This window comes from Choloepus didactylus, chromosome 2, assembly GCF_015220235.1.
Source record: "Choloepus didactylus isolate mChoDid1 chromosome 2, mChoDid1.pri, whole genome shotgun sequence".
NCBI classification, from domain to species: Eukaryota; Metazoa; Chordata; class Mammalia; order Pilosa; family Megalonychidae; genus Choloepus; species Choloepus didactylus.
Genome location: NC_051308.1, coordinates 112040068 through 112112156, shown reverse-complemented (window position 1 = coordinate 112112156; position 72089 = coordinate 112040068). Strand labels below are relative to the sequence as shown.

General features: G+C 43.9%; 2 protein-coding genes and 3 pseudogenes across 2 annotated transcripts; 3 read left to right on the top strand and 2 right to left on the bottom strand.

Annotated features, from left to right (window-relative positions):
- Positions 1-16733: 16733 nt before the first annotated feature.
- On the bottom strand, positions 16734-18175 carry LOC119517489 (protein S100-A7-like). Its single transcript, XM_037814226.1, has 2 exons — positions 18035-18175; positions 16734-16898 (listed from the first exon to the last, which is right to left on the bottom strand). The coding sequence occupies exons 1-2, from the start codon at positions 18173-18175 to the stop codon at positions 16734-16736; spliced, it is 306 nt and encodes a 101-aa protein (XP_037670154.1).
- A 17211-nt stretch (positions 18176-35386) lies between these two features.
- On the top strand, positions 35387-35758 carry LOC119517483 (annotated as a pseudogene).
- A 7474-nt stretch (positions 35759-43232) lies between these two features.
- LOC119512864 lies at positions 43233-44571 on the top strand (annotated as a pseudogene).
- Positions 44572-49486: 4915 nt separating this feature from the next.
- LOC119512855 (protein S100-A7-like) lies at positions 49487-51051 on the bottom strand. The gene is made up of 2 exons (XM_037807631.1): positions 50906-51051; positions 49487-49693 (listed from the first exon to the last, which is right to left on the bottom strand). The coding sequence occupies exons 1-2, from the start codon at positions 51044-51046 to the stop codon at positions 49487-49489; spliced, it is 348 nt and encodes a 115-aa protein (XP_037663559.1). The 5' UTR covers positions 51047-51051.
- Positions 51052-51764: 713 nt separating this feature from the next.
- Positions 51765-69030, top strand: LOC119512845 (annotated as a pseudogene).
- Positions 69031-72089: the final 3059 nt, after the last annotated feature.

Genomic DNA, 72089 nt, shown 5'->3' with positions numbered 1-72089 from the left:
TCATTCTCCAAAATACTGCTCTTGGGGCATTTTGTCCTCTCTTAGCACAGCTGTTGTTCAAAATGTCACTCTCAGTTGCCTCAGCATCTGTACTGTGTGGCTCTTTTTAAAGTACTCCAGTGATTCAATTAAGACCCACCCTGCATGGCTGGGGCAACATTTCCATGGAAATTATCCAATGAAATGTTTCACTCACAGTTGATTGAGTCATATCTCCATGGAAACACTCAAGCAAAGGATTCCAATCTAATCAACACTAACACATCTGCCCCCACAAGATTGCATCAAAGAACATGGAGTTTTGGGGGACATAATACATCTAAACCAGCACAGCCCATTGACACCTTCATGTTGCACTAGCTTCCAAAACTCTGAGTAAATTTCTCTTATTTCATCCACTCACTGGGTGGTATTTTTCACAGAAGCCCCCAGCAAACTAAGATTGCCAGGGCACACAGGTTCCAGTGGCACTTTAGTTCCTAGGCTGCTCAAAGCAAATGTCATTAATTGGGTCACATTAAACAATGGGAATTTATTCACTGGTGGTTTTCAGGCTGGAAGTGTCCAAATCAAGGCATCATCAAGACAATGCTTTCTTCCAGAAGATCGTCTACAGGCATCCTTGGCTCCTCTGCCACATGGCAAGGCACATGGAGGCCTCTGCTGGTCTCTCTCTTCTCTTCCAGGTTTTATTGTTTTAAGCTTCTTGTTTCCATGGCTTTCTGTCTCTCTGTATTCATTCCGTTTACAAATGACTCCAGTAATAGAATTAAGAACCATCCTGAATAAGGAGGGCCACACCTTAACCAACATAGCCTCATCTAAAGGTCCTACTTGTTATGAGTTTACACCCACAGGAATGGATTAATTTTAAGAACATGTTTTTCTGAGGTACAGACAGCTTCAAACCACCACACCTGGTTTTCCTCATTTCTTTGTCTTGTTCTCCCACATGGTAGCACCGAGGACCTAGTCGACTCCCACCAGTCATTCTTTGTATGATCTGGCTTGGGGTTGCACTTACCATTGGTAAGTCTCCTTATCTGTCAAGTGGAGACGCTAATACCACGTCCCAGATTCTGGGGATCACAAGAAACAATCAGTGCAGACGTGCTTAGTGAGGTAGTGAGCACCGTTCAAATGGGAAAATGTGGCATTACCACCAACAGAGATTTATACGTGCTTGAAAGACTTCTGTGATTCAGAGTTTTAAATATCCCCTCTCCAGGGTATGAACAGTTTATAGAAGTTGAGGTGATTCTGCAGTTGCAGCTTTACAGGATATAACAGCAGCTGGATGGAAAGATACATCAATTAGACACAATGTGGAAGGAGGAGCTGGCTGTTCCCAAGGGCAGAGCCTCATTCAGGGAAGTAAAAACCCTCCCCTCTCCCTGAGGAGCCTCTCCCAGAGCTTTCAAGTAGACCTGGCTTCCTCAATCCCCCAAGCCAAGAGTTCCTTCTCACCACACCTGAGCTCCTTCCTAGAGGCCAATCCATACTCAATTCTGACAGATGCTCTCTAGCCTTACTGCAAATCCATACATTTGGACTTCCTTCCACCATCCTGGGAATTCCACTGGCCCCTATCCTGTGTGGATCCCTCATTTCCTGGATCCCTTGTTACCTTTCTTGCTTTTCTCCCTCATATTTGAGAACACTCCCCAGTAACTTCCAGAGAAAGTATGCTTGGGAAGTGTCAGTGCCCTAGGGCTGCCTTAACAAATTACCACACCTGGGTGGCTTAAAGAAGTGGAAATGTATTCTCCCACAGTTCTGGAGGCCAGAAGTCCAAAATCAAGATGTGAGCAGGGCCGTGCTCCCTCAGAAATCTTCAGGGAAGGATCCTTCCTTGCCTCTTCCTAACTTATGCTGATTGCTGGCAATTCTTGGCTTTAGCTGTAGCTCTCCAGCTTCTGCCTCTGTCTTCACATGGCCTTCCTCACTGTGCATGTGTCTCCAAAGCACCCTCTCCTTATAAGGACACCAATCATTGGATTTATGGCTTGTTTCACTTTGAATCTGTTATGGACCCCAGAAAAGCTTATGTTCTTTTCATCTAATCTTGTGGGGACAGACTTAAAGTGGGTGGGACTTTTTGATTCGGTCATTTCCATGGAGATGTGACTCCACCAATTCAAGGTGGGTCTTAATCCCCTTGCTGGAGTCCCCTGTGAGAGGATAAAAAGCAGAGACATTTTGGAGAGAGCTCAGAGAAGCTAATAGAAACAGAAATCTGGACACATTTTGGAGAAAGGCACTTTGAAACCAGAACCCAGGAAACAAGGACCAGCAGTTATCACCATGTGCCTTCCCATGTGACAGAGGAACCCAGGATGCCATCAGCCTTTCCTCAGAGAAGTTTTCTACTCCTTGATGACTCAATTTGGACATTTTCATGACTTTACAACTGTAAATTTTCAACCTGCTAAATACCCATTTAAAAAGCCAATCCATTTCTTGTATATTGCATTCTGGCAGCTTTAACAAACTGAAACAGGGCCATTCTTAACTGTGACCTCTTCTTGATTACTTATACAAAGATTCTATTTGCAAATGGGATCATGTTCACAGGCTTGGGGAATTAGGACTTGAATCTATCAACCCACAATGGAGGTAAATTTTCTTAGACCCTGCGTGCCTTCTTTACTACCCTCACAATTGGTTGATGGCTTGTGTATGGGATTTCAATTCAAAATCATTTCTCCACAAACATCAGAAGGCATTGCTCCATTTTCTTCTAGGCTCCAGAGTTGATGCTGATAGGTCAGGAGTTGTGCAGCTTCCAGATACTTGGTGTACAATTTCTAATCTCATTAGAACATCTTAGGATCTTCTTTTAGTCCCCAGGGTTCTAAATGTTCATAATTAGGTGCTTTGGGTTGGTCTTTGCTTCATAATCCATTTTGCTGGTGATTCAGAGAGTCAATAATTTTCTTTAATAATTTTTTGCTGATGTCCTCCCTCCCCTGCCCTTATTTCCTTAGTTCTTTCTTGGCCTGGCTGGTTCTTTCAGGCAGGCGCAACCTTCCTTCTGCTTCACCCAGTGGAGTTCTCATTCCTTCCAGACTCCTCAGTGTCCACATCCTTACTCTTCAACTTCTGTATTAAAGTAATAAACTAGTGAAGTACTAGGTATTACTCCTTTTTGCACCCTCACAACCAGGTAGTTTCTAGCAGAAGATATGCCCAGATAAAATAATGAATTACAAGGTAAAGTAATACAAGTAAAAGAACTAGAGGCAAGAGTGCTAGCTTCTGGCACCAGCTCCACCACCAAGCCTCTGTGTGAACAAGGGCAGTCAGTTGCCTCCTGGGTCTCAGGGTCATGAGCAACACAAGATATGGTGGGGATGAACCTGCTATTCAAACACAAGAAGGCAGTGTGATTTTGGAAAGATTTAGAGCTGAGGGTGTAGATTGGGGTCACAGAAGCCCACTAAGGAAGCAGCAGGTTTATTGAAAATAGACCTGGACTGAGTATCAGGAAACATAGGTTCTACTAATGGACTGTTCTTCTTATTGATAAGGCATATGATCTCCAGGAGAGGAGCAAACACCTCAGCATCTGGGGTTCCATTTAGATGGGTTACTCTACAAAATATGACCCCAGCTTTGTCAGGAGTCAAAAGCCTGGGAAGACAGGAGATCTGATCAAGAGTTCTATAGTTTGGGACCATGGAATTTTCCAGGGAAAGAGATGTCAGGGAGACATGAACTAAAATAAAAGGGCATTCCTACAAACTTTGATCATAGTAATTAACTGATAGCAGACCTGAGAGGTCAAAAATGCTTACAGAGATTATTGCAGTGCACTCTGCCCAGTGACTGACTTGTGGGTGTGGAATCTCTGTCAAAGCCACCCAACATCCTCTAAAAGAAGAAGGGGAAGATGATCCTCATCCTGGTCTCTGAGTGGAAGCTGGCTGAGAACAGTATGGAGAATATGAGGATCTCAAAACTGGAATGAGGAAAGATATTTTTCCAGTACATTTACTTCAGGATTCAATTTTTTAAGTAGCTAATTATATTTTGGGTTGTACAGTTTCAACAAGTCTGAATAAATGTTAGGAACACAGACAGCTTAGTTTTTCACTAAAACTGCAGATAGCTTTCTTGGTAAAAACACTTCAAAAGGTAGGAATCAAAGGAAACTTCCTCAATATGATAAAGGGCATATATGAAAAACCCACAGCCAACATTGTACTCAGTGAGGAGAGACTGAAAGCCTTCTATCTGAGATCTGGAATGAGACAAGGATGCCCACTGTTACCACTGTTATTCAACATTGTGCTAGAAGTTCTGGCAAGAACAGTTAGGCAAGAAAAAGAAATAAAAGGCATCCAAATTGGAAAGAAAGAAATAAAACTCTCATTATTTGCAGATGACATGATCCTATATTTGGAAAATCATGAAAAATGACAATGATACTTGGGTAATAAACAAATTCAGCAAAGTGGTGGGATACAAGATTGATGCACAAAAATTAGTAGTGCTTCTATGCACTTGTAATTAGCTAACTGAGGAGGCAATTAAGAAAAAATCTGCATTCACAATAGGAACAAAAAGAAACAAGTACCTAGGAATAAACTTAACCAAGGATGTAAAGGACCTGTACACAGAAAACTACAAAACTTTGCCAAAAGGAATCAAAAGAAGACCTAAGTAGGTGGAAAGGCATTCCATGTTCATGGATAGGAAGGCTAAATGTCATTAAGATGCCAATTCTAGCCAAATAGATCTACAGATTCAATTCAATACCAATCAAAATTCCAACCACCTACTTTGTAGACTAGGAAAAGTTAGTTATCAAATTTATTTGGAAGGTAAAGGGCCTTGAATAGTCAAAAACATCCTAAAAATGTAGAACAAAGTGGGAGGACATACACTTCCTGACTTTAAAGCTTATTATAAAGCCACAATGGTGAAAACAGCATGGTATTGTGCAAAGATAGACATATTGACCAATGGAATCAAATTGAGAGTTCAGAAATAGACCCTCAGAGCTATGGTCAATTGATTTTCAACAAGACCCCCAAATGCACTGAACTGGGACAGAACAGTCTCTTCAATAAATGGGGCTGGGAGAATTGGATATCCAAACTCAAAGAAATGAAAGAGGACATCTAACTCAACCCTATACAAAAATTAACTCAAAGTGGATCAAAGACCTAAATATAAGAGTCAGTACCATAAAACCCATAGAAGAAAATATAGGGAAAAATCTTCAAGACCTAGTGATAGGAGGTAGCTTCTTAGACCTTAGACACAAAGTACAAGCAACAAAAGAAAAAAGAGATAAATGGGAAGTCCTCAAGATTGAACACTTCTGTGCTTCAAAGGACTTTGTCAAATGGGTGAAAAGGGAGCTAACTCAAGGGGAGAGTATATTTGGTAAACATAAATCTGATAAGGGTTTGATATCCAGTGTATATAAAGAAATCCTACAACTCAACAATAAAAGGACAAACAATCCAAGTTTTAAATGGGCAAAAGATATGGATAGACATTTCTCCAAAGAGGAAATACAAATGGCTAAAAAGCACATGAAAAGTGTTCATCTTCACTGGCTATTAGGGAAATGCAAATCAAAACCACAATGAGATATAATCTCACACCACTAGAATGGCCACTATTAAACAAACAGGAAACTACAAGCATTGGAGAGGATGTGGAGAAATAGGAATACTTATTCACTGCTGGTAGGAGTGTAAAATGATACAGCCACTGTGGAAGACAGTTTGGTGGTTCCTCAAACGACTAATTACTGAGATACCTTATGTCCCGGCAATTCCATGACTCAGTATATAACCAGAAGATCTGAAAGCTGGGACACAACAGACATTTGTCCACCAATGTTCATAGCAGGATTATTCACAATTGTCAAAAGATGGAAACAATTCAAGTGTCCATCAACAGATGAGTGGATACACAAAATAATGTATACATACAATGGAATATTATGGAGCAGGAAGAAGGAATGAAGTCCTGAAGCACGTGAAAGCATGGAACAAATTTGAGGACATAATGCTGAGTGAAATAAATCAGAAACAAAAGGACAGATATTGCACAATTTCACTAATATGAATGAAATAGAATACATAACTCAATTGAGTCTTAAAACATACAATATAGTATATGTGCTGGTTTGAATGTATTATGTCCCCCCAAAATGCCATTATCTTTGATGTAATCTTGTGTGGGCAGACCACTGAGTGTTAATTAGATTGCAATTCTTTGAGTGTTTGCATGGAGATGCACCCCACCCAACTGTGGGTGATGACTCTGATTGGATAATTTCCATGGAGATGTTACCCCACCCATTCAGGGTGGGTCTAAATTAAATCACTGGAGCCATATAAATGAGTTGACAAACAGAAGGAACTCAGTGCAGCTGAGAGTGACATTTTGAAGAGGAGCTACAGCCAAGAGGGACACTTTGAAGAAAGCATAGGAGCTGCAGATGAGAGACAGTTTGAACACAGCCATTGAAAGCAGACTCTTGCTCTGGAGAAGCTAAGAGAGGACAAAATACCCAAGTGCAACTAAGAGTGACATTTTTGAGTAACTGCAGCCTAGAGAGGAACATCCTGGGAGAAAGCCATTTTGAAACCAGAACTTTGGAGCAGACACCAGCCACATGCCTTCCCAGCTAACAGAGGATTTCTGGACACTATTGGCCATCCTCCAATGAAGGTACTCAATTGCTGATGTGTTACCTTGGACACTTTATGGCCTTAAGACTGTAACTGTGTAACCAAATAAGCCCCCTTTTATAGAAGCCAATCCGTCTCTGCTGTTTTGCAGTCCAACAGCATTAGCAAACTAGAACAGGATACCTAGAAATAGAACCTAGAGATGGGGGAGTGGTTACCTAATATGTACAAAATTTTTAACAAGATTGAATGTAAGTGTTTAGGAATGCATAGGGGTGAGGGTAGCTTGTTATTGGGATTATAGTTAATGGTGCTATATTGTGGGTAAATTTGGTTGTAAGAGGATGTTTAGAGTTATGTATGCCAGTGATTAACACTACAAATATAAATAAGTTCTTGCATAAAGTACTACACATGTTCAACACTTGAACAAAGAGTTAATAATAGAGTGGTATATGGGAAAAAATTACCTATTGCAAGTTATGAACTTTAGTTAATAGTAATACCTTAGTGTTTTTCATCAAAAGTAACAGTTGTATCACAAATATACCAGGGGTCAATAATGGGGGCAATAAGGGATATGGGGAGTTTTGGGTTTTCTTTTTTATGTCTATCTGATATTTTTCTTTTTGGAGCAATGAAACTAGTCTAAAATTGAGTGTGATAATTGCACAACTAAGTGATGATGCTGTGAAATATTGATTGAATACTTTGGATGGAATATAGGATATATATTCAATAAACTCTGCAGATTCAAAAAAAAAAAGCTGTGGATGACTGTGACCCCAGGTTTTTTTGTTTGTTTATATGTGGCAACAAAAATCTTTTTAAATGCACCAAATATACCTGGGGAAGATATCAAAATGAAAGACTATGAAATATCTGAATCAAGCTGCTGATCATGGGTTCATGTGGGTTGGGGACTGTATTAGTTAGGGTTCTCTAGGGAAACAGAATCAACAAGAGATATCTATAAATATAAGATTTATAAAAGTGTCTCACACAACTGTAGGTATGCATGAGTCCAAATTCCATAGGGCAGGCTGCAGACTGGCAACTCCAATGAAGATGTTTGATGAACTCCTCAGGCAGCAAACTAGCAACTCCGATGAACATGTTTGATGAACTCCTCAATCAACGAACTAGCAACTTCGGTGAACTCCTCAGGGAACCCTTTTCTGGTCAGCCAAAGAAGAAGTGAAGGTCCTCTGTCTTGCTTAAAAGTCTTCAACTGATTGGATTAAATCCAGCTGATTGCATTCTCTCCTTGTGGAAACATGCCCTTCATTGATGTAATCAGTCACAGCTGCAGTCAATTGATGGATGATTTAATAAAACAGCCTTCTGGTTTATGAACCAGCCACAAATGTCCTTGCAGTAATGATTAGGCCAGTGCTTGCTTGACCAGACACCTGGGTACCATCACCTGGCCAAATTGACACATGAACCTAACCATCACAAGGACAGATCAGTCAATATCATCAGAGTGACTTGGAGAAGAGATTGTTCCTCATAAACTTTGCAATTGTCTCAAAATGCTTTTTTACAGTTGATTTGTATGAAACAGGATCCAAATGTGTTATACTCATTTTAATAGATTATTTTCTCTTAAGCCTCTTTTCATCTTGAGCAGTCCTTCCATTTTTTCATTGCTTTGCCCTGATGAAGAAATCAGGCAGCTGTCCTATAGAATGTTCTGTATTCTGACTTTGGCTGAGTGCTTCCTCATGGTGTCTTTTAACTTATTTCTCAATCTGTAGCATTTCCTACAAATGAAAGTTAGCTAGAGAATCTGATTAAATTCAGCTTCAATTTTGTTCACAAAAGATTTATCAAAAGTGGAGCTACGTCCTTCATATAGCATTACATCAGGAGGCACATGGAGCATGGGTGTCCCACTTTTAGTGCCGCTAAAATTGATGGATGGGTTCAGCTGGTGACAATCCTTCCATTAAAAAGTTCTCCATTAACCTTTCACCTCATGGATTTACCATCCATTGATGATCATTGCCCACATTGTTAATTTCATTAGAGAATCCAAATGGTGATTTTTTAATTATATCATTCCTTTACATTTATTAGCTGGGATTCTTCTGAATTCAAGAACTTTCTCTCATCCAGGAGGGCTGTTCAGTTATATTGAAATGTAGTTTGCACCAGAGAATCAGAAGAAATGACTAATTCTTTCCCTGTAATTATCAATTTTCAGAGTATTGAGTTGGTATCTAGCAACCTCCACTGCTAATCACTAAGTTTTACACTTCACTCACTTGCTCGCTCACTCACTTTCTTTCTCCCCTCCCTCCCTCCTTTATTTTCTACATTATCATGTTATGAACCCTTGGCTTTTAGCATGTTCAGTGTGTTTTAATAAGAAGCTGGTTCCCTTGCTTTATGACATGACTCCATAGTCCTTAACAGCATTCTTGATTTATGTCCCACCGAGATGCCCAAGCTCATCATGTCTATTTCCTGCCCCAGTTTTGGGATACTTCTTTGTGTTAATTTGGTGATATATCTACCATTTCTTTCTGACTCTGGAGAATTGGGGGTCAGGAAAACTTACCTTAGGAGTTACAACTGGTTATGTTGTACTGTGGTAGAAGGGGACTCTGTATTTACCCATTAAGTACCAAAGAGTCTCTAAGGAATTCAAGTTGAGCGATAAAACTGGCAGGATTAAACAATATGAATACTAAAGGAAAAGAGTGTTAAACAGGGTAATTTTCCACAGGGGTCCACCCCCAGCCTTTCCCAGTTCACTCATAGCCCCTGGGAAGATGGTCAGGAAACCTTCCAGGTCTTGAGGCCACCGATATCTCTGGTCAGGCATTACCCTGAGACTTCCTCTGCTTTGGACTCTCTTTCAGTTGTTTGTTCTGGGACTATCTGGCATCTTCTTCCATCCCAGGACCTTTTTCTCAGCCTTCCCCACATGTACTAGGGGCCTGCTGATCTTCCCCAACACTACCTTGGTGCTTATGAATCCTCTCCACCCCTACCACCCCCATGTCTCCATGACTTCCATGCCCTATTCTTCTATCATTTGCTTTCCAAACTGAAACCAGTTTTTATAGTGCTGTTTTTTAAGTAATACCTACTCACTGAGAAATAAACCAGAAAACACAGACACTAGTCTAACACAGTATCACCATTCAGAGACATCTCCTTGCAGAATTATTTTCTTTATGTTTTCACATGAGAAGTGATAATGAAACATGACACCAATATACATGGATTCTGCAACTGCTTTCTCTACTTGACATTACTTCATTCATTCATAAATATTTAAAAGGGCCCACTATATGTCAGCAAGGCCATCAGTGCTGAACTTTTCCAGAACAATAAGCACATATTTTTATCATTATTTTCAATAACACAAAGTATTCCATGGCATAAATGTTACATAATTTGTTCAGCCAATACTTTCTGAAAAGACGTTTATTAAGTTTCTGTTATTTTATTAGAATAAAAAAATGCTTCAATGAAATACTCACAGTTATATCTTTGTAAACCCCAGAGGTGGAATTGCTGCAGCAGTGCTTTTATTAAAGGGGGACACACCATAAGAAGGAAGAGTGCCAAGCCCACTCTTTCAAGGAAAGATGTTAGAGCTCCTATAGAGGACAGAAGAGGATGCAGGAAGGTTCATATGAGAAAGCCATGGGTGTTCGGTATCTCAAACAAAACAGTCTCCAACAATCCATGTTTATGCTTCTGGGTGAGAGATAATAGTGCCTCCTGTGTACTCAAGATTCTTCAATAACTTTTCAAATGGAAAAATCTCTGTGAAAACCAGCTATAACTTGAGTTTGGGGAAAAAACAGGCAAGTGTCCAAGAGAACTCCCATCCCAATAACAATAACATAATAATAATAATAATAATAATAATAATAATAATAATAGTTGCCAACTACTCTTCAGTAACAGACCTCATACACTAGTGAGTACAAAACCAAGACTCAATAATAGATTGTTCTGACTCCAAAACCTATGCGCTTAACTATTACTCTGTACTACCCACCAGCACACCAGCCTTAAACTTCACATTAGGCTTCTGTTCTATTCCTTGGATTTCCTTAAAAATGAAAGCACATGTCAATTTTCAGCCTCAGTGACAATTCTGAGCCCTGAGACTTGGCTGCATTCACATTCTCAGCTGACCTATCACAGCTGAGCGGTGGACTTAACACCAAATCCTCCTCTTGACCCCAAACTCCTCTGCTCTAGTGAGTTATGGCAGCTGCCATGTTCCTCTTGCATCCCATAGGAATATTCACAGACAAACATGCATGAGCTACATGTCACTTCAAAGGTCCCCGACTTTGAGGAACTCACATCTCTGGGAGGATACAAACAAACAAAACCAGGAAAGCATAATACAGGTAGGTGAGTCCTAAAACCAGTCTGCACACAAGGACAGTATTTCCAGATATAGAATTCTTGGTTGACAGCTTTTCTTTTTCAGTATGTTAAATATATCATACCACTGCCTTCTTGCCTCCATGGTTTTTACTGAGAAATTCACACAGAGTCTTATTGAGCTTCCCTTGTATGTGATGGATCGCTTTTCTCTTGCTGCTTTCAGGATTCTCTCTTTGTCTTTGACTTTTGATAATCTGATTATTCTGCATCTTGGATTCAGTCTATTTGGATCTATTCTGTTTGGGGTATGCTGTGCTTCTTGGATCTGTAATTTTATATCTTTCCTAAAAGATGGGAAATTTTCATGATTATTTCCTCCATTGTTCTTTCTGCCCTTTTTCCCTTCTCTTCTCCTTTTGGGACACTCATGATACATATATTCATATGCTTCATATTGTCATTCAGTTCCCTGAGATCAAGCCCAGGTTTTTCCATTCTTTCCCCTATCTGTTTTTTCGTGTGTAGGATTTCAGATGTCTTGTCCTCTAGTTCTGAATCCTTTCTTCTGCCTCTTCAAATCTGCTGTTGAGTGTCTCTGTTGTGTTTTTCATCTCTTCTATTGTGCCTTTCATTCCCGTAAGTTCTACGAATTGTGTTTTCAAACTTTTGAGTTTATACTTATGTTTGCCCAATGTCTTCTTTATATCCTTCATCTCTTTGCCGTATCTTTCTGCAACTCATTGATTTGATTTTTGAATTGACTTACCATATATGTTTGAACATCTTTAGTTGTTTCAACTCCTGTACCTCATTTGAAGTGTAACTTTGTTCCTTTGACTGTGCCATATCTTCATTTTTCCTAGTGTGACTCATAATGTTTTTTTGTCTAGGGATCTGGTATCCCTGATTACCCCAAACAGATTTTCCCAGATCAGATGGGCCCAGGTCCCAGGAAGAGGGTATAATCAGTATCAAGTTTCCCTGAGGGTAAGACCTAGCAGATTGTTAGAATTTCTTGTGAGGGCTCTAGACTCTGTGCTTTTCCTATCCTGCCCAGTAGGTGGTCCTTGTCAGCCTGCAGCTCCCCATCGGTATAAAGAGGTGCATTACCTTTAATTCTCAGCAGACCCTGAAACTGCCAAGGACTAAGGGTGGTTCAGAAGCCAAGAGTAAGCTATTTCTGTTTTAATTTTTCCCCCAGGCCCTGGGATCTGATTTCTCTGAGGGAAGGCAGCCACTTGAGCTGGGCCCTGCCCTGTTTCCTTAGGGAAGATATGCCCTTATCTCCTTCACTGATTTCTTCCTTTGTCTCTCTAACTATCTTAATTCCACACTTGTCTGGGTCACTTCTGATGATTGAAAATGCCTGAGGCTTTCTCTGATGAGCTACTTAGAATGAGAGAAAAAGAAAAAAAGAAAGAAAGAAATCCCCTTTTCAGAGCCAGTCCTGAGCCCCCCAGTTGCATGAGTCAAAAGCAAGAGTTGGTACCCAGTTATAAGTGCCCCTTTTCTTAGCACACAGACCTTTTCCAGTATTCTGAGTCCAGCTGACTCCAAAAGCCTCTATTTTTATTTATTTACTTTTTTTGTTTGTTTTTTCCATCAGCCCTGCCTCGTCACTGCCAGAAGAGAGCTCAGGATTCCTTTCCTGCTTGCTCTGAGTTTATCTGTGCTCATAGCGTATATTCAGTAGTCAAAATTTGTTAATTAAAACTGCAATTAGAGCCTGGTTGAGTTACCTTCCCTTGCTCCCAAGAGACTGCTTCTTTTTCCCACAAGGGAATGTTCCAACTCAGACTGCCATGCCAGTGGGGAGGAGCTACAGCTCCACAGTTTGGGGGGCTTTACTTACAGTTCAGTGCTATGATCTCAGCCCTTGCACCCAATCCAAACTGGTGAACAATGTGTGTCCAGTCACAGATGTCCCAAACAGTTGTTCCAGACCATTTACTAGTTGTTCCTGTCTGTTTACTAGCTGCTCTGGAGGACTAACTAAATTCCACGTTTCCCTACACTACCATCTTGTCCCATCTCCCTAACTCTTTTCTGCTGCTGAAGACAGGGTGCTTAGTTCTTTCTTCTCAGTAAAGACAAGGGGCTAACTTGGGCCCCACCTTTGCAAAGAAAGGAAAGGGAAATATTGTCTCCAGATTGGCCAAGGTTGTGTGTGGGTAAGCAATTCTTACAGCCATTTTGACCCAGATACTATACCACTCCTGGCCAAAACAACAGTCAGTGTCCTACCAGCACAACCTACTCAAGGTAGATTTGTGAGTAGAAGTGTGCTTTCTACTGTCAATTCTGCTGGAATGTTTGTCCCACTGTGCTGCAGCTTCTCAGTGACATCTGCACAGGTGTACATGACTCAAGATCAAGAGTAAGGTCAAATTGCCCACCCAAAGGTCACCTCCTTCATGGAAGGGTGTTGGTGCTTAGCAGCCAGAATATTCCATGCACTGTGTAGCCCCAGTTCAGGATGAGAATGTGAATGCAGGGACATGAGATCAGGCTGTGTGTGGAGATGAGAAAATCTGACTGAAGTCCTCAAACTCTGCAATGCAAGATTTAAATTTGAGCCTTGGATTTCACGTAAGACCACAGTGATTCCTCAAAGCTTCTTGCAATGGCTCAAGTCAGGGAGGGATGTTTTCCAACTCCATACACAGGAAGTTAAGTCACATTTATTCTCATGCTTTTGGGCTCTGCTCAGGAATTTAAACTCTGCTTTAAAGCCAAGATGGAAAGCATTTGAATTCACCTAAATATGCCACTGGTGATAAAAGCTCAGAACTCTCTGCTAGCTGTCTATCTGACACCAGCACTAAAAAGGAAGTAGAATATTTTCTGAACTTGGGCTGCAGACCTACAACGTGCAACACACTTCCACTAACTGGGTGCTGTAGAGGACATTGTATCTGCTTTATAATATTCTCCTATTTTCTTATGGAAGGAATCTACATTCACTTGTCTTTTCAGTGCTACACACTGAGTGTTTGAGGACTGTTCCCACAAATATATGTGGACATGGCTGGGTGTGTATCTTCCCTACTAATGTATTTAGCAAATGGTTTTGACAAGGTGGGGCTGAGGATCTGAGACCAGTTCCCACTCAGTCTGAAGCCAGACTGCAGCTAGAATATTACACATTCATATATCAGTTGCCTCTTGCTTATTTGCTATGTTCTGCCCCGTCTTCTCCCTGACCTCTTCTGCATTGACAGCCTTGGACCAAAGCCAGGTGCCCTGGTCCTTGCTCAGCTCTGACAAAACAAAGGATCCATCCTACCTGTCAAGCTCCTTGAGTGTGTGTGTGTGGGGGGGGGGGGTGTTGTGCTGTGGTGTGTTCTTTGTATTTTCTTACCACAACCAATAACAGCGACAGCTGGGTGAGTCCCAGCACTTGGCTTGCGGAGTATTTGTTTTCTATTATGGAGATAATAAAGGAACTCCAATGTTTTTCATAAAAAAAGAAAAAAAAAAACAGAGGGGAGATCAATGCTGAAGCAGGAAGAAGAGTAACAAATTTGTGAGGTCCCAAACCTGTGGTTCTGGCAATGGCTTGCCTAAATGTTTACATTTCAGCCTCATGTCAGCTCTGCCATTTGTGATTGAAGAAGGAATTGTGGGTCCATAGTGGACTGGAGAATTAAAAGGCCTGCGGTGCTTCCCCGACACAGCCGTGACGCTGCCCCGGGGATTCCCAGGGAACCAAAAGCAGGAGGGTAACGTCTGGATTCTCAAGGTTCTCCAGGAGGAGCAGCCCCACTCCCCCTTGGAAGATCAGCATTTTCTTAGCACTGTAAAGTACCTGTGAGCCTCCCCAAAACTAAAACCCCCGAAGCCTCCTCCAGATTTCAACCAACTGGCTCCATTTTCATGGATCCCACCCATGTTTCCATGCGTCCTCTATAAACATCCATTTTAGTGATTCTGTGAAAGACCCATATGGCTTTTTGGACCCCTGATTAACCTGGTACAGAGATCCGACCTATAAATCAATAAACATTTTATAAGCACCTTCTCCATGCCAGGCAAGCTACCGTGTGCTGAAGATCCAGGGGTGCAAATAGCCCCTACCCACTGCAAGCTCACAGTACAAAAGAAATCAGATTTCAGAAAGTAAGTTTTGTGGATGCTAGAAATAAAGATAAATATAAGGATCAGCACCTTGGAGGTGAAAGTGGGGCTGATTCTGAATTGGGTGTTGCAAGACAGGTGTGGGTGAAGGAAAAATAAAAGCAGAGTTGAATACTGGTGGTAGATAATGGAAAGATGGTGGCTGAGAAGAGGTGATACAAGCAGAAGCCAAAAAGGGAGAAAAAGAGGAGGCTCAGTGATATGAGGACCAGATGCGTTTGAAGAAGACTTAAAATAACAGTGAGGGGGAGAAGGAGCAGGAAGGGAAGGCAGTGGTGGTCAGAGGGCACCAGGGAGTGGACACCAGAGAGGAGCAGTCCTGGGTTGGGACAAAATGCTGAGGCGAAGTGAGCCCCAAGTGGAGGGGAGGAACAGATGAATAGGGAGGGGGGTAGTTAGTTAGTTAGTTGGTTAGTTAGTCCATCAGTCAGAATTTAGGGTCATCCACATGGATGGTCATCTCCCCCATGTGCATCCAGGTGAAAGGTTGGAGCAGGGAACTTCAGGTCAACTTGGAGGGTGGGTGTGATGAGGAGGTTGGTGGGAGACAGTGGCCAGGAGGGCAGGAGTGACACGGTGAGGTGGCATGAGCCCCAAGGAGGGAGTACAGGGCACGTGGCCTGAGAACGGCACTGGGGCTTGAAGCAAATGCTGACCCCACCTGCTTCCTGAGGCCCTTTCAGACCTGAGCCTTGGAGAGAGAATGGCAGCGCTGACCACCTAGCCCCTGGCCCAGGGACAGGCCACTAGGGGGTTGGTGCTCTCTGCAGAGAGCCAGGGCGCTGGAAAGGCAGCCTCTGTGTCATGCTGGTTCCTGTGTCCTCAGCGCCCAGCACAGTGTGGGCCAGAATAAAGCATCCCTCATTGGTCCTTTGCCCCCCTCTTCCCCCTTTTTCTGGCTGAAATATTAGGTTGCTTTTCATGCATCCAACTCAACAAGCCCTCCTTCCATCACCCATAAGTAAATACACAACTAGTATTCCCAACAATGCCCATGGCCAATAAGAAAATGACCCAGGAAAGCACCAACTTTTGTCCAGGATGTGCTTTTGGTGTGAGAGGATCAGTCAGGCTCCCCCATGGCCCTGAGGAGCAATTGCAGTGAGGGGAAGGAGATAAAGCAGGGTGTGGGGTGGGGGGTGGTAGCATCTGCTCCTTCTTCACTCCAAGTTAGTGTTAGACAGCACCTGCCACAGCTGGGCCCTCCTCCCCCTGCACACCCAAACACACAAGCACCACTTGAGAAACCTCTGCCATTAGAGAAAGAAAATCATCCCTAGGCTGTGCTGATAGCAGCAGGCAGACCTCTGAGGAGAGCAGATTGGCACTTATGGACTGGGGGACAGAGGTCGACCACTGTAAGAGGGTCACGCAGATGCTCCGGACCCAGGGAGGCCTCTCTAGAGTGGTTGTCAGTTGGGTTAAAACCCCTTGTGGATGATTTAAAAAGCTTAGAGCCAGTGCTTGTCCATTTGTAAACAGAGACCACCCAAAGTGAAGGAGGAAACAGCACAAGTATTGGTGAGAGAACTCATTTATTGTGTCTTGGGGTCTTTGGAGGCCTCTGAGTGAGGATCACTTGTTTCCCCCAGAACAGGGTGGTGCCCCGTGGCTCTGATTGTGGTAGTCAGTGGCTACATCCCCCAGAAAGGAGAGGATCTCAGAAAAGTCGATCTTCTTATCCTTATTCTTGTCCTTTTCCTCAAAGACATGAGTCAAGTAATCTGTACCCTTTTGCTCCTGTGGGGAGAAAAATATACAAATAGAAAAATCCCGTCACTAGCCAGTCCAGAACTGGGAGTAGTAGAAAACGGCAGAGAAGGATGGGGGACAAGTTCCCAGGGCTGACCCAAAGGTGTGGCTGGCTGTCCCCTGCCTCTAATGGCAGCTCGCAGTGGGGACAAAAAGACCCCAAGGCCGACCCTGCCTGGAGTGTTCCTGGTAGATTAATGAGGGAGCCTCAGACTCGCCCACCTGCTCCCCTTTAGATGCACGATCCTCCCTCTTCCCCGGGGGCCCAGTCCAGTCCAACTTCTCTAAGGCTCCTCTCATTTGCATTCTTTCCATCAAAACATATCAGTTCTGTTCCATCTAGGTAGGATGAAGTTTTCTGTTCCTTGGTCTCAAACTCTGAGCTAATGATTGCTTCTAGCAGTTGAAGGAGTCAGGGATTATGAATGTGCATTGCCCACATAGAGGGTTCTGCTTGTGTTTGTAGGGGTCATGATTTCCCTTGTGTTACCCCTGCTTCCAGGGATATATGAAGAGGAAGCTTCAGGAGGCAACTCTGGACCGAATGGATCCAAACACATGGAAGGACTCTCCATGGCCATTGGGAAGGGGGACACTGGAGGTGGGGAGGGGGATGGGGGTCTATTCACTGCCTCTCAAATCACACTACATTTTCTAATATAACTATGGCATTTCCTTACTTTCAAAGCATTTTCAAATAAATCATCTCATTTCAACAACACTACTCCAGGAAATTGAGTTCTACTATCATATTTTGCAGATGAGAAAACTGAGCATCAGAGCGTATGGGTGACTTGCCCAGGGCCACACAGCAGGGGAGCCCAGTGGTGGGACTGGGGCCCAGGGCTTCTGCTCCCAGATCTGGGTGCCGCAAATGGCACAATCTGCCTCCACATGGGGCTGACCCTCCCTGGGGCCTGGGGTCGGGGGTGAGGAGCTGAGGAGTGAATCAGGAGAGGACCAGATGCAGGATCAGCTGATGACAAGTAGTGTATCCCCCTCACAGCAGGGTCCCGGACATGTCAGGGCCCAGGGAATCTATCTACCCACCCCCCCCACCCACACATATACAGTCTCTCCCTGCCCCAGAAAAGCCAGACCCATCCACCCACCCATCCACTCACACAGGCTCTCAGGAAATTGGGGAAATTCTCCTTCAACATCTTCAAAAAGTTTTCCTTCTCTATCTTATCATCTTTCCCAGTGTATTTGTGAAATAGATCAATCAAGCTCAGTATGGTCTTCTCAGCTGCAGTGCTGTTCATCTTTTCTTTCAAAAAGGCTGCAGGGAGAAAGACAAGAACATATGCTATTTTCTTTCCCAAGATGAAGATCTGCAGATAAGAACTTGCTGAGAATGAGCTGGGTTGGGGAAGATTTGAGAGATGACGGCAAGGAGCAAGCAAGGACTGGGCTGAGATAGAACAGAAGGAACGTGGGTTTTCTTAAATGGTGAGATGGATTGGTCTCCAAGAGGGGAAGGTCCAACCAAGTTCAGGGCCCTGGAACCATCCCTCTAGGGCTGTAGGAGAAGAGGAACGGGAACAGCACAGGTCTGGGCTCTGATTAGTGAGAGGAGGGGGTTGAGCTGTGTTGGGTGAGATACATGGGCTCCTGCTTCCTGGATTGGGATCAAGACCACTAAGAGAAACATCAAATCCAGAGGCAGGACTTTCCCAGCAAGCCTAGCCTTTTGTCCACCCCTTTCTCCCCATGCCACCCAGAAAATCCCCTAGGACCACCAGTCTGGGAAACCAGGTCTGGAACCCTGGGCACAGAGCAACTGTTCTGGGGATCAGAGTTCTGATCATCCAGGGCTGCATGAGAAAACTCTGAGGGCCCCAGCTACCCCTGGTCATCTGGAGGTCTTGCCCTGACCAGAGGGAAATCTGGTACAAGCATCTGCTGTCAGAGGGGTCACCAGCTGTGAGTGTGAGCAACAGTGCGAAAGTGAGCCAGAAACAGGGCCATCGTCCCGTGCACAATAGAGGGCTTCCTGGAGGTGGGAAGCGCAGGTGGGGCTGCAGTCTGCGTCCAGGCTTAAAATGAATAAAAGTGACTGCCTGGGTTTCTAATATGATGGTGAGGTAGGGTAGGGGCCTTTGGTTTACCCACCAGGGAGAGTTCTGTGCTCCTAGTCCCTTTAGGAAAGAGCATCCAGTCCTTACCTTTCAATAAACAGGTTAGACTTCCAGGAGGCAAGTTTTCCCCCAACACTGAGATACAGTGGAATGGACTGGACCTGGAACCCAGGTCGTGAACAGTGCAGCCCAGTGTACCAGACCTTCTAGCCACCCAGGATGCCCTCTCGAATTCCACCTGTGGGCAGCTAGTAACAAACCACCCTCCTCTCAAAGAGCAGGAAGGCCCCTGCTGGCGGCCCAGAGAGAGGAGCAAAGCAGACCTTGCAGCATGTGCGGCAGCTGTGGCCAAGGCTGGATCCAAGTCCAGTGCCGGGAGCTCATGGGGCATTCTCAGGGGAGGGAGACTTTTGATTAATTAGACCACTACCAAATTAGGACCTGATCGTTTCAAACAGGCAATGGTAAATCAGCTTTCTGAGCAGGTAGAACTAGAATATGACCTTCACTCACAGGCTGATTCTGAGCCCTCTGTATTCTAAAGCTTCCTAGAAGTCATTTTGGGCAATCCTCTGCCCAGACAGAGAACTGAAATCAGGGAATGAAGAGAGCCAAGGGCTACAGAAATAGGAAACATTTTTCCTAAGAGTCCTCAGAGGCACTTAATATACGGCATAAAGGAATAATGAGATCATCTGGTCGAGACCCTCATTGAGCCCAGTGGCCGGAGGGGGTGGATATGGGATTTGCTGGGAACAGTACAACCTCCCACTCTACTTAGTGGCAGATCCCAGCATCCTGGCTCCAGACCAGGGTGGATTCCCCACTCCTCAGACAGACAGTGACCTGACATCGGGCCTTATCCCTAGGAGAGCAAAGAGACAGACCCAGACTTACCAGAGCCTCAGGAAGTCTCACAGGGAAGGGCGAGTGAGATGTGTATCTGGATGTGTAAAGAGCAGTCCTTATATAAGGCTCTTCCCAGAGGCTGGGCTCCCTGTGGCAATGTTCATCAGTCTCCCTAAATTTGGCTCCAATTTGGGTGGGGGAGACACACCCAGGTGGCTGTTCTCAGCACTCCCTGTCCCACGCACAGGGCCTCCTATGCCTGCTACTCTTGGTCCACATCACCAAGATCTTCTGCCTGGTCCATGCTCTCTTCCTTCTTGGGGGAAGGACGTCTTCAGAGAGAGGAGAATGGATAGAATTCCAAGGATGATGGAATCCATGGATCTTGGGGTGAAGAATCATCTGTTTATTCATTCATCCATTCATTCCTCAAAATTGTACTGATGGCAATCATAACTACTTCCATTTACCAAGCCTATAACATGCCAGGCAGCATTACTGCTTTGCATACATTGCCCCATAGAATCCTCATGAGATTCTGTTAGTTCTTACAGGTTTCTCAATCACCAGAAGATAGATAGTGAGTATTTCCCCCTTTTACCAATAAGCAAATTGGGACTGAGGTTGGGTCACTATTGAAGGTTACTCAGACAGTATATGGAAAAGTCGGGATCAAACCCAGGTCACTCTGACTCCAAAACCCACTCTTAATCCTACTGCTGTCCTGCTACCTTATGATGGGTGTCAGTCTCCAGGCTGGAGAAGGGGTCACACCATGGCCTGCAATGCAGGAGCCCACCATCCAGGGTCAGGTGACCCTGCCCAGCAACATTCTCCAGGACCTCTGTCCAGGTTGCTGCGTGGTCTCCAGGGATCCCAGCAACAAAGGTTGGGGGGGGAGGCCTCTGTGGTCTCCAACATGCTGGTTGTCACATCCTTTGAGGCCACAGACCATTCGTCAAGTGCTGTGTTTCAATTTGCTAAAGTTGCCAGAATGAAATATACCAGAAATTGGTTGCCTTTTTCAGTGGGGTTTTATTAGGTTACAAATTTGCTGTTCTAAGGCCATGAAAATGTCAAAATTAAGGCATCAAGGGAAATATGCTTTCTCTGAGGAGAGGCTACTGGCATTCAAGGTTTCTGTCCACATAGGAAGGCACGTAGCAATGTCTGCTGCTCCTTCTCTCCTTGGTCCTAGTTTCAAAATTGCTTTCTCAGTTTCTGTGGTTCCTTCCCCGGGGGCATTTTCTTTTTAAACTGTCTCTCAGTGAGCTCTTTTAAAGTACTCCAGTAAAGGATTAAGACCCACTTTGAACTGGGTGGGTCACATCTCCATGGAACCAACCTAATGGAAAGGTCCCACCCAATGATAGCTCTGCCACCACAGGGTGGATTAAGAGAACATGGCCTTTTATGGGGTACATAACAGCGTCAAACCCACACAGGCTGTCTGTGGGCACCAGTGTCTTGGGAACAAAACCTTTTCCATCAGAGAAGCTTGCTAGGTTTTAAAAACACCTCCACTGACATCATCCTGCCAGCTCCTCTCAGGAGCCCCCGGAGGGTGACCAGGATCACTGACAGATGAAGGATTGGTGCACAGCCCAAGACATTTGGGCAGAATACTTAGGCAGCAGACATAGTCCAGGGCCCTGGTCACTTCAATGCACAGCCACATTTTTACACTGTACCCATCAGCCCTGCATCCAGACCCTGGGCACGTCCCTTTCTCACCTAAAGGCCCTATGATGGCTCCCACCGGTCCCATCACCAGCACCACTCTCAGCTCAACTCCTAACACCACAGATTTTCTCAGCCACCCCATAGGAAAAGGCCTGGCTTTAGGAACATCCTCCATCATGCCCATTGTGGAAAGAGCTATAACAACCCTGTGTCCAAGCAGAACCAGGCTGAATCCTCACACCATCTTGCTTTCCTAGAGGCTGCCCCAAGGTGTAGGGGGCAGTTAATACAATCTGAAAGTGTAGAAGAGGTAAAGCCCTATGGCAGAGTCATAAACCACAAAGAGACGAGAGGGAAGGAAGTGCCAGATAAAGCCTCGCTTTTCCTCCCCATCCTCATTCATGACAGACTGTCCCATATGTTCCATATCACCTCTCTAGAGATGTGCTATGTGACCAAGCACCCAGCCCTGTTTTCGTGAAAAGCTATGGTCAGCTCAGTAATGGACTGCTTTATTTATGCTTTCCCTTCTTCCCTGCTTATGTCTAGTCCCCACTCTCATTTCCCTGAGTTGTACGGAAGCACTTCACAAATAACACCAAATAAAGCATTGGTTTGTGTGCTTTGCCTCAGGCTTGGTACAAAGAGAATTAGTGCCAACAGCGGCTCTACAAAGTAGAGCCTCAAATTGGATTTGGAATTGATTTCCCACCTGTCAGTATCGCAAGTGGTAACTTTGGTGGCATGAAGTGGCAGCACTATTGCTAAAGTTATCTGGGATTAGGAGCAGGTAGAAGGAAAAACATCAGGAAATCAAGTGCCTGCTCTGTTTGATTCATATGGGAGCAATGATGTTTCTAAAGATAATAGTGTGGGATGGCTTCCATTTACATAATTGGAAGTTTTGATTAAAAAATAATAATAATAGTAACTTAGGAAAGATAATTTTCAACTTAAAGCATGCATCAAAAGCCAGAGGCCCTCTAGGGCAGCAATGAGGGAGAGACTTCCATCCCACAACTGCAGGGCAGACTGTGCCCAAGACAGGACCTGATTATAAGGGGGGCCAGGCTGTAAAGGAGACTAAATGCAGTCTTTGACCTCTATGCCGACGTCAGAGCCCTGATGGGACAATGAGGTCTGGGCTGGGGACATTTGGGGGATGATCCTAGGAATCTTGGGCCCCCAAATTACCCTGAACCCAGCCTCAAAACAGAAGAGCCTCCCCTTGCCTGGAGACTGTGCAATGACCTCACCTGAAGCAGGTGCCTCCCAAGAAGCTTATTCCCCGAAAATCTCACCACGCCTCATTGCTACAGGTCAATAACCAGAGGCATGTCTGGACACATTCTAAAGTACAAACCCTGCTTTAGGGATAAACAATCTATGTGTGAATAAACCTGAGCTTAACTAAGATGGATCAGTAGAAAGAGGAGGAACATGTGAGGAAGTGGATCCTGAGAGTTAGACTAAGGTCAGGGAGGTTAAAAAGTTGAAAAAAAGGCAATTTCACTGTCATGGAAGCATTTGCCCAAGACTTGAGATCCAAGGTTTAGGCAAGAACATCTGGAGTTGGTCCACACGGTTGACTGGACTGGCTCCGTGAAGTTTGGTTACACGACAACGATGACTTACAGAAATGAGGTGCATGAAAGAATGACTTAGATGGCCCAGATAGAATGGATTTACCAAGCAATTACCAAGACAACATTACCTGACCACATTGCTTAGTAGCATTCCAAGGACACTCCCTCTATGTGGCAACAGGAAAGACACTGGTGAGGGAGACAACAACCTCTTTGAGAAGTCTGTTGGGGGCTGTCCACTCCAGACTGGGGCTGACACCAGGGGTATTGCTGTGGCACTGGCCTTCCTGACATCAGTGGGGATGACGGAACTCCAGAATGGCAGAGGCCAGGGGGGGAAGCACTTAACCATCATAATGGACATAATAAATAATGTGTAGCAAGATGGAAGTGGCACTCAGGGTACATGATTTGGTGTTCGTGCTGTTCGTAGAGTGCGACAGGTGTTCATCTTGCTCAAACTGAGCAACTATGATGTTGCTCAATATATAGAATGAAAACAAATCAAGAGTTGATGAGTAAGAAGCTGATGTCAGCCATCACATTGAAAAATTGTGGTCTCTCACATAATTTCCGGACAAGAGTTCATTAACAGTCCCATAGACCACTGATTAAAGGGAAGACAGATCTTTTTGAGGCAGGATCCTCCAGTGCCACTGCAGGTATATACAGCAAATCCTCCTCCAATGCTACCCCAGAGAGATTGTGGTCACTTGCCAGAGTAACTGTACACAGAGAAAGAGGAATACCCAGATTTTTACATACTGGGTCTAAGCTAACACTGATTCCAGGGGGCCCAAAACAGTATCATAATCCTGTTAGAATTGGGCTTATGAATCCCACGTGATAAATGGAATCTTGGGCCTTCTCACATTACGCCTACTGTATCCATGGACCCACCCTTTAGAAATCAACTTGGTCATCACATGTGTAATTGGGATAAATATACTTAGCATCTGGCAGAACATACACATTGATTTCCTCATCTGTGGGGTAAGGTCAATTATTGTAGAAAAGACAAGTAGAAGCCCCGGAGACTCTCTCCCCACCTGCCAAGATGGTAACTGAGAAACAGCACATGATGGATTCCCATAGCAACGTTCAGGCCGAGTGGTACAGCAGACCCCATAGTGCTGAGGTGTCCATGTTGGATAAGGAAGCTATGTGGAGTTTCTACAAATCCCCAATCAGAGATCTCAGTGCAGAGCCCTAGATACTGGGATCTACACTCTGATGCTGAGAACTGCTCCCCGTTTGAAAATTATCTTGTGGCACTGAGCCCTGGTAAAGGCTGAGCATTTGACCGTGAGACACTGAGTATCTGCATAACCATAGCTACTCGTGAGCTAGATGTAGGATTCCCTGACTCATAAGACAGACCAGAGTAGAAGCAATCCACCATACATGGTAGTGATAAATTCCAGATTAAGATCAAGCAGGGCTAGAAAGCCCTAGTAACTTATATGAACCATAGCCCAGGCTTCCATATCACCTATTGACGTTGCACTGACAGCTCTCCCTTACTCATACCTGTGTCCTCATGGAGACTCCCTATGACCAACTGATGAGGAAGGAGAGGACACAGGCCCACTTCTCAGGATTGGCACAATGTCCTCGCACTTGCCAGAAATGTGCTGTGGCTGCATTACAGTCCTACTTGGGAGAGTCCCTGAATGTCAGAGGTGAAGCCAAATCTCCTCAAAACGAGCAGTACATTTTGTCAACCAGTTCTTCTGATGGAGAAGTGGCCTGAAGACACCATGTGGAATGGCCTGGCTGGTTGGTCAGGGGCCTGGAGGGACAAGACTGGAATATCAGGTCCGATCCTTTCAACAAAAACCTTAGCAAAGAGAAACTGAAGAGAACCTCTTTAATCCGATATCTACGAGAGAGCTACAACATACAGAGCTTTCATCCTGAGATAAGTATGACTTAAAGGATGTTTGCTGTCAGCACTTCTATTCAGTTTTTTACTGAGGGGTAAGGAGGGTTCAAGTGAAATAAGACCGGAAAAATAAAGTGTAACAATTGGAAAGGAAGAAATAAAGCTGGCATTCTTTTGAGATGATCTAATTTTTACATAGAAATCTAAACGAACCTACAAACTATCAGAATTCATATTTGTCCAGGGCAGATTGAAACAATGGCCGCCCTCAGAGCCAGTCCCCCAGTGAGCTGAAGAAGCTAATCAAAAGCCATGACCAGCAATAGCCCTTGCCTACCCTGGGTCTTGGGGAGCAGGATTTTTATGTCCCTTTCTGGCACCAGCAAGCTATACCAGAGGCCAGACCCCACTGCTGCCTGCCCATAACCACCACACAGAGACCACAACTTACTGGTAGCTACTGTAATTAACAGCCTCTTCAGCCACTCTTCCCTGGATGCTGTACAGTGTTCTACTGCACTCCAGAGATTCAAAATAATTGATTCAGACAGTTCTTGCCTGTTTAATAGTTGTTCTGTTGGAAGGACTACTCTGCCATCTTCCCACAGTCCTCCTGCCCAAATTGGCTAGAATTTAAAGGCCATATAATACCAAGTGTTGACAAGGATGTGAAATATCTGGAACTTTCCTATATTGCTATTATAGTGTAAAATTGATATAACTAGCCTATACCAATACTGTTTGGCAATATATGTTAATGCTGAACATACACACATCTTATGATCCAGCAATTCCACCCCTGGTGTACACCCAACAGAAATGTGTATATGTGCGCCCCAAAAGTCATTATACAAAAGTGCTCATAGCAGCATTATTTGTAATGCCCAAAAACTGGAAACAGCTGCTTGTCAGTAGTAGAATGGATGACCAATAAATCAATATATGTGGCATAAGAGTACTTTAATTTCACAATTGCATAGCTCAATATAACTCGTGACAGCTTTAAGTACAGTTGAAGATCACCTGTATAAGCCTTAATTTGAGATTGATTTTGTGTATTTTTCAGAATTATTGATTCATACCACAATTGAAATATGATGGGAAGTTTCTTAGTGCCAGCCAAACATGTAAACCAAAGAAGAAGAAGGAGAAGGGGGAGGAGGAAATGGAGGAAAAGACAACTTTAGAAGTTTCAAAATGTCAGAAAGGAATCAAATACTCTTGATCAAAACCATAAAATTAAGGGGAAATAGTTGAAATCATCAACAATTCAGACAATGACAACAGGAAAGATAAAGACAATTCTGAAAATTGGAACCCTTACAAACAACAAATGAAAAAGCAGAAAGTAGATGACAGCAATAGGAAAAAAAAAAACATAATTTGCGTGATCCACAAAGTATGCACAGATATAAGCAGCATCTTTATTTCAATAAATTCATTGATTCCAGTAAGTACCATGAGCTTTCAATATAGACTGCTACAATGAGGCATAACTTCATTCAACATTGTTTAATAAAGATCATTTGTTTTCCTAAATTGTTATTCCAATTATATTTACAGAGAATCAACTAGAACATGTAATGAACAAAAGAGATGCTTCTCAGATATTTTGGGGGAATAGTAAGGGTAAAATTATGCTCAAATTATGAGATCCTGGCTAGCCTAAATATTCTATATTAGGAGAGAAAATTCACACAGTCATTTAAACAAGGAGAGTGGGTTGTATATACGATACATACTATGCCAAACTATATATATATAGTTTTATACTAATTTTAAGAGGGGATTGAAGTAACAAGGGACTGGCTGGTAAGTAAAGAGAACTCTAAACTTATAGGAATAGAAACTATCAGGAGCAGCTACTATCCCTTGGCTGAGTATGGAGCCCAAGGAAGAGCCCCACTCACCCAACTACCCCAGGGCTGAGATTCAGACCCTGTTGGAGAGGACATGGCCATGACTCCTGGATGGCAGAGAAGTCCCTGTGGTACCACAATAGTGGGACATGCTGGAATCCACCTTCCTGAACTTGCCAGAAATCCTCCCTCTGGAGTGGCAGAGGAAGCAGTTCATAGGAAGATGTCTCTCTGGAGGCACTTGGCTACAAAAGAGGGGAGGGAACCTGGGAGGAGCTGCTTGCTATTGGGGCAGCTGGCCACCATGCATTGCAGGGGCAGTGGAGAAGCAGGAGCCTGGCACTAGAGAAGACTCCAGTGCTGCAGGAGCCCAGTGCTTGAGAAGCTGCCCCAGCTGCAGACTCTGGGAACTGGGGAAGCTGCATGTGCTGCAGAAGCCAGATGCTGGAGAAGCCACCCTCACTCTAGAGCCTGGTGATGGAAAAGCTGTGACACTGTAGGAACTTGCCAAATGAACACACAGGAGCCAGGAAGGAAACCCCATTCCTTCTGCAATGTATCCAGCAGTCTCAATTGACAAAACTTAATATCATGCCAGCTGGCAAAGGAAAAACATTTAAAAGGCCCAGATCCATTTTCACAGACCAGTCAATAAAGGATGAATTTGGAAATGGAGGCAGTAAGTTGATAACCAGGACAGATTCCATATGTCATTTTGTTTGTGAACCATTTTCAACAAGACAGACATTTCTTTTATCAGACAGGTTTTCAGACTAGGTGTAGAGATTGAGAATCCTTGACCTTCAGGAAGACTCCACAGGGCACAATAAGAGCTTGTTTATTTGCATTACATGTAAATCAAATAAAAACACACTGACTAGACCAACATCTTGAAGAACAATTATGGACAAATAGTATTATTTCACAGTGTAAATAATAGTTTCAGTTATTACATTTCTAAGTGAAATGTTTGCCCTTTAAAAGTGACCCTGAAAAGCAGCATTTTTCAAATAACAGAAATTTCATGAAAATCATCAAACAAATTGCTGACTTTGATTTGCTTTTGCAATAGCAATTGAGAAAATGTCAGAAAAATTAATGACTTATTTTTCCATTATGGGAGGCCCAGAAGGAGAAGATAGAGCAAAAGGGGAAGAAGGAATATTTGAAAAAATAATGACTGAAAACTTCCCAAATGTAACAGAAGACATGAATATACACATCCAAGAAGTTCAATAAATCTCTAACAGGATAAACTCAATTAGATCCATTCCCAGACTCAATAATATCACACTGTTGAATGGCAAAGATAAAGAGAGAATCCTAAAAGCTACAAGAGAGAAGCAATGTGTCACGTACAAGGAACCTCAATTAGATTTCTCAGTCCTCATCAGATACCATGGAGACAAGAAGGCAGTGGGATGACATATTTAAAGTGCAGAAAGAAAATAATTGCCACCTAAGAATCCTATATCTGGTGAAACTGTCTTTCAGAAATGAGCGAGAGATTAAGATATTCCCAGGTAAGCAAAACCTGAGGGAAGTCGTCACCACTAGAACTGCCCTACAAACAATGCTAACGGAAGGTCTTCAGACTGGAAAGAAAGGACACTAGACAGTTGTTCGAAGTGGCATAAAGAAATAAAGACGTCTAGTAAAGGTAACCAGATGGGTAATTATAAACACCAGTACTATTTTATTTTTGATTTACAACTCTACTTTTTTAGTTCCTATAGGATATAAAATGCAAATACATAAAAATTTATACTATGTCATTACCCCTCAATGATAATCTTGTGTTTCCATCATTGGGTCAGATGTGAGGTCACCTGAGGGCTTGCACTGTATAGTCCACAGTCTGGGGTGCACAGTCATGGACACAGAGTCTACACAGCAGAGTCACAAAGACCATGACAGTGGCATGACCCAGGGACCTCCGTCCAGGGAACTGGGCAGGCTCCCAGCCCGGGAAGCAGTGAGGAGTCCTCTAAGGTTTGATTCTCAAGCTCCTGCAGGCAACAGTCTTCTCAAAAGGGGACAGCTGATGGAGAGCACTGATTCCTTGGAAATGGGCTTTTTCCAACAGTGACGTTTTCTGAGCCAGTCAAGGGGCTTTGAATGTCATCATCTTGCAGGATCCTCAATGAAGTCCCAGGAAGAAGACAGATTATTGTTATTGGGGTAGTTGACATCTAGAGAGTGGTGGATATATGACTAGAACTCAGGAATCCTGAGCCCTAGACAATGCGATTCCCACTTCACCACACCCCTAGGCCCCCAAGCCTAAGCCACATCAGGAGAACCATAGCCCAGACCCAACAGGGATGTCACCCCAAGGATTTCCAGCAAACAACCACCAGAACACCACAGACTCTGGGAGAAAGCATGGCCTGATGACACCTTCATGTTGCATGAGCTTCCAAAACTGTGAGACAGCAAATTCCTGTTATTTCATCCACCCATTGGGTGGTATTTAATTCATAGGCTGCTCAAAGCAAATACCATTAATTAGGTCAGGTTAAACAATGGGAATTTATTCACTCATGGTTTTCAGTCTGGGAAAGTATCCAAATCAAGGCATCATCAAGACAATGCTTTCTTCCGGAAGATCGTCTACAGGCATCCTTGGCTCCTCGGCCACATGGCAAGGCACATGGAGGCCTCTGCTGGTCTCTCTCTTCTCTTCCAGGTTTTATTGTTTTAAGCTTCTTGTTTCCATGGCTTTCTGTCTCTCTGTATTCACTCCATTTACAAATGACTCCAGTAATAGGATTAAGACCCATCCTGAATGAGGAGGGCCACACCTTAACCAATGTAGCCTCACCTAAAGGTCCTACTTGTTATGAGTTTACACCTACAGGAATGGATTAATTTTAAGAACGTTTTTCTGAGGTACAGACAGCTTCAAACCACCATACCTGGTTTTCCTCACTTCTTTGTCTTGTTCTCCCACATGGTAGCACTGAGGACCTAGTCGACCCCCATCAGTCATTCTTTGTGTGATCTGGCTTGGGGTTGCACTTACCATTGGTAAGTCTTTTTATCTGTCAAGTGGAGACGCTAATACCACATCTCAGATTTGGGGGATCACAAGAGGCAGTCAGTACAAAAGTGCTTGGTGAGGTAGAGAGCTCTGTACAAATGGGAAAATGTGGTATTGTTACCAACAGAGATTTATACGTGTTTGAAAAACTCTGTGATTCAGAGTTTTCTCCAGGACATGAACAGTTTACCAAAGTGGATGCTGCAGTTGCAGCTTCGCAGGGTGTAACAGCAGCTGGACTGAAAGACTCATCAATTAGACACAATATGGAAGGAGGAGCTGGCTATAAAAACCCTCCCCTCTCCCTGAGGAGCCTCTCCCAGAGCTTTCAAGTAGACCTGGCTTCCTCAATCAAGCCAAGAGATCCTTCTCACCACACCTGAGCTCCTTCCTAGGAGCCAATCCACACTCAATTCTGACGGATGCTCTCTAGCCTTACTGCAAATCCATTCATTTGGACTTCCTTCCACCATCCTGGGAATTCCACTGGCCCCTATCCTGTGTGGATCCCTCATTTCCTGGATCCCTTGTCACCTTTCTTGCTTTGCTCCCTCGTATTTGAGAACACTCCCCAGTAACTTCCAGAGAAAGTATGCTTGGGAGGTGTCTTAGTATCCTAGGGCTGCCATAACAAATTACCACACCTGGGTGGCTTACAACAGCAGAAATGTATTCTCCCACAGTTCTGGAGGCCAGAAGTCCAAAATCAAGGTGTAAGCAGGGCCATGCTCCTTTGAAATCTCCAAGGAAGGATCCTTCCTTTCCTCTTCCTAACTTACACTGATTGCTGGCAATTCTTGGCTTTAGCTGTACCTCTCCAGCTTCTGCCTCTGTCTTCTCATGGCCTTCGTCACTCTGCATGTGTGTGTTTCCAAAGCACCCTCTACTTATAAGGACACCAGTCATTGGCTTTACGGCCCATCTGACCTGTGGCCTCTTCTTAACTTCATCACTTATGCAAAGATTCTACTTGCAAATAAGGTCCTGTCCACAAGTCTGGGGGATTAGGGGTTGAACCTATTAACCCACAGCAGAGGTAAATTATCTTGGACCTTGTATGCCTTCTTTTCTGCCCTCACAATTAATTAATGGTATATGCATGGGATGTCAATTCAAAATCATTTCCCCTCAAACATTGGAAGACATTGCTCCATTTTCTTCCAGGCTCCAGAGTTGATTCCCAGTGGCCAGATACCTGCTGCTGCTGCCTGATACTTGGTGCACAATCTCTAATCTCACTGGAACATCTTAGGGCCTTCTCTTAGTCCCCCGGGTTCTAAATATTCATACTTAGGTGCTTTGGATATGTCTTTAGTTTTTTAATCCACTTTGCTGGTGATTCAGGTTGATTTTCCTCACTCATTTCCTTGGTAATTTCCACCCCCCATGTAGTCATATTTCTTTCTCATACTTTTCAGGCTGATCCTCTAATTTCCTTTTTTCTTATTTTCCACCTTTTTGCTGTTTTCTCTCCTTTTTGTCCAACCACATCTTCGAACCCTTCTGTTGAATTTTCATTTCTGCTATTTCCAATATGTAACTTTCAAGAGCTATTTTTTATTCTCTGAACGTAACTTTCTACATCTCCCTATTCTTGTTTTATGTACTTTTTTTATTTGTACGTTTGGTTCTCAGTCTTTCATATTAGGTATTTTTTTGACTGTCTGGTTAGCCTCTGCTATCCCGTTATGTTTAAGACTGAGTCATTCTGTGTTGCTCAGATGTGGCCCTCTCTCTCTAGCTAAGCCAACTTGGCAGATGAAATCACTACCCTCCCCCCTTATGCGGGATCTGACACCCAGGGGTGTAAATCTCCCTGGCAACATGGAATACGACTCCTGGGGAGGAATCTGGACCTGGCATCGTAGGATGGAGAACATCTTCTTGACCAAAAGGTGGATGTGAAATGAAATGAAATAAGTTTCAGTGGCAGAGAGATTCCAAAAGGAGCCAAGAGGTCACTCTGGTGGGCACTCTGCTTACGCATAATATAGATAACCCTTTTTAGGTTCTAATGAATTGGAGTAGCTAGCAGTAAATACCTGAAACTATCAAACTACAACAGAACCCCTGAATCTTGAAGACGACTGTATAAAAACATAGCTTTTGAGGGGTGACAGTGTAATTGGGAAAGCCATATGGACCACACTCCCCTTTGTCTAGTTTATGGATGGATGAGTAGAGAAATGGGGGAAGGAAAAAAAAAAAGGAAAAAAAGGCACCCAGTGTTCTTTTTTACTTTAATTGTTCTTTTTCACTTTAATTTTTATTCTTACTATTTCTGTGTGTGTGGTAATGAAAATGTCAAAAATTATTTTTGGTGATGAATGCACAACTATATGATGGTACTGTAAACAATTGAATGTATGCTTTGTTTTGTATGACAGCATGGTATGTGAATATATCTCAATAAAAATAAATTAAAAAGAAAAAGATTGAGGCATTAAAAAATCTACTGGAGGTTCAATGTGTGTGAGCAGGGCTGGCCACCTGGTGGGCTTCGCTGCAGTGTGGACTGTGTGGTACCACATAGTAGATGCAACGCCAACCTTAGACTCAGGAAGTGTGTCCCAAAGCTCCACCCTGGCCATTCAGCCATTCTGCCTCCACACTACTGAGCATCTGGTCCCAGGTCACCCAGAACCTGTCCTGCTGGAATCCCCCCCACCTGGGGACAGACACATGTGTAGCAGACCATACAGGAATCAGACAGAGACATGGCCCAGGAACCTCCATCCGTGTACTCCATGGACTCCAGGAGCCAGACCAGAAGGGAGGGGACTCTGTAATCACCAGAGGACTGGTTCTCACGCTCCTTCAATACACACAGACCTATGGAGGTGGGGAGATTGGTTTTCAGGTCATTTCCAAACTCTTTCAGGGCCATCAACTTGACAGATCAGGCAGGAGGCCCAGGGAAGGGATTAAGATCATTGAGGGATGAAGAGGCAGAACTCAAGGGTGGGCCAAGAACTGAGGACATTCAGTGTGTCCCTGGCCCTACCCCACACCTTCAGTTTGTGCTCATTGTTGGGCTTATAGACAGGGAATTGGCAGAATGACCACTCAGCCCTCTAGCCCCCAGCTGGCTTTTGGAAAGTGGGACCCAACTGGGATAAGAAGGTGGAGTAAAGAGAGAGTCTCAGGGTCTCAGCTGCAGGAGAGTTTAGGGAGAGGCTCTGAAGGCCTTCTGGGGAACACCCAATGACTCAGTAAGGTTTTATTCTAACCTGACTTCTGTGAATGTTTCCCTCTCCCTCTGCAAACTTCCCAGACCCTAAGCAGAGATTCTAGTCAGCCAGCACCCACCTAGGTACTCTGGGACTCCTTTGGGCTGTCACAAAACCCTCCCTTAGATGATGCCCATCCTTCTGCCCCACTGGAACTCAAGTGCTCGTTGAGTTCCCCAATCCCCAAATGTCAAAGCTGGGATAATCATAGACTCCTCCCCCTTCCTCCATTGCCCCATGTCTTTGATTCTTGCAGGTTCTCTCAGGGAATATTCTCTGCCCCTTCCCACCTCTTCCCCCAATTCAGTCTCTTACTACCCTATATGAATGCACCAGCCTCCAGCATGAGCCCCCAACCTGCCCTCAGTCATGCCTGGTGATAACCATTGAGGTTCACTGCTTGAGTTTCCCTTCAGCCAGAAGTGTAGTTGGGACCCACCTAGAGGCCTCTGGGTAACTCCCAGCCAGGGACTGAGCATGGTGGGGATACCAGAGCTACACCATCCCGTCAGACATGGGACTCTTCTAACAGGGGCTCCTTGCTCTTAGACACCCCATCAACCTGGCAGAGAATCTCTCAGAACCGCATGGAAGTCCCAGGCTCCTCCAACCTAATCACCTTTACTCCCACTTCTTTCACAGGAGTCAGACTTGCATCACAATCTAAAGCCTCTCCCTGACTACTCTTGCTCTCTTTCTCTTCATCTCTCCCAGGCATTGCATTTTCCAGACACTACATTTCTCCAGGTTCACTGCCTTTATCCATTCACTCTCTTGTTCAAAAGACTTCATTGGCCTCCTACAGATGACTAAAGGAGTTTTCAATCTTTCTATCCCCAGAACCATTTCTTCAAACAAAATTGGGTGAAGAAAACAGATACATGTAACCAATAGAAGCAGAACTCTGGTCAAGGAGAGAAAGAGCTGGCAGTTGGGAGAAGGAGGCCAGGGCACTCAGCGGAAGCCCCTGGGGCATCTCGGGAACACAGTTTTCGAAAAATATTATATTCCCTGCAGCCGTGAAGTCCCACACATCTTTGGTTCTGTATCCACATGATGTTAATCAGGTTTTGAATGCAAGAAATATGGGTCTGCTTTTTTTAATTCAGTTCTATGGAGATATGTCCATATACCCTACAATCATCCACAGTATACAATCAGTTGTTCACAACGCCACCATATAGTTGTGCATGTATCACCACAATCAATTTCTAAACATATTCATGGCTAAAAAAAAAAAGATAAAAACAAGAATAAAAATAAAAGTATAAAAGAACACCCAAAGCATTCCATCTCTCCCCCATCCCACCCTATTTTTCATTTATTTTTTTGTCCCCATTTTTCTACTCATCTGTCCATACATTGGAGAAAGGGAGTGTAAGCCACAAGGTTTTCACAATCACAAAGTCACACTATGTAAGCTACATAGTTTTACAATCATCTTCAGGAATCAAGGTTACTGGGTTGCAGTTTGACAGTTTCAGGTATTTCCTTCTAGCTATTCCAATACACTAAGGACTAAAAAGAGGTATCTATACAGTGCATAAGAATACTCCCCAGGGTGACCTCTTGACTCCATTTGAAGTCTTTCAGCCACTGAAACTTTATTTTGTTTCATTTCTCTTCCCTCTTTTCATCAGGAAGATGTTCTCAATTCCACAATGCCAGGTCCAGGCTCATCCCTGGGAATCATGTCCCACGTTGCCAGGGAGATTTACACCCCTGGGAGTCATATCCCACACAGTGGGGAGGGCAGTGAGTTTACTTGCAGAGCTGGCTTAGAGAGAAAGAGGCCACATCTGAGCAACAAAGAGGTTCTCTGGGGGAGACTCTTAGACACAAATGTTAAGTAGGCTTAGCCTCTCCTTTGCAGTAACAAACTTCATAAAGGCAAGCCCCACAATTGAGGGCCCTGCCTACCAGATTGGTAGCCCTCAGTGCTTGCAAAAACATCAGTAATAACTCAGGTGAGGAAGTTCAATATTTCCACATTTTTCCCTGGTTCCTCAGGGGAACCCTGCAAATACATTTTTATTCTCTGACCAAATTACTTTGGGATGTATTGGGATTTCACCCTAACTTGAACAAACCTCCCAGATCTCACTTCCTATCAAAGTTCCATGTAATTATGGTGTTTGAATATAGTGAGGGTCTGGTTTTTTTGAAGTTATTCCTGAAGTGACATCAAGGAGAACCCAGATAGCCTTGGGAACAGAAATCCTGCCATGGAGATCAATCCCACAGGAGGAAGGGGTTCTTCATGGCAGTTGACCTAAAATGATTCCCATATAAAAAATTACCAAGTATTGGAGGGCTCCGTGCTATTGTGGTGTCAGATAGAGATGGAGTACCTGCTATTAAAGTGGCCAATGACAATGCCCAGAGCATGCTTTAAGACCCAGTTTCTTATCTACTCTCACCCTTGCAACAGATCAAGGGAGCAAACTTGGATTTTCAGAAAACAAAACATTTACCTTTTACTATAATATCCCTGAGTGTTTCAGATTGCTCGTTTACCTTTAGTGGTGTGTTTCATAACCAGCAGCAGTGCAACACAGGAATAACTGTCAGCCTAGAAAAGGAACTTGCTCCATAATTTGTAGAACTGAGACAAGTTGTGAAAGTTTCTTAATCTGACAGTGGATTTGATATGAAACGTATCTTCATTCTACCACATACAACATCAACCCAGCAATCTTTAGACCACAATAATATTTGTATCCAGGTATTCAAGAAGGAGCCCCCTTTTCACCTTGTACTAAGAAAAAGCCTATATAGATGTAATTTCCAGACAGGTTGTAATATTTCCTTGTGTAGGGTCTTTTCTTATTTAGTGAGATCTGAGGACACTGCAAAAATACTTCAGTCTGTCTCAGCTCTCATGGACTTAGGTTAGTCACAAAATATGAATGAGATTCTCTTTGTGGTTCAGAATCAAAGTGGCACATTGGTCCACTTGAGCTATAAAGTGTTCCCTATTATATACTACCCTCAGGACATCAGAATGAAGTGGATGCTTTTGTTGTGAATAATAATGTGGATGTATTTTTCTTTATATTAAGTTTTATTTCTTTGCATTGAATGTGAGGAAGATAAAATGGCTTAGCAAAAGTTATAAAATCGGTACAATCACCAGCTTTCCTATGCATGTATTATTTTGCAGTATAGATGAATATTATTAACTGATTCTTCTCAATGGGAGCTGCTCTTTACCTAAAATGCAAATAACAGCTAATGGGTTTTCCCCCCTCTGCTAACTATAACCAATCAGTTTTACTTTTTGTGTGTATTTATAAAATTTAGATGTGATTTGTTATTGAGCCCTGTTTCCATTATCAGCATGTATGTAAATATGATAATGCAACCCATTTTTTTCATGCATGAGTATAAATAGGATAATATTTTTACGAGTATAGTTTAAGCACTATCTAGGTCTTTTTTTTTTTTTCTTTTGAGACTTTTCTTCCAAATGTTTAAAGAACAAAATTCACTCCTTAACCCACATGATTAAATAATGAATGTTGCTTGTAGATAAGTGTTTGGAGACTCTTTTACTTAGAATAGACTGTCGATTGGAAAATTTTTTTTTTTTAATCTGATTCTTCAGAAGGACAGATGGAGAATCCAGTACTGGCTTTCCCTCGTAGAGTGTGCCCAGGAAGAGTGTAGGGGCACAGTGGTGGTGGCAGGAGAGATGGGAAAGGTGAGCATCCCTGCCTCTGCCCGGAGATCCCAGCAGAAGCTTCCAAATGTCACCTGCGCCTCACTGGAGAGGCCGTGGCCCAAGCGACTGCCAGAGGGGGCATAGAATGGTTCTGCCCAAAGATAGTCAAGAAAGTTCTAAAAGGTTGTTCTCTGTTTATGCTACCCATGTTCTAACCAAGAGCAGATAAATGCATTACCTGGGCTGCTGATTCAACACAAATGCTTGTCTAGTTGTCCAAATTTGGCCCAATACCAGCACTGCCTCTGTCTAGACCAGCAATTCTCAGGTGTGCTTTAGGGTCAGAATCTCTTAAGTGTTACAGGACAGGTCACAAGTCCCAGTCTAGCCTTACTAACTCTGATTATCCAAGGAGAGGTGGAGGAATTGTGTTTAAACAAGCATCCCAAGTGTTTTGGAATCCCCAACAACCACTGATTCAAGTGCAAACTCCACAAGGACAGGACCTAAGCTCCTTGTGAAAGAACCAGCACAAATCGAGTCCACGACTCCACCACATTTAGGGACATGCAAAGCAAACAGAGGACAAGGGCTGTCTCTTCAAAGGGGCTCCTCCCTGCTGGGGAGAGCACCCTTAGCTGGACTCTGTGTGGACTCCTCTCCACATTCCCTCCACCACACTGAGCTCCTTATGGATCCTGAAAATACCACGCCCTTCAAGACTCCCTGCCTTTGTCCACACCATCAGCTCAGCCTGCTCTGAATCCTCCTGCTTCACCCAATGGAGTTCTCATTCCTTCCAGACTCCTCAGTGCCCACATCCCTACTCTTCAACTCCCATGTTAAATTCAATGTAAAGGTTTATATTATTCTCTCACCAATAAGCTAAAGCAGGCCTTTTTGCACTCTCACAACCAGATGGTTTTTAACACAGAGAAGACATGCCCAGATAAAATAATGAATTACAAGGTGAAGAAACACAAGGAAAAGAAATGGAGGCAAGAGTGCCAGCTTCTGGCCCCAGCTCCACCACCAAGCCTCTGTGTGACCAGGGACAGTCAATTGCCTCCCAAGTCTCAGGGACATGAGCACCACAAAATATGATAGAGATGAACCTGCTATTCAAACACAAGGAGGAGGCGTGATTATGGACAGATTTAGAGCTGAGGGTGTAGATTGGGGTCACAGAAGCCCACCAAGGAAGAAGCAGGTGTATTGAGAATAGTCCTAGACTAGGAACCAGGAAACCTGGGTTCTAATAATGAACTGTTTTTATTGATAAGGCATATGATCTCCAGGAGAGGAGCAAGCACCTCAGCATCTGGAGGATCCATCTAGATGGGTTACTCTCCAAAATATGACCCCAGCTTTGGTAGGAGTCAAAAGGCCGGGAAGACAGGAGAATGGATCAAGAGTTCTACAGTTTTGGGCCATGGAATTGTCCGAGGAAAGAGATGTCAGGGAGACACGTACTAAAGTAAAAGGGCAGTCCTGCAGAATTTGATCATAGTAATTAACTGATAGCAGACCTCCAAGGTCAAAAATTCTTACAGAGATTATTGCAGTGCACTCTGCCCAGTGACTGACCTGTGGGTGTGGAATCTCTGCCAAACCACCCAAAGTCCTCTAGAAGGAGAAGAAGGGGAAGATGAGCCTCACCCTAGTCTTTGAGTGGAAGCTGGCTGACAGTGGTATGGAGAAAGTGAGGGTCTCAAAACTGGAATGCGCAAAGATCTTTTTCCAGTACATTAAGTTTGGTTTTCAATTTTTTAAGTGATTGCTTTATATTTTGGGTTGTACAGTTTCAACATGTCTGTCTAAGTGTTAGGAACTTGGACAACTTAGTTTTGCTTTACAACTGTGTGTTCGGGTTTGCTAATGCTGCCAGAATGCAAAATACTAGAAATGGATTGGCTTTTATAAAAGCGGGTTTATTTGGTTACACAGTTACTGTCTTAAGGCAATAAACATAAGGCATCTATAATAGGGTACCTTCACTGAAGGATGGCAGATGGCATCCAAAAATCTCTGTTAGCTGGGAAGGCATGTGGCTGGCATCTGCTTGCTCCCAGGTTGCATTTCAAAATGACGTTCTCCAAAATGTCTGTGTCAGCTTCCAACAACCATCTTCAAAACATTTCTCTCAGCTGCAGCTAGTTGTGAGCTTCTTCTGTCTGAGCTTTTATAAGGTTCCAGTGAACTAATCAAGGTCCATGCTGAATGGTCAGGGCCACATTTCCATGGAAAATATCTAATCAGAGTTATCACCTACAGTTGGGTGGGTCACATCTCCATGGAAACAACCAGATCCAAAGGTTCCAATTTAATCAACACTAATATGTCTGCCTCCACATGATTGCATTAAAGAATATGGCTTTTTCTGGGAGACAATATATATACAAACTGGTACACTGTGGATGACTGTCACCCTGGGTTTTTGTTTGTTTGTTTATATGTATGTGGTAATAAGAATTTTTTCATATGCCTAAGATACATAGGAAAGATATCAATGTGAATGACTATAAAATTACATCTGAATCAAGCTGCTGAGTGTGGGTTCTTGTGGGTTGGGACAGATCTAGTAAATATCATGAGAGTGATTTGGAAAAGAGGTTGTTCCTCATAAATATGCAATTGTGTCAAAAAATGCCTTTTTACAGCTGATTTGTATGAAACAGGACGCAAACAAAGTCTACTCATTTTAATAGATTATTTTGTTTCTTAAGGCTTTTTCATCTAGAGCAGTCCTTCCATTTGTTCTGGCTTTGCCTTGATGAAGAAATCAGGTGGCTGTCCAATAGAATGTTCCATATTCTGGATTTAGCTGAGCGTTCCTCATGGTTTCTTTTAATTTATTTTTCAATCCCTTGCATTTCCTACAAATGAAACTTAGCTAGAAAAGCTGATTAAATTCAGTTTCAATATTATTAGCAAAAGACACATCAAAAGTGGTTCTGTGTCGTTCATATAGCATTACATCAGGAGGCACATGGAGTATGGGTGTCCCACTTTTAGTGGTGCTAAAATTGATGGGTGGGTTCAGCTGGTGACAATCCCTCCATTAAAAAGTTCTCTATTAACCTTTCGCTTCATGGATTTACCATCTGTGCCAGTTTGGATATATTATGTCCCCCAGAATGCCATGTTATTTAATGAAATCTTGTGGGGGCAGACGTATTAGTGTTGATTAGGTTGGAAATCTTTGAATAGGTTGCTTCCATGGAGATGTGACCCACCCAACTGTGGGTAACACCTTTGATTAGATTATTTCCATGGAGGTGTGGCCCCACTCATTCAGCATGGGTCTTGATTTAACCATTGGAGTCCTATATAAGAGCTCAGACACAAGGAACTCGCTGCTGCTGCCAAGAGAGACATTTTGGAGATGGCCATTGAAAGCAGACTTTTGCTGGCACTTTGCCCTGGAGAAGGTAAGTGAGGACCAAACGCCCCAAGAGCAACATTTGGAAGAATGCACAGGAACTGAGAGAGGAGCTGGAATACAACCCGGAATCAGCAGACGTCAGCCATGTGCCTTCCCAGCTAACAGAGGTGTTCTGGACACCATTGGCCTTCCTTCGGTGAAGGTATACTTGTGTTGATGCCTTAATTTGGACATTTTCATGGCCTTCAGACTGTAGCTTTGCAATCAAATAAACCCCGTTTATAAAAGCCAATCCATTTCTGATATTTTGCATAATGGCATCATTAGCAAACTGGAACACCATCCATTGATGACCATTGCCTGCTGTGCTCATTTCACTAGAGATTCCAAATGGTGACTTTCAAATTACATCATTCCTTTACATTTATTAGCTGGGATTCTTCTGAATAAAAGAACTTTCTCTCACAGGTAGGGCTGTTTGGTTATCCTGAAATCTACTATATAACACAGACACAGAAAAAAATGCCTAATCCTTTCCTTGTAATTATCAATTTTCAGAATAGTGAGTTAGTGCCTAGCAACCTCCTCTGGTAATCACTGTTTTGCACTTCTCTCACTTGCTTGCTCACTCTCTTTCTCCCCTCCATCATTTATTTTCTACATTATCATATTATGAACCCTTGGCTTTTTACATGTTCCATGTGTTTTAATAAGAAGCTGGTTCCTTTGCTTTATGACATGACTCCATAGTCCTTGACAGCATTCTTGATTTATGTCCCATGGAGATGTCCAAGCCCATCTTGTCTATTTCCTGCCCCAATTTTAGGAAACTTCTTTGTTTAATTTGGTTGATCTGTTCACCATTTCTTTCTGACTCTAGAGAATTGGGGGTCAGGAAAACTTACCTTAGGAGTTCCAATTGGATAAATTTTCCTGTGGAGGGTGTGGGGGTGGGGGGACACTGTATTTACCCATTAAGTACCCAAGGGTCTCTAAGGAATTAAACTTGAGCGATAAAACTGGCAGGAATAAACAACATGAATACTAAAGGAAAAGAATGTTAAACAGGATAATTTTCCAGAGGGGTCCACCCCCATCCTGGCCCAGTTCACTCACAGCCCCTGGGAAGGTGGTCAGGAAACCTTTCAGGTGTTGAGGCCACTGACATCTCTGCTCAGGCATCACCCTGAGACTCCCTCTGCTTTGGACTCTCTTTTAGTCGCTTGCTCTGGGACCATCTGGCATCTTCTTCCAACCCAGGACCTTTTTCTTGGCCTTCCCCAGACCTACCAGGGGCCTGCTGATCTTCCCCAACACTACCTTGGTGCTTATGAATCCTCTCCACTCCTACCACCCCCATGTCTCCATGACTCACATGCCCCATCCTTCCAACTTTTGCTTTCCAAACTGAAACTAGCTTTTATACTACCTTTTTAAGTAATACCTACCCATTGAAGAAAGAAATCAGCAAACACAGACACTAATCTAACACATTTCCATTATACAGAGATATCTCCTTGCAGAATTATTTTCTACATGTTTTCACGAGGAGTGGTTTAATAAAACATGAAGTCAGTATACATGCATTCTGCACCTGCATTCTCCACTTGCCATTATTTCACCCATTCAGCAAATATTTATTAAGAGCTCATTGTGTGTCAGGAATGGTTGTTGGTGCTGAACTTTTTCAGGGCAATGAGCACAGATTTAGATCAATATTTTCAATGATGCAATGTATTCCATGACATAATGTTCCATGATTGGTTTAGCCAATACTTTCTAACCAGGCATTTATTGTTTCTTATTTTTTATTAGAATAAAAAATACTTCAATGAAATTCTTGTAGTTATATCTTTGTATACATGGAATTGCTGGGGCAATGGTTTTATAAAGGGGGGACACACCATAAGAAGGAAAGTGTAACAAGCCCACTGCTTCAAGGCAAGATGTTAGAGCTCCTCTAGAGGACAGGAGAGGGTGCAGGGAGGAAGCATGGGTGGTATGAGAAAGCCATGTGTGTTCAGTATCTCAAACAAATATTCTCCAACAGTCCACGTTTCTGCTTCTGGCAAGAGGTAATAGTGTCTCCTGTGTACTCAAGATAAGTTAATAAATTTTCAAATGGCAAAACTTCTCTGAAAATCAGCTATGACTTGATTTCAGAGAAAGAAAATGCAATTGTCCAAGAGGACCTCAATCCCAATAACAGTAACAAAAATAATAATAACCGAAACAGGTGTCAATTACTCTTCAATAAAAGACCTCTACACTAGCAAGTGCAAAAGCAAGACTCACCGATTGTTCTGACTCCAAAACCCATGCTGTTAACCATTACTCTGTACTACCTACCATCACCTCCAGCCTAAACAGTAACATTGGGCTCCCAATCAATTTCTTGGGTTCCCTGAAAAATGAAAGCACAGGTCAATTTGCAGTCTCAGTGACAATATTGAGCTCTGGGATGTGGCTGAGTTCACCTTCTCAGCTGACCTATCAGAGCTGAGCAGGGGACTTGACACCAAATCCCCTCCAAATTAACTCAATTTAACCCCAAACTCCTCTGCCCTGGTGAGTTAAGGCAGCCTGCCATGTTCTTCTGGTATCCTGTAGGAATATTCACAGACAAATGTGCATGAACCGTATGTCCCTTCCAAGGTCGCTTACTTCAAGGAGCTCACATCTCCACAAGGATGCAAACAAACAAAACCAGGAAAGCACAATACAGGTGGGCCAGTCCTAAAAGCAGAGTGAGCACAAGATGTAAGGAGAACATAACCGAATTAGTAGGCAAAGAGGATGAGAGGGAGGCAGGAGAGCGCCAGCCCCACACTGTTCTTTTTTCTGGAAAATGCAGGTTTCGCTAGCTTAGCTTCAGAGAGAAGCTGGGTTATGTAACTGAAGCTGGAAAGGAGCCTCATCTGCTGGACTGAGGGCTAGCATTTACAAAATATCTTTGCAGTGTTGGTGTCTGAGTTTGAAACCCAAGGAGTTCTCTGCTCTGCACAGCCAAGGACTAGAATTCTATGAAAAGGGGCCCTGGCATAAGGCAGTGACAAATATTACCACCCTAGCCATGCACAATAAAGCAAAAGCAACCAAATGTTCAAAGAAGGAGAAGAAATGCCTCTTTGCGGTTCTGTGATTTGGCATCCTGACTGTAAGCAATCTACTAAGACAGAGGAGAACCTGCGGCCAACAAGGAATTCCTCCAAAAGTCTTCATTCTGCCAGGCTTCAGTATCACTGACTCACCAGGTCATACTATCTATGCAAAAGTAGACAACAAAATCCTGGTTTACAAGGACTTAGCAGCCCTGTCCAAAGTAAAGGGAATATATGATATTGAGCATCCAGATCTTATTATCTATAAGTCTTTCTACACTTCAGGCTATAAAGACAAACAGGAGAGCAGAGTCTCAGAAAGTCTCCAAAGACTTTGTCTCAAACTCCATCAGCAAAAGGACACCAAGAGGTTAAGAATTAGATGATCCACTGGTTCACCAGCCAGGGCTCCATAAAATCCCCTGCATACAGCCACCTTACACTCCAGCCACCTCTCCTTCTTCCTGGGACTTCCACAGGCCTGATCAAGGATCAACATTTACTGAAACCCACCCATCTACAGACAACACACTGCCTTGGTAGCCCAGAGCACATCTGCAGAAGATATCACCAAGTTTTCCAAATTCCCAGCAGCCCAGGCTCCAGAGGGCAGGGAGATAACAAAGATAGAGACAGGCCACTGGCCTGGTCCCCACCTCACTTGCCACTGTAGGAACTGAGAGGAGACACAGATCCAGTGGCAGAGAAGAAAATGATGAAGAACTTCTGAGACACTGGCAGCTTCAAGAAGAGCAATTAGTGAAGCTCAGCTCGGGTCTGGGCAGTGGATATTTAAAGAAGAGGTGGAGAAGGAGAGCTGGGAAGGTCATCCCTGTCAGCCACTCGCTATGTTTCTCCCATGCACTCAGCTTCACATGATCCAGCATCTAAAACCTCATCTCTCCCAGTCTATGGAAGAAATGGGCTTCACTGGTCTGTTTCTATGGACCTTGCTCAGTATAACTGCTATGGGAAGTCAGTGGTGGAGTGTGAGATGACCAGATGCTCCCTGACCGTCACACGCCTGGAACGAGAGTGGACCCAGGAGTCTCTGTGCCCAACATGTCAGAACCAAAGATATTTGCATGTGAAATGCTCAAGGTGACCAAAAGAAGGTGCAACAAAATCCTAAGAGACGTGGACAGGGCCTGATTGGAGTGCCAAGTAGCTCCTGAAGTGTTTCAGGCAATCTAGGAATGTCCATACAGGAGTGTAACAAGTTACCTCTTTGGAGGCGCAATGACATGAAGAAAAAAGCAAAACTCTTCAAAATCCCACATGTAGGCAGCAATTAGAGAAAAAAATAATGATGGCAGTGACACAGGATTTTGTACTAGGGCCCAGCTTGATTGGAGAATTTGAAAACTACCATCCCTCGGCATCAAGAGAAAAATACGTTCGAACACACATGAGCCGACTATTGGGCCAAGCAACAGCAACACGTGCCAAGAAGCAAAGGGTTAGAAGTTTCTATGTTCTCAAACTCTACTGTACTGTTCACTGTGACCATTTTACATTACCTTATGCCCACAACAAGGGCTCTTTTCTTCTTTTGTTTTCCTTTAACTGTTGTCCAAAAATAGGGATGGCTGTAAGGATAAGAGCCAGCAAGTGCCCTTAGGATGCCACGTAGAAAAAAAAATTGTAGCAATTGCAAAGTACGGATATATTTCTTCTGTAGCACTGTGTCTAAGAAAGAAGAGTCTGGGAAACATATCCAGGGGTTAGCAGCCCTTTTGCAAGAGCCTTTTCTTACTGGCCTCAGGAATCTCTGCCCATGCATGGGTGAATGGAAACCAGCATCAGCCAGGCAAGCAGGCAGCTTTGTTAGAGTGGGCTGACCACAAGCAAAAAAAATCTTTACAAGGCTCCATGTTCTCTCCTATTTGCTGGAACCTGGCTGGCAAATGTCTTGGCTATTATTAAAATTGTTTCAAAAGACAAAGAAAAGAAAAGGAATGAAAGGAATCCTCGCTTAACTCTTTTTTCTGCTTAAGAGGGTGTGCTTAATTCTTCCTCCTCACTAAGGACAAGGGGCTGACTTGGGCCCCACCTTTGCAAAGTTAGGAAAAGGAAAGATTGTCTCCATACTGGCCAGGATGTGTGCTGTTAGGTGATTCTTACACCCATTTTAGCCCAGATACCATACCACTCCTGGCCAAAAAACAGTCAGTGTCCTAACAACACAATGGTGAGTCTGCATGTGATTTTAGCCTCAATTCTGCTGGAATGTTTGTCCCACGGTGCTGCAGCTTCTCAGGGACATTTGCACAGGTGCACATGGCTCAAAATCAAGACTAAGGTCAAACTGCCCACCCAAGGTCACCTCCGTCACGGAAAGGTGTTGGTGCTTAGGAGACGGCATATTCCATGCACTGTGTAGCCCAGGTCAGGATCAGAGTGTGAAGACACGCACTTGGGATCAGGCTGTGTGTGGAGATGAGAGCATCTGACCAGAATCCTCAAACTCTGGAATGCAAGACGTAATTTGAGCCTTGGATTTCACCAAAATTTCTCTGTAGGACCACAGTGAATACTCAAAGCTTCTCACTGTGACTCAAATGGGTGCAGTCGGACAAGGAACAGTCTCCAAATCCACACACAGGAAGTTAAGTCACACTTATTCTCAAGCTTTGGGGCTCTACTTAGGAATTTAAGCTCTATTTTAAAGCGAAAGTGGTAAGCATTTGAATTCACCTACATATGCCACTGATAATAAAAGCTCAGCATTCGTTACTAGCTGTCTATCTGACACCGACACTAAAAAGGTAGTAGAATATTTTCTGAACCTGGGCTGCAACATGCTTTCACCAACTGGGTACTGTAGAGGACACTGTAACTGCTTTATAATATTCTCCTGGTCTCTTATGAAAGGAATCTGCATTCGCTTGTCCTTTCAGTGCTACACACTGAATGCTTGAGGACTGTTCTCACAAATATGGGTGGGTGTGGCTCAGTGTATCTCTTCCCCACTAATATATTTAGCAAATGGCCATGACAAGGTGGGGTTGAGGAGCTGAGAGCAGCTCCTGCTTGGTCTGAAGCCAGACTGCAGCTTTAATTTTACCCCTCCATATATCACTTGCCTCTTGCTTATTTGCTATGTTCTGCCCATCTTCTCTCTGACCTCTCCTGCATTGGCAGCGTTGGACCAAACCAGGTGTCCTGGTCCTTGCTCGGCTCGAACAAAGCAAAGGGTCCATCCTACCTGTCAAACTCCTTGAGTACGTGGGGGGAAGGGGTGTTGGGGGGGGGACGTGGTGTGTTCCTGGTATTTTCCTACCACAACCAATAACAGTGATGGCTGGGTGGGTCCCAGCACTTGGCTGGCAGAGTATTTGTTTTCCATTATGGAGATAATAAAGGCACCCGAATGGTTTTCATTGTGGGGGAGGGGGGCACAATTTGTGGAGGGGAGATCAATGCTGAAGCAGGAGGATGACTAAGAAATTGGAGGTTCCAAACTTGTGGTTCTGGCAATGGCTTGTCTAAATGTTTACATTTCAGCCTCATATCAGGTCTGCTGTTCACGATTGAAGAAGGAATTGTGGGTCCATAGTGGACTGGAGAATTAAAAGACCTGCGGTGCTTCCCCAACACAGCCATGACGCTGGCCCAGGGATTCCCAGGGAACCAAAAGCAGGAGGGTGACGTCTGGATTCTCAAGGTTCTGAGGGAGGGGCAGACCCCTCCCCACATACAGCTTCCCCCTCACCTTGGAAGATCCACATTTTCTTAACACTGTGAAGCACCTGTGAGCCTCCCCAGGAGTAAAACCCCTGAAGCCTCCTCCAGCTCTCATCCAACTGGCTCCGTTTTCCTGGATCTCAGCCACGTTTCCATGAGTCCTCTATAAATATCCATTTTAGCAATTCTACAAAAGACCCATATGGCTTTTTGGGCTCCTGATTAGCCTGCTACAGAGATCCAACACATAAATCAATAAATGTTTATAAGCACCTCCTCCATGCCAGGCAAGCCACTGAGTGCTAAGGATCCAGGGGTGCAAACAGCCTCTACTCTCTGGAAACTCAAAGTCTAGATGAGATCAGATGAAAAACGTAAGCGTTGCACATGGTAGAAATAAAAATAAGCATAAGGTACAGTAAGGACACAGAAGGATTTCTCACATCCTTGGGGTCAACTCTAAGTGGAATTATCACAGAGAAGATATTTAAACTCAGAATTCAAACAGGGCTAAGAAAGCAAGATCAGACAGAAGAAACCAAACAAATATGATGGAAGCAGTAAAGAGCATTGGGTGTTGGGGGAGAAACAAGTACTTGGGAATATACCCAAAGTTTAGTAGACGAGAGGGGTTCAGAGAGAAACGAGGTCAAGAAGGCAGGCAGGAGACTAGCGTCAGAGCCCTGGCACAAAATTACACACTAGGGATCAGCACCTGGGAGGGAAAAGGTGGGGCTGATTCTGAATTGGGTGTTGCAAGACAGGTGTGGGTGAAGGAAAGATAAAAGCAGAGTTGAATACTGGTGGTGGATAATGGAAAGATGGTGGCTGAGAAGAGGTGATACAAGCAGAAGCCAAAAAGGGAGAAAAAGAAGAGGCTCAGTGATATGAGGACCAGATGCGTTTGGAGGAGACTTAAAGTAACAGTGAGGGGGAGAAGGAGCAGGAAGGGAAGGCAGTGGTGGTCAGAGGGCACCAGGGAGTGGACACCAGAGAGGAGCAGTCCCGGGTTGGGACAAAATGCTGAGGCGAAGTGAGCCCCAAGTGGAGGGGAGGAACAGATGAATAGGGAGGGGGGTAGTTAGATAGTTAGTTGGTTAGGTAGTCCATCAGTCAGGATTTAGGGTCATCCACAAGGATGGTCATCTCCCCCATGTGCATCCAGGTGAAAGGCTGGAGCAGGGAACTTCAGGTCAAGTTGGAGGGTGGGTGTGACGAGGAGGTTAGTGGGAGACAGTGGCCAGGAGGGCAGGAGTGACACGGTGAGGTGGCATGAGCCCCAAGGAGGGAGTACAAGGGACATGGCCTGAGAACGGCACTGGGGCTTGAAGCAAATTCTGACCCCACCTGCTTCCTGAGGCTCTTTCAGGCCTGAGCCTTGGAGAGAGAACGGCAGTGCTGACCACCCAGCCCCTGGCCCAGGGACAGGCCACTAGGGGGTTGGTGCTCTCTGCAGAGAGCCAGGGTGCCGGGAAGGCAGCCTCCGTGTCACGCTGGTTCCTGTGTCCTCAGTGCCCAGCACAGTGTGGGCCAGAATAAAGCATCCCTCATTGGTCCTTTGCCCCCCTCTTCCCCCTTTTCCTGACTGAAAGATTAGGTTGCTTTTCATGCATCCCACTCAACAAGCCCTCCTTCCATCACCCATAAGTAAATACACAGCTAGTATTGGCCTTAATCAGCCCTGTCCCTTCACTTGTTAGACATGCCCAGTGGATAACCAGCTCTTTAAATCCTGAAAAGTCCATTCATCTAGACAGTGCCCACTTCTCACATCTCAAGTGCAGAGAGGTGCATCAGAGCAGAGCGACGTTCTTTGTCACTCTGTTTCCTACCTCGCGCCCTTTCTCTCTCTCTCTCTCATACACACCCCTACACGCACACCCTGCAGGCACACACACGGCACCTAAACATATCCATGGGCTTAGGGAGTCTGTGATACAGGGCGGGGTCTTTTCCATAGGACCCTGCTGCCTCTTCCCATCTGTGACCACGGCCCATAAGAAAATGCCCCACTGGCCACAGGCTAAAGGGGAAGCACCAACTTTTGTCCAGGATGTGCTTTTGGCATGAGAGTACTGGTCAATTTCCCCCATGGTCCTGAGGGAAAACTTCAGTGAGGAGGTGGGAGATAAAGCAGCCGAGGTGGGTAGTAGCAGCTACTCCTCCTTCACTCCAGGTTAGGGAGGGACAACACACTGCCACAAGTGGACACCTCTTGCTCTACCACTCAAACAATCAGCTCTTGAAAAAGCTCCGACACCTGAGAAAGAAAAGCATTCCTACTCTGTGATGATAGCACCAGGGCTGACCTCTGAGGACAGTAGGGACTGGGGGACAGAGGTTAAACACTGTGAGAGCGTCAGTCAGATGCTCAGGACCCAGCGAGGCCTCTCTGAAGTTAATGTCAACTGGGCTGAAACCCCTTGTAGATAATTTACAAAGCTTAGAGCCAGTCCTTGTCCATTTGTGAACAGAGACCACCCAAAGTGAAGGAGGAAGCAGCACAAGTATTGGTGAGAGAATTTATTTATTGTGTCTTGGGGTCTCCAGACACAGTGAACGTCGATCACTGGTTTCCCCAGTACAAGGTGATGCCCCGTGGCTCTGCTTGTGGTAGTCTGTGCCTGTAGCCCCCAGCAAGGAGAGGAACTCACAAAACTCAATCTTCCGATCCTTATTCTTGTCCTTTCTCTCAAGGGCATGGGCCAAGTAATCTTCACCCTTTTCTTCCTGTGGGGACAAAAATCATACAAATAAGAAAAATCCCATCACTAGCCAGTCCGGGACTGGGAATGGTAGAAAAGGGCAGAGGAAGTTGGGGGACAAGCACCGAGGGCTGAACCCAAGGTGTGCCCGGTCAGGGGCGGCTGCCAAGGTGGCTGGAGTAACGTGAGCAGGAACCCCGGTTCCTCGCCTGACATCCCCTGCATCTATTGTAAGCTCTCAAGGGAGATCCAGAGACCCTGAGGCCAACCCTGCCTGGAATGTTGCTGGTGGATGAATGAGGGAGCCTCGGACTCACCCACCTGCTTCCTTTAGATGCACGATCCTCCCTCTTCCCCAGGCCCAATTCCCTCCACCTCCTTGGATGCTTCATTCTCTAAGGCTCCTCCCTTTTACATTCTTTCCATCAAAACTTATCAGTTCTGTTCCATGTAGGCAGGACGAAGTTTTCTGCTCCTTCCTCTCAAACTCTGAGCTGATGATTGCTTATAACAGTCAAACAACTCAGGGATTTTGAAAGTGCTTTGCCCATGTAGGAGGTTGTGCTTGCATTTGTGGGGTTCATGATTTCCATTGTGTTACCCCTACTTCCAGGAAAATGTGACTAGGAGCCTTCAGGAGGTAGTCTTTGACCAGATGGATCCAAACACATGGAAGGACTCTCCATGGCCATTGGGAAGGGGGACACTGTAGGTGGGGATGGGGATGGGGTCTATTCACTGCCTCTCAAATCACAACACTTCATTTTCTAATAATTTACGGCATTTTCTTTCTTTCAAAGCATTTTCAAATAAATCATCTCATTTCAACAGCACTACTCCAGGAAATTGAGTTCTACTATCATATTTTGCAGATGAGAAAACTGAGCATCAGAGCGTATGGGTGACTTGCCCAGGGCCACACAGCAGGGGAGCCCAGTGGTGGGACTGGGGCCCAGGGCTTCTTCTCCCAGACCTGGGTGCCGCAGATGGCACAATCTGCCTCCACATGGAGCTGACCCTACCTGGGGCCTGGGGTCGGGGGTGAGGAGCTGAGGAGTGAATCAGGACAGGACCAGATGCAGGATCAGCTGATGACAAGTAGTGTATCCCCCTCAAAGCAGGGTCCCGGACATGTCAGGGCTCAGGGAATCTATCTACCCACCCCCCACCACCCACACATATACAGTCTCTCCCTGCCCCAGAAAAGCCAGACCCACCTACCCACCCATCCACTCACACAGGCTCTCAGGAAATTGGGGAAATTCTCCATCAACATCTTCAAAAAGTTTTGCTTGTCTATCTTATCATTCTCCCCTGTGTATTTGTGAAGTAAGTCAGTAAAGTCCATTATGGTCTTCTCAGCTGCAGTGCTGCTCATCTTTTCTTTCAAAAATGCTGCAGGGAGAAAGACAAGAACATATTCGCTATTTTCTTTCCCAAGATAAGGATCTGCAGATAAGAGCTTACTGAGAATGAACTGGGTTGAGGAAGGTTTGAGGGATAACAGTGAGGAGCTAGCGAGGGCTGAGCTAAGACATAACAGAAGGAACGTGGATTTCCTTAAGTGGTGGTGTGGATTGATCTCCAAGAAGGAAAGGAAGAACCAAGTCCCGGGCCCTGGGACCATTGCTCTAGGGCTGTAGGAGAAGAGGAAGGGGAACAGCAGAGGTCTAGGCTGTGGTTAGTGAGAGGAGAGTGTTGAGCTGTGTTGGGTGGGATACAGGGGCTTCTGGCTGCCTGGATTGGGATCAAGACCACAAAGAGAAACATCAAATCCAGAGGCAGGACTTTCTGAGCAAGCTGAGACTTTTGTCCACCCCTTTCTCCCTGTGCCACCCAGGAAATCCCCTAGGACCACCAGTCTAGGAAATCTGGTCTGGAACCCTGGGCACAGATCAAGTGTTCTGGGGATCAGGGCTCTGATCATCACTCTCCACTCTCCAGTGGGGCTGCACAAGAAGACTCTGAGGGCAGAGGTTCTCCTGGTCATCTGGAGGTCTCTCACTGACCGGCGGGAAAGTCAACCACAAGCTTCTGCTGTCAGAGAGGTCACCAGCTGTGAGTATGAGCAACAGTGCAAAAGTGAGCCAGAAAGCATGGCCATTGTTCAAAGCACAATAGAGGGCTTCCTGAAGGTAAGAAGAGGAGCTGAGACCACAGTCTGTGTCCATGCTTAAAATTATTAAAAATGACTGTGTGGGTTTCTAAAATGATGATGAGGTGGAGTGAGGGTCTTTGGTTTATCCACCAGCAAGATTATCTGCCTCTCTTCCCTTTAGAAAAGAACATCGAGTCCTGCCCCATTTCGCAGGAGTCAAGATCTGCCCCCAACACTGAGATACGGTGGAATGGACTGGACCCGGAGCCCAGGTCATGAACAGTGCAGCCCAATGTCCCAGACCTTCTAGCCACCCGGGATGCCCTCTCGAATTCCACTTGTGGGCAGCTAATAACAAACCACCCTCCTCGCAAAGAGGAGGAAAGCCCCTGCTGGCGGCCCAGAGAGAGGAGCAAAGCAGAACTTGCAGCATGTGTGGCAGCTGTGGCCAAGGCTGGGGCCAATTTCGGTGCCCAGGAGCTCCCGGGGTAGTCTCAGGGCAGGGAGCCTTTTGAACTGATTGGACAGTTCCCACAGTAGGAACCAATCATTTCAAACAGGCCATGGCAACTCAGTTTCCTGAGCTGGTGGAACTAGAACATGACCTTCGTTCACAGGCTGATTCTGAGCCCTCCATACTCTAGACCTTTCTAGAAGTCATTTTGGGCAACCCTCTGCCCAGACAGAGAACTGAAATCAGGGAGTAAAGAAGAGCCAAGGGCTACAGAAATAGGAAACATTTTTCTTAAGAGTCCTCAGAGTGACTTATTGTACAGCACAAAGGAATAATGAGATCATCTGGTCGAGACCCTCATTGACCCAGTGGCCAGAGCGGGAGGACATGGGATTTGCTGGAACCAGCACAACATCCTGCTCTACTTAGTGGGAGATCCCAGCATCCTGGCTCCAGACCAGGGTGGATTCCCCACTCCTCAGGCAGACAGCGACCTGACATCGGGCCTTATCCCTAGGAGAGCAAAGAGACAGGCACAGACTTACCAGAGCCTCAGGAAGTCTCACAGGGAAGGACGAGTGAAATGTGTATCTGGATGTGTAAAGAGCAGTCCTTATATAAGGCTCTTCCCAGAGGCTGGGCTCTCTGTGGCAGTGTTCACCAATCTTCATAAATATTGTTCCAATTTGAGTGGGGGAGACACACGCAGGCGGCTGTACTCAGCCCTCCCTGCCCCACACAAAGGGTCCCCAGGGCCTGCCACTCTCAGGCCACATCACCAAGAGCTTCTGCCTGGTCCCTGCTCTCTGGGGCTGGGTTGACCAGAGAAGGAAGTCCTAGCAGAGAGGAGGTCCCAGAACGGACAGAATTCCAAGGTTGATGGAATCCACAGATCTCGGAATGAAGTAACATCTGATGGCTAATCATAACCGCTTCCATTTACCAAGCCTATAATGTACCAGGCAGCATTACTGCTTTACCTACATTGTCTCATAGAATCTTCATCAGGATTCTGAAAGTTCTCAAAGGTTTCTCAACAACCACGACAGAGATGCTGGGCATTTTTACCTTTTACAGATGAGCAAATTGGGACTCAGGTTGGGTCACTGTTGAAGGTAACTCAGACAGTATATGCAAAGTCAGGATCAAACGCAGGTCACTCTGACTTTAAATCCTGCTCTTAATCCTACTTCTCTCCTGGTAAGCCTCTGATTGGTGTCAGCCTCCAGGCTGGACAAGAGACCACACCATGGCCTGCCCTGCGGGAGCCCACCATCCAGGGACAGGTGACCCTGCACAGGAACATTCTGACCAGGGAGCTGAGTGGTCTCCAGGGATCCCAGCAGCAAGGGAAAGGGGTGGCCTCCATGGTCTCCAACACACCTGTTGTCACATCCTTTCAGGCCACAGGAAACTATGCAAGTACTGTGGGCACCAGTGTCTTGGGAACACATTTTTCCATCAGAGAAGCTTGCTATGTTTAAAAAACCTCCACTGACATCATCTTGCCAGCTCTTCTCCGAAGCCCCATGAGGGTGACCGGGATCAATGACACATTGGCACAAAGCCTAAGACAGTGGGAGCAGGAAACTTGGGCAGCCGACCTAGCCCTGGGCCCTGCCCACTTCACCGCACAGCCCCACACAAGTCCCTGAGTGAGTGTTTGCAGCAGTGGACCCAGTGACCCCGTCCAGTCATCCCCTTTGGGGGAGGGAGGCTGTCAGGTGAGTGGTGGTGGCAGCCGTAGAAACAGTTTCCTGCACTCTGGATCACAGTAAGGGGGTGCCGGTGCACCTTGAAAGCACGAGTCCTGGAGCGGGACCCTGACTTCCCCTCACCCAGCCCATCCAGAGTTGTAAGTCCTAAATTCCCTTTATTAATTGTTGAAAATATATGACATTTTTAATGTGCTCTGCACTGAATGCTGACACTTGTGGGTGTGACCACAGAATCCTGGGCTCCTGAATGAACCTAGAGATGCGGGATTGGGCAAGATGACCTCCCAGCCTGTGACTCTTGGCTTCCCACGCAGAAGGGGAGTAAAAGGCAATCATGAATTTTCAACTCCTTCCTGGTTCCTCTAGGCAAAGCAGTCCTTTGAGAGTCTGCACCTGCCCTTGTCTCTCATGTGTCCCAACCTGCCGGGGAAGGGCCCGAGCAGGAAACAGGAGCTGGGAGGTCAGAGGGACAGTCCCCGAGGACAGTCTGAGGGACGGCCAGCATGAATCACTGAAGGTTATGCTTTACCCACTACCCTGGCCCTAAGGTTCCCCAGAAGAACCCGTCAGGAGCTCCTGGGCCACAGGGACTCTTCTTCAGAGCTGTTCCTGATCCCAACTTAGGAAGAGGCTTATTCCCGGGCCCTTCATATTCCCCAATCAGCTCCTCCTCCCTCCTCACTGACCCGGCTGGCTTCCTGGACTCAGCCCCTGTGTCGCACTCTCACCTCATATCCAGAAACTCCTCACAACCTTCCCTGAAAACGTGTCTACACCCTCCGCTGCTGACCCAGGCAGGCCCCTCACCACCTCCCCCAGCCCCAACCTAGGTCTGTGCTCCATCCCGTCCACCCTCCACTGGCGTCAGAGCTCTCTTGATCACTGTGGAAAACCAGTCACGAAGTTTCTTTAAATCTGTGAGTTAAGGAAGCACAAGAGCTAGAACCATGGGTGTCCATGGGGTGGAGGACAAGGTAGTTGGGGACAAAAGGGAAAGAGATTGAATTTTACACTGAATAACTTTTTGTGCTTTTTGAATCTTGTGCCAGTTCCAAGTATGGTAAAAAAAAAAAAAAAAAAAAAAAAACTGAATTAAAAAGAATTTATTGTATCTTAATTTTCTAAAGTGTATTTTTGAGTCACAGGTGGAGAAAAATGGAGTAATAATCATCATCTGTTTGTGACACATTATCAACATCATTGCATGAGAGTTCCATCTAGGTTTTTTTCTTCCAACTTTACCCCCATTCCCAACTCCCATTCTCTCTCTCACCACACACGTATCATGTTTAATGTTTATCTTTTCATCTGTATTTTTACTAATGGTGGATGGTTGTTTCATTTGTATAATTTAATTTACATAAGTATCAATATGCTTTATATATCTTTGTGGTTTCTATTTTCTCTCACTCAATACTGTTTTTCTTAACACCTTTGGTGTCACCATTTTTAAACTGCACCTCTCAGCCCTGTCCCCAGACCCTGGCCACGTCCCTTTCTCTCCTGAAGGCCCTAGTGTTGGCTCCTGCCCGTCCCAGCCCCAGCACCACTATAGGCTCATCCCCTAACACCACAGATGTTCTCAGCTGCCCCCTTAGACAGTGGCCAGACTCTGGGCACATCCTCAATCATGCCCGGTGTGGAACGAGCTGTGGCAGCCCAGGGTCCAAGCAGAGCCAGGCTGAATCCTTAAACCCTCTTGCTTTCTTTTCCACTGCCCGGGGGTAAGGACAGTTAATACAAACTGAAAGTATAGAAGAGTTAAAGCCCTGGAGCAGAGACATAAACCACAAAGAGACGGGAGGGAAAAAAGTAGCAGATAAAGTCCTTACTTTTCCTCCCTATCCCCATCCCTGAGAGACTGTTCCAAGATGTTCCATATCACCCCCTGGAGATGTCCTTGTGACCAAACATCCAGGCTGTTTTTATTAAAAAGCTGTGGTCAGCTGGGCAATGGGCTTCCTTATTTATGGTTTCTCTTCTTCCCTACCTTATTTCTAGTCCTGTCCCTTGTATCCACGGAATTATAGTTAAGCACCCCACAAATAACACCAAATAAAGCATGGTGTGTATGCTTTGCCTTGGGCTTGGTACTAACAGAATAGGTGCCAAGATCGGCTCTGGAAAGTAGAGCCTCACGTTGGATTTGGAATTGATTTCCCACCTGTCTTAAGGCCATAGAAACAGTATCACAAGTAGTAACTTTGGTAGCATGAAATGGCAGCACTATTATTAAAGTTATCTGGGATTAGGAGCAGGTTGAAAGAAAATCATCAGGAAATCAAGCGGCTGCTCCATTTGATCACTATGGGGGCAATGATGTGGATAATAGTGTGGGGTGGCTTCCCTTTACATAATTGGAAGTTTTGAAAAAAGAAAATAATAGTTAAGAAAAGCTAATTTTCAACTTAAAATTATGCACCAAAAGTGAGAGGACCTCTAGAGCAGCATTGAGGGGGAGACTTCCATCTCCGACAACTGCAGGGCAGACTGTGCCCAAGACAGGACCTGATTATAAGGGGGGCCAGGCTGTGAAGGAGACTAAATGCAGTCTTTGACCTCTATGCCGACGTCAGAGCCCTGATGGGACAATGAGGTCTGGGCTGGGGACATTCGGGTAACGTTCCTAGGAATCCTAGGCCCCCAAATTACCCTGAAACCTTCTTCAAGACAGAAGAGCCTCCCCTTGCCTGGAGACTGTGCAATGACCTCACCTGAAGCAGGTGTCTCCCAAGAAGCTTATTCCCCTAAAATCTCACCACACCTCATTGCTACAGGCCAATAACCAGAGGCGTGTCTGGACACATTCTAAAGCACAAACCCTGCTTTGGGGATAAACAATCTACATGTAAATAAACTTCTTAACTAAGATGGATCAGTAGAAAGAGGAGGAACATGTGAGGAAGTGGATCCTGAGAGTTAGACTAAGGTTGGGGAGGTTAAAAAGTTGAAAAAGGCAATTTCACTGGCATGGAGGCATTTGCCCAAGACTTGAGATCCAAGGTTTAGGCAAGAACATCTGGAGTTGGTCCACACGGTTGACTGGAATGGCTCCGTGAAGTTTGGTTACAACACAATGATGATTTACAGAAATGAGGTGCAGGTTTCAGAACTTCCTGGCACAATATTAAAGAATGACTTAGATGGCCCAGTTAGAATGGATTTACTGAGCAATTACCAAGAACCAATTACCTGACCACATTGCTTAGTAGCATTCCAAGGACACTCCCTCTATATGGCAAAAAGAAAGACACTGGTGAGGGAGCTTTTTGAGAAGTCTGTTGGGGGCTGTCCACTCCAGACTGGGGCTGACACCAGGGGTATTGCCGTGGCACTGGCCTTCCTGATATTGGTGGGGGTGATGGAACTCTAGAATAGCAGAGGCCGGAGGGAAGCACTTAACCATCAAGGTGGACATAATAAGTAATGTGTAGCAAGATGGAAGTGGCATTCAGGGTACATGATTTGGAAAGATCTCTGGTGTCCGTGCTGTTCGTAGAGTGCAGCGGATGTTCATCTTGCTCAAATGGAGCAACTAGGATGCCTCTCAATACATACGATCAAAACATATCAAGAGTTGACGAGTAAGAAGCTGATGTCAGCCAACATGTTGGAAAATTGTGGTCTCTCTCATAATTGCCAGATAAAAGTTAATTAAAGTTCCATAGCCCATTGATTAAAGGGAAGACAGATCTCTTTGAGACAGGATCCTCCAATGCCACTGCGAGTATATATATCAAATTTTCTTCCAATCCTACCCTGAAGAGACTGTGGTCATTTGCCACAGAGAAAGAGGAATACCCAGATTTTTACATACTGGGTCTAAGCTAACACTGATTCCAGGGGGCCCAAAACACTATCATAATCCTGTTAGAATTAGGCTTATAGACCCCAGGTGATAAACGGAATCTTGGGCCTTCTCACACTACACCCACTGTATTCATGGACCCATCCTTTAGTTATCAATTTGGTCACCAAATGTGTAATTATATAATTGGGATAAATATACTTAGCATCTGGCAGAAATTTCACATTGATTTTCTCATAGTGGGGTAAAATCAGTTTTTGTAGAAAAGACAAGTAGAAGCCCTGGAGACTCTCTCCCCACCTGCAAAGATGGCAACTCAGAAGCTGCACATGATGGATTCCCATAGCAATATTCAGGCCGAGTGGTACAGCAGACCCCATAGTGCTGAGGTTTCCATGTTGGATAAGGATGTTATGTGCAGTTTCTACAAATCCCCAATCAGAGATCTCAGTGCAAAGTCCTAGATATCCTGACCAAGACCCCACACTCTGATGCTGAGAACTGCTCTCCTTTTGAAAATTATCTTGTGGCATTGGATCCCGGTAGAAGCTGAGCATTTGACCATGAGACACTGAGTAACTGCATGACCGGAGCTGCCCACTGTGAGCTAGATGTTGGATTCACCAAGTCATAAGGCAGACAAGAGTAGCAGCAATCCATCATACCATGGTAATGATATATTCCAGATTAAGATCAAGCAGGACTAGAAAGCACTAGTAACTTGTATGAACAGATGGTCCAGGCTTCCATATCACCTATTGACGTTGCACTGACAGCTCTCCCTTACTCATACCTGTGTCCTCATGGAGACTCCCTATGACCAACTGATGAGGAAGGAAAGGACACAGGCCCACTTCTCAGAAGGATTGACACAATGTCCTCGCACTTGCCAGAAATGTGCTGTGGCTGCATTACAGTCCTACTTGGGAGAGTCCCTGAATGTCAGAGGTGAAGCCAAATCTCCTCAAAACGAGCAGTACATTTTGTCAACCAGTTCTTCTGATGGAGAAGTGGCCTGAAGACACCATGTGGAATGGCCTGGCTGGTTGGTCAGGGACCTGGAAGGACAAGACTGAAATATCAGGACCAAGTAAGTCTGGAGAAGAGGCACACAGGTGGACCCATAGGACTGGGCAGAAAGCGAGTAGCTCTTTGTGTCTCATATTGATGCCTACCTGAGACTCTCAACAACCAGGTGGTCAGAATGACCTGTCCTGGGGATGAAATGAGCTTCTCTCCCTAACCACCCAGTGCTTGCATGAAGGGTCCATGAATACAGGGACCATAAAGGCTGAGCACGGTCCCAACAGAATTAGCACCATCTCACCAAAGCTGATCTCATGGAAGATTACAAGCTGGTCTCTCTAATGAACATAGATGCAAAAACCCTAAACAAAATATTGGCAATCTGAGCCTATTTTTATGGAAAAGATAATACATCATGACCACGTGGAGTTTATTCCAGGAATTCAAGGTTAGTTTAATATTTAAAAACCAAAATAATACAACACATAAACAGAGTAAAATAAAAAACATGTCATACGATCATCTCAGTAGATGCAGAAATACATTTGAAAATAATAAACATCCAATCCTTTAAACAAAAGCCATAGCAGGGTAGAACTGAGGGGAACTTCTGTAATCTGGTATCTACAAGAGACCTACAACAAACAGAGCTTTCCTCCTGAGATCAATAGGACTCAAGGATATTTGCTATTAGTAGTTGTATTCAATTTTTATTGAGGATTTAAGTGAAATAAGACCAGAAACATAAAGTGTAACAAATGGAAAAGAAAAAATAAAGCTGGCATTATTTTCACATGATCTAATTTTTACGTAGACATCTAAAAGAACCTGCAAACTATCAGAATTCATAACTAAATTTGTCCAGGGCAGACTGGAACAATGGCCGCCCTCAGAGCCAGGCCCCCAGTGAGCTGAAGAAGCTAATCAAAAGCCATGACCAGCAATAGCCCTTGCCCACCTGGGTCTTGGGGAACTGGGTTTTATGTTCCTTTCTGGCGCCGGCAAACTACACAAGAGGGCAGAACCCACTGCTGCCTGCTGGTAACCACCACAGAGACACAGCAACTTACTGGTAGTTACTGTAATTCATAGCCTCTTCCTCCCACTCTTTCCTGGATGCTGTACAGTGTTCTACTGGACTTGGGGTTTCAAAATAACTGATTCAGACAGTTCCTGCCTATTTAAAAGTTGTTCTGGTGGAGGGACTGTTTCCTCGAACTCCCTACTCTGCCATCTTCCCACACTCTCCCCGCCCAGAAGGGTTAGAATTTAAAGGCCTTATAATACCAAGTGTTGACAAGGATGTGAAATATCTGGAACTTTCCTGCATTGTTGGTTAGAATATAAAATTGATATAACTACTAATACCAGTACTGTTTGGCAATATAATGCCAAACATACTCACATCCTATGACCCAGCAATTCTACCCCCGGTGTACGCCCAACAGAAATGTGTATATTTGCACCCCAAAAGTCATTATATAAAAGCGTTCTAGCAGCATTATTCGTAACATCCAAATACTGGAAACAGCTGCCCATCAATAGTAAAATGGATGACCAATAAGTCAATATATGTGGCATAAGAGTATTTTGGTTGCACAATTGTGTAGCTCGATATAACCTAGTGACAACTTTAAGTGCAGTTGAATATCTCCTATGTAAGCCTGAATTTGAGATTGAGTTTGTGTTTTTTTTTCAGAATTATTGATCCATACCACAATTTAAATATGATGGGAAGTTTCTTAGTGCCAGCCAAACATGGAAATGAAAAGAAGAAGAAGGAGAAGGAAGAGGAGGAGAAGACAACTTTAGAAGCTTCAAAATGTCAAAAAGAAACTAAATACTATAATGATCAAAGCCATAAAATTAAGGGAAAAAATTGAAATCATCAAAAAATTTAGACAATGACATCAGGAGAGATAAAGACAATTATGAGACTTGAGACACTCATAAATAGCAAATGAAACAGTAGAAGGGAGATGAAAGCAATAGGAGAGAAAAACACTAGTTGTGTGATCGACAAAGTATGCACAAAGATAAACAGCATCTTTATTTTAATGAATTCATTGACTTCAGTAAGTACCATGAGCTTTCATTATAGACTGCTATAATGAGTCATAATTTCATTTTACATTGTTTAATGAAAGATAGTTTGTTTTTCTAAATTGTTATTCCAATTTGCAGAGAATCAAACAGAACACATGATGAACAAAAGAGATCCTTCTTGTGACTCTGGACCCGACATGTGGGATTGAGAACATCTTCTTGACAAAAAGGGGGATGTGAAATGAAACAAAATGAAGTTTCAGTAACTGAGAGATTCCAAATGGAGTCAGGAGGTCACTCTGGTGGGCACTGTTATGCAACATATAGATAACCCTTTTTAGGTATTAATGTATTGGAATAGCTAGTAGTAAATACCTGAAACTGTCAAACTGCAACCCAGTGGACTCGACTCTTGAAGACAATTGTATAACAATGTAGCTTACAAGGGGTGACAGTGTGATTGTGAAAACCTTGTGGATCACACTCCCTTTATGCAGTGTATGGATGGATAAGTGGAAAAATGGGGACAAAAACTAAATGAAAAATAGGGTGGGGGCATGATTTGGGTATTCTTTTTTACTTTTACTTTTATTCTTATTTTTACTTTTTCTAGGTATAAGGAAAATGTTCAAAAAATAGATTGGGGTGATGAATGCACAGCTATATGATGATACTGTGAACACCTGATTGTACACCACAGATGATTATATGATATGTGGATATATCTCAAAAAAAAGAGATGCTTCTCAGATAATTAGGGAGAAAAAACAATGGTCAAATTATGCTCAAATTATGAGATCCTGGCTAGCCTAAAGATTCTATATTAGGAGAGAAAACTCACACAGTATGTTAAACAAAGAGAGTGAGTTTTATAAAAAGAGGGGATTGAAGTAACAAGGACTGGCTGGTAAGTAAAGAGAACTCTAAACACGTAGGAATAAAAGATATAAGGAGCAGCTACTATCCCTTGGCTGAGATATAGGGCCAAGGAAGAGGCCACTCACCCATCTATCCCAGGGCTGAGATTCAGACCCTGTTGGAGATGACATGGCTGTGACTTGCTGGATGGCAGAAAAGTCCCTAGAGGAACATGCTGGAATCCACCTTCTTGAACTTGCCAATAATCCTCTCTCTGGAGTGGCAGAGGAAGCAGTTCATGGGGAGATGTCTTTCTGAAGGCATTTTACTGCAAAGAGGAGAGGGAACCTGGGAGGAGCTGCTTGCTGTTGGGGCAGCTGGCCACCATGCATTGCAGGGGCAGTGGAGAAGCAGGAGCCTGGCACTAGAGAAGACTCCAGTGCTGCAGGAGCCCAGTGCTTGAGAAGTTGCCCCAGCTGCAGACTCTGGGAACTGGGGAAGCTGCATGTGCTGCAGAAGCCAAATGCTGGAGAAGCCACCCTCACTATAGAGCCTGGTGATGGAAAAGCTGTGACACTGTAGGAACTTGCCAAATGAACACACAGGAGCCAGGAAGGAAACCCCAGATGGAAACCCCATTCCTTCTGCAATGTATCCAGCAGTCTCAATTGACAAAACTTAATATCATGCCAGCTAGCAAAGGAAAAATATTTAAAAGGCCCAGATCCATTTTCACAGACCAGTCAATAAAATAAAGGATGAAATTGGAAATGAGATGCAATAAATTGATAACTGGTACAGATTCCATATATCATTTTGTTTGTGTACCATTTTCAACAAGACAGACATTACTTATGACAGGTTTTCAGACTACATGAATAGATTGAGATCCCCTGACTTTTGTGAAGACTCTACAGGGCACAATAAGACCTTGTTTATTTGCATTACATGTAAATGAAGTAAAAATTCACTGACTAAACATGTCCTGAAGAACAGTTATGGACAATAGTCAGTATTATTTCACAATGCTAAAATAAAAGAATAGTTACAATTACTGTGTTTTTAAGTAAAATATTTGCCCTTCAGAGGTGGCCCTGAAAAGCAGCATTTTTCAATTAACAGAAATTTCATGAAAATCATCAAACATATTGCTGAATTTTATTTGATTTGCTTTTGCAGTAGCAATTGAGAAAATGTAAAAAAAAAAAAAAAAAAAAAAAAAAAAAAAAAAAAAAGAATGACTTATGTATCCAAAATGATTACAAAGAGTTAAACTAGTGAGAAAACATGTACAGGTGATAAATCAAATAAATAAACCAGACAGCAAATATTACTCCACAACTATGAGGAAAATGCTGATAAGTTTGTGTACACAGCTGTTTTGTACACAATAAGTTTTGTACACAACTGTTATAATGGAAAACATAATAAGCTACCTTTTGCTTTTTCATCTTCTGAAAACCATGAATCTGTGACTTTATTTAAAAGTGAAACAAGTGCCTGAGGTTTGTCACCTGGCCATGAATAACAGTCTCTCTTGTCTGTCCTGTGGCAAAGCTGTTCTCTGAAAGCTGAGGACAAAGGGCTGCAAAGGGCCGCAATGAGTACAGAACATGTGGTCTGCAGAGCTGGTTTCCTGCTTCTCTTCAGAGAGCCTTCACCCTGCCTACAGCTGCTGACTGCTTGTGTATTTTACAACAGTTATATAACTCATATTTTGGTTCTTCTTATGGAGGGAGTATTTTGAACATATGCCACCACGGACTTGACTTTAAAGAGTCTCAATGCAATGAGATGGCCTTCCCATTAGCAAGCCGCCCAAGCCTTGTAGCAGGGGTACAAGGATATTTTTTTTTCTGGTTGGTTAGTTGTTTTTTTTTCTAATACAGTTTTAATGAGATATATTCACATATCATACAATCATCTACAGTGTACAATCAACTGTTTAAAGTACCATCATTTAAGTTGTGCATTCATCAACACCATCAATTTTTGAACATTTTTCTTACTCAAAAAAAAGAATAAAAATAAAAATAAAATTAAAAAAGAACACCTAAAACATTCCATCCCCTCATCTCAGCCTATTTTTTCGTTTAATTTTTGTCCCCATTTTTCTACTCATCTGTCCAAACACTGGATAAAGGGAGTGTGAGCCACAAGGTTTTCACAATCACACTGTCACAACATGTAAGCTACATAGTTATACAATTGTCTTCAAGAATCAAGGTCACTGGTTGCATTGCAACAGTTTCAAGTATTTCCTTCTAGCTATTCCAAAACATTAAAAACTAAAAAGAGGTATCTGTATAATTTGTAAGATTATCTTCCAGAGTGACCTCTCAACTACAGGGATACTTTCAGGACTCAAATATACACTTCAAGACTCAGAAAAGAAATCTGAATATAAACAAGATACAAAATGTTTATCCAAAATGTGGATTTTAATTGTAATTTGGAAAGCATTTTGGAACATTTCAATAAATGAGTGATAAATTACAGATATAAATGTATATAACTGCATATATTTTCTTACTAAATAAAAAGAAAATCCAGATGAAAACTATTAGTGGAATATTAAACAAACATAATAAAGAAGAGAGAAGAAATCAGTATAAATTATTACACTGAGAATCTTATCAGAACATAAACATTTTCAGAACATACCAAAAGCAGCAATTCAATAAGAAAAAGAAATAAATTTCAAATGATAAAGCTCTTAGACGACATAGGAAGCCACTGTAACAAGGCCATTAACAATAAACCAATAGTGACTGTCTTCAACTTTAAAACTATTTAAGATTCAGTTTTAAGAAAACTTGAAATGCCCTAAAATCTTATGGACCATATAGGAAACAAACTTGATAGAGGCTTTTCCAAATTAGCAATAACAAAAAAAAATTTACATGATATTACCAATAACAAGAGTGAAGCCAAAAACAAAACTTTTCTAAGTATCAATAACAAAATAATTTCAGGCAACGACACTATCAGAGGAAAGACTGAAATCATCTTTCTAGTCTCTACATGGAAAATTATTTTACAAAACAGCTGTCGTAAGAATCCATCAAAGATCACAGAGCCAAAGAATAAGAAAAAAGTGTACAGTTGAGTCAGCCAATTAAGAAAACTAGTAGGTCATCCTTCTGGCTTGTATAATGTCTGGGGTAATTGTCAGCTTTTTGAAAGCTGTATTTTGCTGTGATTCTTTTCTCATCTTAAATAAAAATTCACTTTCATGTTTAATTTTGCATTTGTAATTTGCATTCTTTTTCTTAAAGGAAATCGTTGTTTCAGGGCCCACAAAACCTGGATCCAGCCCCCACACTCTTGCCCATATTGCCTGGGGCAAAACCCATATTTCCTGTGTCTTCTAAGCTGTCAAATTGGGAAACAAACTACCTGCTTTGCAGAGATAAAGGATGTGAGAGCACCTGAGACAGAAGAAAGTGCTAAATAAATATGGGGATGGTGTTATTGTGGTCGATGGATTCAGGAGGAAACACTAGTGATATCCTGGGTCTTACGATCCCACATCTCCCCCTCACAGGTGAACCCCGATTTACACAAGTGGGAGGCGGTGCTGCAGTTTCAGCTTCCACAGGGTGTAACAGCAGCAAGACTGAAAGATTAATGACATCTACATGACGAGGAAGGAGTCCAGCCTCGAGGGATCTTAACTTCCCGGGTCATTCTCAGCAAAGGGCACATGGAGCCAGCCACCAGCTCACATCTTAGAACCTTACTATCCTCAGCCCTGTGAGCTCTGGGGATTCATCGAGAACCGTAAATCAGCTGGAGGCAAACACAATGGAAATGATCGATTGTGCTCCTCTCCACACCGAATTCCACCCTTAAATAGAGCTCACAACAATGTCTACTCATTCAATTATTACCCTCACCTCCCAAAATAAAAGTCTATCAATTCAAATCATGCCCATAAAGTAAACTCAAGATTTGCATTTGTTTTTTAAATGCAAGCACATATCAACCCCCAGCACTGCGGCATAGCAGGAGCTAAAAATCAGGTTTTGATTTGTAGCAAGAGCTAGACTTAGGCACATTTGTGTCTGCCTGCCGAGTGCCAAGAGACTCAAGAGTGACCAGCTTATGGACCCAGCAATTCCCCCTCCCCATCCAGCCCTTCTTACCCCACTCCTCTGACTTGTGGACAGGCCTTCTCTCCCCCACAAGGCTCTGGAGGGCTGAGTCTACGGCTGGTTTGTCTTTAGAAACTCCCCTCCCTTTTTCCCTTAGGAGAAGAGTCTCAGAGTGCAAAGGTAGTACAGAATAGTGATTGGGAGATGCTGGGCCCTGGAGCCTAAATGTCCAGGTTCAAATGCCAGACACACGTTTATTGGCTGTGTGATCTTGAGTAAGTTACCTAACCTCTCTGTGCCTCAGGTTTATCATCTGTAAAATAGAAGAATTAATAGTATCTTTTCTATACTGTTGTGAGGATTAAGTGAGTTAATACTTAATTTAAGTGAGTTAAGTACTTGGAACAGTGCTGAACGTGTAAAATATGCTCATAATTATTAGCCATGTCCTCTAAAATATAAGACCTTGCAGGCAGGGATTTCCTTCTGTTTTGTTCACTGCTGCATTCCTGATCCCTGGAATGGTTCCTAGCACATAGTAATATAGAGGAGATAAGAGCCTCCTGATCTAACTGGAGGGCACCACATTAGCAATCCGTGAGCACAGAATCATTTGTTCATTTAGCCAACAAGTATTTCTTGAGCACCTATTATGTACCAGGCACTGTTCTAAACCCTTTTTAATGCATTTTTATAAACGATTCTTTAATTGGGTATTGTGAGCCACAGCTCCCCACCCGTCTTCCTGCAGTTCTCATGAGCCCTTTAATTCCAGCCCAGGTTCTGAAACCCCCCACCACTTCCCCACCCAGAGCCTTGACCTTGGGGACTGCGCCAGCCTCCTTCTCAGACTCCATCCCTCCCTGCCCCCGAGGCCTGAGGTCCTACACCTCAGGATTATGCACAGGTGAAAGTAGAGGCCTTCCTTGCTTTGGATCCCCTTCCCTCAAAAACAACTGCTTCTCCATCTTCTCAGGCTCATGCCTCCAAGTCACTGAGCCAGCTCCTCATCCAGAGCAAGAAGTCACCGTTGAGCGCCGCAGACTTCTAAACACTGCCCTCAGACCCAGGAAACAAAGGCTTTGCATTTCTCCTGAACACCAGACCACTTAGTTTACCCCATCCCAGCTTTTCCATCTCACAGAACCCAGCAGCAACAGCATAAACCCGCCCTCTACCCCACCTTCGACCCTCCTCCTCAGCCTCTTGAAATACTTGCTGTACCCTCTGCCTATAATCCTCCTCCTCACTTTTCCTCAGAACCACAGGTCTCACCACATATATATATATATATGTATATACATTCCCTGCTTCACCCCACCCCAACCACAAGTCCCCATCTCTGAGGCAACCACTTTTAAGCATTTCAAATATTTTGTCTCACTTTTATCTCTATATTTCTAAAAACTAGACTTTAATTTCTATTCACTGATTTTTCCATTTTTATATCTAATGAATTCCTGCAATGGAAAATGAAGATTTGGCTCTTTTAAAACACATGCATGTGCACACACACACACACACACACACACACACTCACACAGCCCTCCCCCACCCACCCACCCAATCTCTCCACTAAGGTTATGACATAATTTCTGGTTGGATCAGAATTTGGGGTATATAGTATCATGACGATATAACTACTATTCACAGATGGACAATGTAATCTGCTTTGAGTATTTTTTTCTTGTAAAACTTTTTTTCTTAGGAATTAATGGCTGATCTGTTATTTTATTTCCTTGGTTTTTTTCCTTCCCTATCACTAATCCTCCTCAAACACTCCACCAAATTGTAAATCTCTTATCGAGTCAATCAAATACATTAGATGATCCCTAACTTTCTTTTACTTGAAGACTTCCCTCTAGGAACCCCATCATCTTACTCCAATATGGACTGATTTCTCTCTAGACGTTCTGCAAGGCCATCTTCTTAAGTCTTACCTACCCAGTCATCCTAGGATTTCCTTTTGCCTGTCTTTTGTGTGGTACACCTTATCCTAGATACCGTGTCTTCCTCTTTTTTTGGTTTACTCCTTTGGTTTGGAAGATCACATCTAGCAGTCACTTCTGAGAAAGCGTTCTTCAGAGGTAAAATTAAGACCTTGTCTGAATGAATTTTTTTTTCTCTACCATAATACTTGTTTAGACAGCCTGCTCAATCTTTCCTAATGAATAAAAATCAAGTGCCCAAGCTTCAACCCCAGATAACTATGATTCCTCCTAGTGCCCAACCACCAAGCACTCAAACACCACCTCTGGGGCAGACAACTCAGCTTGGTCTCAAAACTAATCCTGTCAAGACCAGCAAAAAGCCACCACCATCAAAGAAAGAACTGCTTAAATTAACTGTTGTAACTGACTATCTGAATAGTGGAAATGCAAATGAGGTGGTCAAGGAAGTAAGAGAAAGGAGGTCTCCTAAACACTTTCTTCCTGAGATGTTGAGCAAAGAAGTGAAGATACAAAAAAAGCAAAGTTCCTATGTCAATTTACTCAAACATGAAGGTATAAGCCACTAGCGACAAATTCATGCAGTGCCCCAAACTGGAAGTTGACATCCCCTTGGTGAAGTCATATTTAGCACAGTTTGCAGCTCGTACCATCATTTCAGAGCTGGTGAGCATTTCAGAACTAGCTCAACCACTGGAAAGTGGCACCCATTTTTCTCTCTTCTTACTTTGCCTTCAGCAATTAGCTAAATTACAAGATCGGGAATGGTTAACAGAACATTTTCAACAAAGTAAGGACAATATGCAGAAAATCCTCCCAGAAATTGATCAGAATATGGAGCACATGTTGGAAATTTTGAAAGGAAACAGGCTGAGTTTCTTATTTCCACTCCTAAAACTAGAGAAGGAACTGCTGAAGCAAATGAAGTTGGATCCATCCCCTCAAACCATATATAAATGGATTAAAGATAACACCTCCTCCAAACTTCATGCAGATAAAGGATTTGTGAACATCTTGATGACTAGCATCTTACAGAGGTAAACCCATCCAGTGATGAAGCAGGTTCTTCCTCTGCACCTTCCAAAGAACAGTTAGAGCAGGAAAAACAATTGCTTCTTTCTTTCAAGCCAGTAATGCAGAAATTCCTTCATGATCATGTTGATCTACTAGTCAGTGCTCTCTGTGCCCTTCAGGTGCACTGCTACAACAGCAGCTTCCCAAAAGGCATGCTACTCCGCGTCCTTGCTCACTTCCATGACAGGGAAGTTATTGAAGAAGAAGCTTTCCTGGCTTGGAAAGAAGACATAACCCAAGAGTTTCCAGACACAGGCAAGGCTTTGCTCCAGGTGAATCACTGGCTAGAAACTGCTGAAGAATAAGAATCACAGGAAGTAGATGACTGAAGAACCAGCCAAAGTCTTAAACTGTGCAAAACATACTGTTGCTATGCTATAACTGCATCTGACCTAATCACTGCAAAAATTCATTCTGCTGTAACGTTTTTACAATATTTAAAGCAGAAGCACGTCAATAGGATTTCCTTCTCAATAAGATTTTTGTGTTGTGTAATGTCTTAATCATAGTCTACCATCACATATTTTAGGAGTATCTTTAACATTCAGATAATACATTAGCAGCATGCAATAATTACATCATATGGTCTCAAGCAGAGGCAGTCTATTGCAAGGACCTTCTTCACTGCCAGTTATCACAGGCTATTTTAAATTAGAAAACTGAATGGAAACACTGAATATTGTATAAATACACTTTGCTCAGTAATACTTGAGTTCTTGCAGTTTATGATTATCCAGTTGGTTGTTACAGAAAAAATTCTTAATTGTAATTGAAGGTCATTGCTGTAATCGTATATTGCCTTTATTTCTATCTCTAGTAATGACTTTATGTACTAGATCTTAATGTCCTTGAGCCTGGGCAAGTGCACAAGTCTTTTTCAAAGAAACATGGTTTACTTGCACAAGGCTCATCAGTTTTGAGAGAGATTTAATACTCTGGAAATGGTTTTTGTGGGTGTGAAACTAATGGTGAGAATTTGAATTGGTCCCTCGTATTATAGTTCTGAAATTGTCTACTTATTTTATCAAGTCATGCTCATGCTCTGATTTTATATACTTGTATCTATTAAGAAACATTGTGATACTTGAAAAAAAAAGAGAAAACAATTCCATTTACAATAGGATGTAAAAGAGTGAAATATCTAGTAATACATTTAACCAAAGACATAAACGACTTGTACACTTAAAATTACAAAACATTGCTGAAAGAAATTAAAGAGGAGCTAAATAAATGCCAAAACACCCTATGTTCATAGATTGGAGCACAATACTGTTAAGATGTCAAACTATCCAAAGCAATCCACAAACTCAACACAATCCTGATCAAAATTCCATCATATGGGGAAAATGAATGGAAAAACAACACGTGGTGTACACATACAACGAAATATTACTCCGTCACAAGAAAAAGCAGTGCTAATGCATGCTACAACATGGATAAGCCTTGATGACCTCATGGGTGAGTGAAATAAGCCAGACACAAAATACAAATACTGCATGATTTCACATATATGAATACCTAGAATAAGCAAATGCATAGAGACAGAGAGTTTATTACAGGTTATCAGGGAGTGGGGTGAGGTGAGAATGAGGACTTATTGTTTCATGGGTACAGAGTCTCTGTTTGGGGTGATGTAAAATTTGGTAATGGTAATGGTAGTGGTGGTAGCACAATATTATGGATATTACTGATATTACTGCGTTGTACACATTAGAGTGGTTAAAATGGGAAGTTTTTGTATCTGTTACCACAATAAAAATTTAAAAAAAAATAAAATGAGGTAGAGGCTTCCTATTTCCCTTTGAATAAAGTACAAACTAACTGCCATATAAAGCCCTGGATAATCTGACCCCAGAGCTCCAGGCTTGGCCCTCTCTCCTCCCTGCTCACTGCTCTTCCTCTGCTCTGGCCTCCTTCTAGCTCCTCCATCACAAGCCAATCTCCTTCCTTCTGCAGAGGCTTCCCCCAGGCTATACCATATGCCCAGAACACTCTCCCACCCTTACTCCTTCCTGCCTAACTTGTGCTTTAGGCATCTGCCCGGAAGACCTTCCCTGAGCCCCTAGATGGGGTCACTGTCCTGTAGGAAGGAACCCTCGGGAGAAAGGTAGAAAAGAATCTCTTGTTTTTCCACGGCTGCGTCACCAGAAGCCAGCACAGTAAGATCAAAGTGTCTCTCTGCTGACTTAAGTCATTACAATGCAAATACTCCTTTATTATCTGCTGACACTTGGTGGTGATTAACTGGCAACCAGCTGAAAGCAAGGTTCTGGGAAACACATAGCAGATTTGGTCAGGTGTGCATGGGTCAAGAGGACCTGAGGGAGAGATGGGTGGGTCTCAAGGAGCTACTTTGCTTCCTTCTCAGCTCTGCTATACTATGGGAGGGGGCTCCATTGAAACCACTGCCAACCACAAAGATTTCTTAAAATCCTTCCTCGTCATGGGGATTAGGAACCTCGCCCTCCACACCCTTGTTCTCAGCCCAGGACTTGGCTACATCTGCCTGGCCATAGGCACAGCCCTGCTTAGAAAGGGTTCCTGTGGAGGGTTAGCACTTGGGTGAGGGCACCAATGCAGGGTGAGTTGTAGGATCTTACACCTACATCTGCCTTGGCTCAATCTGCCACTGAGCAGCCCAGTCTTAGTCCCTTCCATCCTCCACGTTCCTTCTCACCTCCAGGCCGAGCTCAAGCCATCCCCAGAGCTGGGTAATCCCTGTGCTGCCCCTTCTCTCCACCCAAGACTGGCTCCAAATTTGGTTCCAAATTCAGCTCCAAATTCTCCAAAATCTTCTCTTCCTGATGTCCAGTCCACACACCAACCCCCATCTCAGAGCTCTTCTGTCTGGAACATCACCCTGGATCTGCTGTCCAGATTGTTGTTCCATCTCCTTCCTCCCTGACTAGATCATCTCCGAGGACACGAGCTTTCTTCCCTCACCCTGGGTGCTCCTCAGGAGCAAGGGCCACGTCCCTCTTTAGCTGGCAGCTTATTCAGGGCAGGAGCTCAGTCTCCCCACTCAGAGCAGGGGGTCCCTGAAGGCCCTGGCCAAGTCTCCTCCTCCCTCTGACTCTCTTTCCCAACCCTGGTCAGATCCAGGCACAGAGGGTCTTGAGAATGTAGAGCACAGGAGACAGTGAGCTCTCATTGTAGCTCCTCAGAGATTAAAGGTTGGGGAAGAAGGGGAGAAGAACCCCATTATGCCAGCAAAGAAAGGAGATGAAGAGTCTTAAAGCTCCGCCAAGCCAAAAGTTCAGAGGGGGTTCCATCCAAACTCCTGGTGCAGGGTT

Excerpts from the sequence above, each read along its gene's own strand:
- LOC119512855 (XM_037807631.1), bottom strand. The coding sequence starts at position 51,046 with ATGAGCAGCACTGCAGCTGAGAAGACCATAATGGACTTTACTGACTTA. Across the intron at positions 49,694-50,905 it reads CCAATTTCCTGAGAGCCTGT|GAAGAAAAGGGTGAAGATTA; the intron begins GTGAGTGGATGG and ends TTGTCCCCACAG.
- LOC119517489 (XM_037814226.1), bottom strand. The coding sequence starts at position 18,175 with ATGAACAGCACTGCAGCTGAGAAGACCATACTGAGCTTGATTGATCTA. Across the intron at positions 16,899-18,034 it reads CCAATTTCCTGAGAGCCTGT|GAGCAAAAGGGTACAGATTA; the intron begins GTGAGTGGATGG and ends TTCTCCCCACAG.